At 63.4% G+C, this 54285-nt stretch overlaps 2 protein-coding genes and 1 long non-coding RNA gene across 5 annotated transcripts in view; 1 reads left to right on the top strand and 2 right to left on the bottom strand.

The window, feature by feature from the left end:
- Window positions 1–2252: 2252 nt before the first annotated feature.
- Window positions 2253–24136, bottom strand: ULK1 (unc-51 like autophagy activating kinase 1). 3 transcript variants are annotated; one of them, XM_058691532.1, is made up of 28 exons: window positions 23797–24135; window positions 23334–23426; window positions 23209–23250; window positions 15282–15314; window positions 14900–14936; window positions 13996–14169; window positions 13832–13905; window positions 13530–13631; window positions 12549–12607; window positions 12377–12459; window positions 12072–12122; window positions 11735–11823; window positions 10943–11096; window positions 10095–10155; window positions 9860–9949; window positions 9181–9303; window positions 8317–8465; window positions 8095–8181; window positions 7507–7775; window positions 6791–6984; window positions 6397–6506; window positions 6169–6312; window positions 5583–5776; window positions 5316–5488; window positions 5095–5213; window positions 4664–4821; window positions 3840–3975; window positions 2253–3759 (listed from the first exon to the last, which is right to left on the bottom strand). In XM_058691532.1, exons 1-28 carry the CDS (start codon window positions 23905–23907, stop codon window positions 3704–3706), a joined length of 3165 nt encoding a protein of 1054 aa, XP_058547515.1. In that variant the 5' UTR covers window positions 23908–24135; the 3' UTR covers window positions 2253–3703. The 3 variants fall into 3 exon arrangements, with proteins under 3 accessions (XP_058547515.1, XP_058547516.1, XP_058547517.1); XM_058691533.1 differs by lacking the exon at window positions 8095–8181 and having other exon boundaries at window positions 23797–24136; XM_058691534.1 differs by lacking the exons at window positions 14900–14936; window positions 15282–15314; window positions 23797–24135 and having other exon boundaries at window positions 23334–23425.
- Window positions 24137–26136: 2000 nt separating this feature from the next.
- Window positions 26137–31249, top strand: LOC131489527 (uncharacterized). Its single transcript, XR_009250634.1, has 4 exons — window positions 26137–26238; window positions 26605–26699; window positions 26918–27043; window positions 30917–31249. It is a non-coding gene; the product is annotated as an uncharacterized LOC131489527 (long non-coding RNA).
- Window positions 31250–45382: 14133 nt separating this feature from the next.
- MMP17 (matrix metallopeptidase 17) overlaps window positions 45383–54285 on the bottom strand; it is a 20149-nt gene continuing 11246 nt past the window's right edge. Inside the window, 8 exon segments of the mRNA XM_058691636.1 lie at window positions 45383–46323; window positions 46948–47205; window positions 51356–51508; window positions 51608–51690; window positions 52227–52326; window positions 53780–53956; window positions 54220–54238; window positions 54240–54278. Coding sequence (XP_058547619.1) covers window positions 45983–46323; window positions 46948–47205; window positions 51356–51508; window positions 51608–51690; window positions 52227–52326; window positions 53780–53956; window positions 54220–54238; window positions 54240–54278 — 1170 coding nt within the window. The 3' untranslated portion in view covers window positions 45383–45982.

The following is a 54285-nucleotide window of genomic DNA, read 5'->3' as shown; positions in this document are numbered from 1 at the left end:
TCACAAAGTAAAAAGTGTCGTGTGCAAAGCGAACCGTAAGAACGGGCCGCACGCTCGCGACGTGAGTGAACCTTGAAAACACTGCCCGCAATGAAAGAAACCGGATGCACACGTCCTCGTAGCTTTGCGGGGCTTAGTGGTTGCTGACAGGGGTCTCTCCTGGACCACACTCCACGCTTAAAGGTGAAGATGAGAAGGAGCTCATGCAGGTGACAGAGGATGGCTCACCTGTGCTGAACAACCCCCAGGACAGCCCCCGCCCCCTCGGCGGGAGGGAAGAGAGGGGGCCCCAGGTTCCAGGGCTGACAGAAGGGCCCGGTCATGTGTGACGTAGGGAACTCTGTGGCTCAGCAGCTTTAGGAAGCATTGGGCTGTCTTTGCAGGGGGCACCCCCACCCTCCTCCCACAGATGCCCTCTGCAGGGAATGCTCCCTCCCTGCTCTAGCAGCTCTGAAGGCACAGGCCCCACCCTGGCCCTCACCACCGAGGAGATGGCCGTGCAGCCCCAGGTGGAGGGCATCCGCAGGAGTCCAGGACTAACCCAACCAAGACCTGGCAGGGCTGGATGCAGAGGCTGCAGGCTGTGCCTCCCTGCCACACGTGAGCCAAGGGCTCTCAGTGCTGGAACAGAGACCCAGACCAGGTGGAGGTCTGTCTCAGGGGCAGGCCCAAGCCCCCAGGCTGTGCCCCCTGCAGCCCCTGAGGAGCCCCCCCCCCCCCCACGCGCCCCCAGCCAGGCCATCGGGTGGGAAGGATGGAGGCACCTGTTCCTTCCTTGAGCCTGCCCAAGGGTCCCGGTAGGAGCGAAGCAGGCAGAAGGTACGCACCGTGACAGGTCAGGTGAGAGGCTCCCTGCAATGCACTGTGTGGGAAGCAGACCACCATACCGGCTCCCTCCTCGGACCCCACCAGCTCCGGTGGCTAGCCTGAGCCTGGTCCTCCTGGCCAAGGGCCCCTGTGCATGTGCCTGGAACGTGCAGGGACACGTGAGGTCCCAGGACAGAAAGGAGCCAGTCCTTCCCGCAGAGTTGCTGCACGCCAGGACGAGCCCTCCTGGGCCCGCCCCTTCCCACCAGGTTCTTGCACAGGGGATGTTTATAGCAGTTTTAGCTATAACTGCTAAAGCTTGGAACTGGATAAAGTGATCCATCCAGACAATGGAGTAACATTCAGAGCTAGAAGGAAGTGAGCCATGAAGACGTGAAGAAACTTTAAACGTGCATCACTAAATGGAAGAAACCAGTCCGAAAAGGCTGCAGGCTATGTGATTTCAACTCTAGGACATTCTAGAAAACTCAAAACTATGGCAGCAGTGAAATGACCGGGTTTGCCGGGGCTGGGGGCAGGGAATGGGCAGAACAGAGGGTCAGGGGGCAGTGAGGCTGCTCTGTGTGATGCTGTGATGGTGGATACACATCATCGTTCATCTGTCCGACCCACAGACAGACGGCAGCAAGTGGGCCCTAACGTATACTATGGCCCCAGGGAGATGGCGTGTGTCCTTGTAGGTCCACATGTCCCCCACCCACCCAAGGTGTGGACAATCAGAGAAACGGAGGGAGGGCTGGTGGGGAGTGTAGGCACTCTGAAGTCTGCTAATTTGGCAACAAAATGCCATGACTGTCCTAATCCCCTGGGCGTTCCTTCCTGTTACTAACATACCAGGAGCCCCACAGAGCGGATGGGTCCCGCCAGCCCGCCCCCTTCCCCACCAGCACCGCCGGGTCTGCAGGGAGCCTCCGGGCCGGGCCTCCAGGCCCCACCTTCTGCTGCCTCTGACACCACCTCCCCAGAAGCTTTCATGTCTTATTGCCTTTTCGGTTAGCCTTTTCGGTAATGAGGTATTTTTAAGTCACAAGAACAGCTGTAGCTTTAAAAATGCAATCCTAAGAGCGGCCCATCGAGCACATGAAATGATGCCGAAGGTCACCAGCCGTAAAGGAAAAGCAACCAACCACAGCACAGCCGGAATCAGAGCACCGGAGAGGGAGCAGTCCAGCGCGGGTTCCCCTCACAACCCGCACCCCCTCCCGGACCCCCTCAGGGACGAGGACAGGCGGCCCTGGTGCCCGGGGGATGGACACAGCCTCAAACTCCCATCTGCACACCTGAGCCCTGGGGGTCTGTGCCCCAGGCTGAGCCCAGCAGCCAGCACATGCAGGGCCAGACTCCTGTGCTCCTGAAGGCCACCCGGAACGCGGTGTGTGACACAAACTAGAGATGGTGACACATCAACCGTCAGCTACACCCACTCAGTTCCAAAGGTTTATTTCCTTAAATCGGTATTACACAATTTAATGCAAATGGGGGGGGGGGGGTGGGTCACACAAAACTCCTTTTAAAGTTGACCAAGAGTCAGGTGCTGTCTCGTAAAGAACAAGATCCGCTGGCAGCCCGCGTGGGCGCCCACGAGTCCCCTCCCGTGGCCCCAGCGTCCCGGTGGCCTGGATCTCAGCCGACCATAAAGCAATAAATACGAACACGTTCCGTGCAGCGAGGAACAAGTCGCGGGGCTGGTTCTAAGTCCAAGCACAGTGGCAATATTTCAAGTATTGCAAAGAAAGAAACACAAAGATGTCTGTGTCTTGATGTAAGACATTAAACCCCTCACCCAGGGTGCCTGGACTCCGGCAGGCTTCCTCTGCCCTCTCCAGGATATAGACGAGGAGGGGCGAGGCAGGGCCAGGCAGGCCAGGAAGACCCCCGGGCTCCCCAGTGGCAACCAGGACCCAGCCTGGGGTGGGGATGGGGGAGCTCCACACACGACTTTGGCATCAAAACCCACCGTGAAAGCTGGATGGGAGACTTTGCACAAAACAGCCCCTGGTCAGGTGGGGCAGGGGCAGGGCGGGGGGGCCACCCTGACAGACACCTTCTACCTCCACCCACGTGTGTGTGCGCGTGCGCGCAATACCAGGACCCGCCCGTCCTGCCCCACCCTTCCAAAACAAACTACAAATTGTCTTCTTCTGTTAAAAAAAAAGAGCTGCAGAAAAATAAGACACATTTCAGGAGTAAAGTGGAATAGACTTCAACGTCTGTCCTGGGTTCAGAAAGCTCGGTGCTTCGTACTGTCTGTCCCTACAAGAACATTTAAATAAGAGGTCTGTGTCTCCCCGAGGGGGTCCCGGCAGCAGGCACAGCGCACACACTCGCACACGCTCGCACGACTATGTATATATGTATATAGGTATATACACGCGCCCCGCAGCAACACGCGGGACTTGGCGGGCAGTCCTGCTCCAGGGCCGCCTGCATAAAGTGCTCCGTGATTCACAAAGCTGGGTGGGTGGTCCTGGGGAAGGAGGGGGACCAGGGGGCCGCACCTTTTCCTGGGTAGAGCGGTCTCGGGGCCTCTGCTCGTCCTCCGCCCGGCGGTCCGGCCACACGCGCCCCCGCTGCCAGCGAGGCGGCCAGGGGAAGTCGTGACTGCTGGCCGGGAGAGCTCTGCTAACCTGCGAGGCGGGGGCCCCCGGCCTGGACTGGGGTTGCCCGGGGCCTTCCCAGCACGCTGAAGCCCACCGCGGCAGAGCTCAGGACGCGGACGCGCAGCTCGAGGCCTGGCTCTGCGGGAGCCCCCGACCTTCTCCCGACGCCAGCGAGCAGCACCGAGGCCGCAGGCTTGTCCCTTCGAGCCCGGCCAGCTGGCCGCCCCCGAGCCTGTGGGATCGGCAGGAGATCCGGCCCCTCGGGCACCCCACGGTCAGGCACAGATGCCGGTCAGCAGCGCGGACAGCCTCCGCTCGATGCACAGCTTGCCTGCGGTGACGGAGACGCCGTCAGGGGACCCGGGCTGCCCGCCTCTCCCCGCCCCTCCGGGGCTGGCCTGCGGCACTCACACTTGGCAACGCTCTCCACGTCCGCCTGGTCGGCGAGGAGGTGCTGCAGCCCCTCCATGAGCAACAGAGCCTTGTGGTAGCGCTGGACGCAGTCCTCCCGACGGTGGAACATCTCGTCCAGGGCGGCCGACTGCACCTGCTCCGGGGAAGCGGGGGGCTCAGCCCAGCTGCCCCGGCAGCCCTACACCGGGCCTGGCGGTCCCCAGGACCATCTGGCACACGCATCGGGGGCACGCCGTGAGGGCTGCTGGTGCCACTCGGGGGCCCAGACGGGCCCGCGTGGCCCCGCGCCACCGGCCGGCCGACACCGCCCCGAGCAGGCCGGCGCTGGCGGGCAGGGCGCCCCCTCGGCAGGCGTGCTCACTACTGCCTGCGATGGCCTAACTCACCAGCGGTCACCGCTAGGGAGGGGGAGGCCGACTTCCCCAGACCTGTGTTCAGGCTGCGCACTTACGCTACACAAACACGTTCTCGCAGGAACCGCCGCCTCCTCGGAGCCCATTCTTTGGAGGCAGAAAGACCCCAAAGCCGCGGAAGCGGAGAAGGCCCAGGCTGCCGCGGCTGCCCGCAGCGGCTTCTCCCGGAGAGCACTCACCCACCAAGGAGCTTGAGAACCAGGCCTCTGGCTTCACAGTTGGGGAAACGGAGTCACTCTCGCGGAGGGGTGTGGCCAGGGACGCCCCCTGGGCTGCGGAGCCCCGGCACTGGGGCCAAAAGCCAGGCGGGCTCCCGGCGCCAGACCGGGCCCGGAGGGCGCCAGCCCAGCCCCGACTCGTGCCCCACCCCGGCCCCCACGCTGCCGTCGCCCGCCCCACCCGCCGTACCGTCTGCACCGCGTGGCTGAAGATGAGCTTCTCGGCAGTGACGCTCTGGATGCGGTCCAGGAGCCGCTGCTTGTCCAGGAAGAAGCGTTGCAGGCGCAGGCTCAGGCCCTGGCAGGACACCACGCTGGCCTTGTACAGCTCATTGAGCCTCCGCACCACTGTGGGCAGGCGGGGGGGACGGGCACCGCCACCGTCAGCTCAGGCCGCCCCCGGGGGCTGCCGTCGTCCCCCTCCCCCGCCCCCCCCCGCCCCTGCTGCTCCCAGGTGACCCCCTCCCACCCACCTCCCAGCCCTTCCCTGGGACCAGCCCCCCACCCCCCGCTGCTCCCAGGTGACCCCCTCCCACCCATCTCCACCTGGCCTCTCCGTCCAGGGATTTCCCCGGCCCTCCCGGACCCTCACACGCCCAGTCTCTGGCCTCCAGCACTCACCCTGCTTCACGGTGGACGACAGGCACAGCTTGCCGGCCCGGATCTGGCCGATGGCGGTCTGCAGGCCCGAGGACAGCAGCTCGGCCACCTTCAGGTAGAGCACCAGCTGTTCCGCAAAGCTGGAGGGCAGCACCCGCGTCAGGCTGCTCGGGCTCGGAGACCCCGGCCCCCAGGCCGCCTCCCCCGCTCCCCCAACCCCAGGCCCCACCAGGCACACCCACCCCCACTCCCGGCTCAGCAGGCTGATCTGGTCGGCCACCACACTCTCCTGCAGCTGGAAGTCGGGGCCCCCGGCCGCCTCGCCGGCGCTGCCCCGCAGGGCCGCGATCTCCAGGACGTGCTGGACGAAGACGAGAGTGAAGCGCAGGCCGTGCAGAATCTCGGTGTGCTCTTGCTGGGGGGGGGGGGGGGGGGAAGCGGGCAGCTAAGTGGGGGCTGCGACCCACCCCGGCCCCGCCGTCCGTGGCCCTGCCGCACGCGGGGCTCACCTCCATCAGCGTCTCCTCGGGGAGGTCGGGGGCCTCGAAGGTCACAGCCCCCTCCAGGTTGGCGGTGACGGGATCGGCAAAGCTGCGGCAGTGGCCGGGGGCCGGGACCTCCGGGGCCACCTCGCTGCAGGCTCCAGGAGCCAGGTGACGGGCAGAGGAGGAGCCGGCTGAACCCAGGGAGCCGGAGGAACCCACTGTGGGGACAGGGCCCCAGCTGTGACACTCCCGCATGCAGGACGCGCTCCCCACAACTCCCCGCCAGACCCCTCCCAACCCCGACCGGGCGCCCCTCCCTCCGGCTGCTGGCCTCAGTTCACATTCGGGAACTCCGTCCACCCTGGCTCCTGCCCCTGCTGCAGGCGCCCCCCCCCGCCCCCCCCCCCCCCCCCAGTCCAGGAGCCAGAGCTGGGGGCGTCCGCGTGGCCCGGGGCTCGCGCGCCCAGAGCGCCGCACGGGCGGGTGCTGTGGGCATTATCCCTGCCCCCCGTGTGAGGACGTCAGCACCTCAGGCTTCCCGACCCGTCCTGACCCATCCGCGTGGACCACTCTCCCCCTGCAGCCTGGAGGCTCACCACGCGGTCCTCACCTGAGAACATCCTGGCACGGGGGCCCTGGGGCGGCGTGGTCCCACTGGGGGGCGAGCCCACGGTAAACACCACGGGAGATGGGCTGCTGGCGCCCCCAGCACGGGCTCCGGGGTGCAGGGTCCCTCCGGGGCCAGCAGAGGGCGCTGCAAGAGAGAAGACGCGCTCGGGGGCCCTGCTGCCGGCGCCCTGCCTCCACCCCCACCGCAGGGCAGCCCCCGCCCACCCACCGATCTCCATAGGCTTCTCCTGCAGGCTGTCCGTGCTCGCCGAGTCAGGGACCTGGGTCCCGAACGCAGCCTTAAGGAGCAGATCGGTGAGGCGCCCGGTACTGAGGGACCTGCGGGGTGAGCAGCGGGGATGAGCCGGCCTGTGGGTCCTTGCCCAGCCAGGGCCTGAGCGCAGCCAGACCGCACGCAGCACTGGTTGCACGTATGCTGGCCCTGCGGTCTTCCCCCCAGCCTGGAGCAGGCAGCGTCCCCCACCGGACGGACGCGCAGAGTGAGACTCAGAAAGGGTCACAGGGGAAGAGGTGCAGAGCAGGCCGCTCCCCACACACAGGCCTACTCGGGCCTCTCCTCCCTCCCCAGACAGAACGCGACGGCAGGAGTCCCTCCCGCACACCTGCCAAAGGGGCTCTTGGTGTCCTCGGGGGGCCGCAAGCCAGGGCCCAGCTGCTGCCCCTGGAACGGTCCGGCCTCTGACAGATCAGGCAGCGTCCGGTTCCGAGGCGGTGTCATGACTACGCCCTGCCGGGCCAGGAGCGTCAGCAGGTTCTGGGAGCTGGGGGTCTTGGGGAAGTCGAAGGCAGGCACAGCCTAGGAGGCGCAGACAGGGTGCAGAGAAGGGCCGTCGTGAGGGCATCAGCGGCCCAGAACCCACGCGGCCTCCACCCCCAGGTCTGCACCGCAGACACAAGACCGGCACGTGCGGGAGGAAGCGCAATACCCTCTACGCACGTGCACGCGCACGTCCCTAGGACCGCCCCCCCCCCCTCCCGTGGCCGCGCCTCCACGCAGGCGCACGCCCCTAGCCCCTAGGACCCCCGCGGCCGTGCCTACAGGGCCTGGCCGCACCTCACAGAGGAGGGAACTACCGCAAGGGCCGAGGTGAGTAGTTTGCCCAGAGCAGTCCTGGAGCACGTGTGGCACCTTTCACATTTCTGGGCCCAAAGCTCCCCGTTCCCAGGCCCCGTCCCCTGGGAACCCTGCCAGGCAGGGCGCTGACGGCCTGTGCAGGTGCACGGGAAGAGGTCCTCAGTACAGAGCCACCCTCTGAGGTCTTCCCGGGACCGGCCCCTCCCCGCCTCCCTGTCCCCACCGAGCTCCGGGCCCCATTACCTTGGTGGGGGAGCCCAGGATGGGGGGCAAGGGGTTCCGCTGCAGGAAGTCAGGCAACTTGGGCGAGCCTCGCAGGGGCCGGCAGGACTGCAGCACGTGGGACGGCTGCGGGGGGCTGGACTGGGGGTGGCCAAACGCGGCCCCCAGCGGGTCCGTGGGGGGCTTGGGCAACTTAGGGCGGACAACGTGCAGGTCAGACAGGTTGGGAGCGCTGTGCAGGCGGCAGCCCAGCCCGGCGGCATGGGGAGAGTGCTCGGGCACAGAGGAGCCTGGGACGGGGCGGGACAAGACCCGGTCACTGCCATGAGGGGGCCACCCAGCCGGGCACACGCCACCACCAAGCAGGAGCGTGTACGTGAGGCCCTCAGTCTTAACTATCCCCTCCACCCTCACTGCTCCGACGCTGCACAAGGCAGACCGTGTGGTGGGCGCAGAGACTGAATCCCCGAGTGCTCCTGTACGGTCTCCAGGCTTGAGCTTGGGACGGTGAAAACCGTCTGGCGGGGCTCCCGCCTTCCCCTAACTGTAAGAAGGGAGGCAGCCCGCGCCGGCTCTGCCCTCCTGCCCCTGGGCCAGGGCCGCACCTACCCGGACGAGGGGATCTCCCGCCCCGCATCTCGGGTGCCTGTGGGGAGGGCGCCCCGCTCCAGCCCGGCCGCTCGGGGATGATTCCAGCTTGAGGAGAGAGGGATCGCCAGGGTCACGCCCTGACAGAGAGCCAGTCTCCCCACCGCCCTCCCCCCGCCCCCCCCAGCCCGGGGAGATGCCCGGGCCCGCTTCAGGATCCTCCGCCGGGGCGCCCGGGTTCACCTTGTGGAGATGGTGTGTGGGGCCGGCCCCCGCCCAGGGAAAGCTTTCTGGCCGGGGCGGCTCCGTGCTCGGCGTGGGACGGGGGCGACGGACTGGCCCGGGCAAAGCCCAGGGGGCTGGTGCTGCCCGACCTGCGGATGGCAGAGGACCTGGGGGCGCGAGCAGGCATGAGGTGAGGCCCCCAGCCACGTGCAGCGAGGGTCACGGCCAGGCCACATGGCTCGTCCGCCTCCACTCGAATAACAGGCCTCACCAGGAGCCTTCGGGAGGACTGGACCCCTCACCCTCCGGCCTGCAGCGATAACTAGGGAGTGGAGACCCCGCGTGTCCCGGGGGGCATCCTCACGCCTGAGGTCACAGTCCCCGCCGGGACGACACTGGCCCACAGGGCCTTCTGGGAATTACGAAAGAAAGGCCTTCTCCTGTTGTGCTCACTGGAGAAATCAGTATCGGGTCTTGTGGGGGCACCTGGGCGGCTCAGTCGGTTGAGTATCCACCTCTCGATTTCGGCTCAGGCCGTGAGACCGAGCCCCAGGTCGGGCTCTGCGCTGAGCAGATACTGGGATTCTCACTCTCTCTCCCTCTGGTCCTCTCTCCTGCTCACCTACGCGCTCCATCCCGGTCTTTCTAAGACAAAACAGGATAGTGATATCTGCCGGAAAGCTGTCCCAATAAATGTAGGGTATCTGCACGTCCACGATGTAAATTGTGACGGTGAGAGTCACACAGTGCACAGCCTGCACACCTGTGCATGTGAGAAAACCCTGTAGTGGGATCCTTACTATAGCGCTGTAGGGCATGCCTTGCCGCTAGGGGGAGCCCCTGTAATCACAGAGGTGGGTGGTGAGGGGTGACTAGACTCACCGCGCGGTCTGGTACTGGGTGGGTGACTGCAGATTCTGCTCAATGCGCTGGTAATTATGCACCTGCGTGGGCACTGGGATGGGGACAGACACACCGCACCTGCTGCTGAACGCGCCGGCCCGGCTGTGGTAGGGAGAGGCAGGGGGGGCGGTCGAGGGAGACAGTGCACTGGGTTGAACCCCAGGCACAAACATCCTGGGGCAGAGGCCACCCAGGCCACCTGCTTCCCCACCTCTGCATGTGCCCAGCACTGCCACCATTCAGGCAGCAGGAACTGTTCACACCCCACCCCATGCACATTGTGCCCAAGGGGCTTCTGGATGGGACCAGCCACTGGGACGTGTGGAAAAAGGCCAGGCAAAGGACAGTGAGGCTGGGCCTGCTCCCGACCCGGGCTCTAGGAACCCAAGCCCACCCAGCCCTGCAGGATGGGGACGACGGGGTGGTGGCCACACTGGTCCCTAGCAGTCCCCACAGCTCCCCGCTCCCGGGTCTACATCCCTCCGACCACAGCCCCGTCCCGTGGGCCACCACCCATGAGAAGCCCGGTGTCCTCGAGGCCCAAACTGAGACAGGACCTCCAGACTCAAGTGCTGTCTGCAAAGCCAGACCTGGGCTGGAGGCCCTAACCGTGCCTCTGGGCCACTCCCAACGCTGCGCCACCCCAGCCTCTGCTCACCCGGAGGGGCTTGGAGAGCTGCTGCAGGGTGGAGAAGGAGAAGGGGTCCGGCCACGGCTCTCCGGGCCAGCCGAGGCCACCAGTGAGCTCCTGGTGGGGACAGAGCACATAGGCGGGACACACCTCAGGCCGACTGGACCCAGGCAGGGCAGAAGGACAACCGGCCGGAGCCAGCACGTCCGTGTCCCAAAACGGTTAGGGGGCAGGGCAGGGCAGGGCAGGGCAGGGGGCTTACCCGCTACACATCAGGCTGTCCGGTGGGGGCTTGACTCCAGCCACCTCGGCCACCAGGTCACCTGCGGGTGGGAGACGGGGCAGGCTGGGCATCAGGACAAGTGTGCATTCCACCCCCCTGGGCCACCTCACCCACCCCGGCTCCCGGGTGACCCCACACTCAATTCCAGGGAGTGGCTGGAGGCTCCAGGAAGAGCGGCTTCGTGAGACGAAGTGGGGGAGGAAGCCGTGCTCCCAGGTCCCCCTGTGATGTGCACCGGGGACTCCCTTTACCTGACTGGACCTCGGGGCTCTCGAGGGAGACCCTGGGTGCTCTGGGCATACCCCGGCCTTCAGCCAAACCCAGGCCGGGCGCCCCCGGCTCCCAGTCCAGGCCTAAGCCCTCCTCTGGCACCCTGGGTCCCGCATCTGCCCCATCAACCTCTCCAACGGTCCTCCTCGCCTCGCCCAACGTGGGCCCGTCGTCTGACTGACCCAAGTCATGAGATGGCCAGGGGCAGCAAAAGGAAGTGTCAACGTCCAGGGGCATGAGAGGACACCGGGACCCCCGGAGCGGGCTTCGGGAGGGGCCGGGCCTGTCCCAGAGGCCTGAGCCCTGCCTGTGCTCAGACTGCGCTGGCAGCTCCCTCCTGCGAGCAGGTGCTCTGCGTGGCGGGTGGGGGGGAGGGCAGGGCCTGAGCACAGGCACTCGGTCCGCACCACCCACTGGTGACCGGCAGGACTTGGCTTGGACTGCCGCCTGGCTGACGCAGTACGGCTCCCAGAACCCACCCTGAGGGCCCACAGGCAGAGAAAGCGTCGCGAGCACACGCACGCAGGCTCACAATGAAGCAAACCCTGGCCCCCGACCTGGAAACTGGGCCGGGACCATGACAAAGTCATCTGTGTCGCAGGACGAGTCCTTGCTGCTGCCGCCGGAGCCCCGGGAGCCGTGCAGGAAGCCAGCAGCGTCGGCCGGGGACGTCAGTGTCCTCTGTAGCGGCTGCTGCACGTCCCCGAGGGACTGGGGGTCAGAGGGGAGGCCACTGAGACCCGGCCCCAGGGCCCGGGTGGCAAAGGGGCTGCTGGGCGCCGGGGGAGGGGACGATCCGCTCTCCTCCCCAGGGGCACCCCTTCTCCCATCGGTTTCTGAAACGCTGTGCCCCCAGCTGGCACGGAGCTCCCGGGGAAGACCCTGTTTCAGTGACACACAGCCCTGCCCCCGCTCCTCCACGAGCCCACAAAGGCCTGAAAGGGAGGCCGTGCGCGCTCACTATCATAAAGCGTCGAACGTCTGGCTCCGGCACGGCCCCGCCCCCGTGCCGAGGCGCCGGGGACTCCCCGGCGGTCCCCAGGACTCAGGGCCGCCCTGCCCCCGTTCCCGTGAGCGCACACCAGCGCTCACGGAGGCCCTGAGGAACACGGACCCACACCTAGCGGGTCAGCCTCTGGGACGCGAGGGCTGGGGGGAGGGGCTAAAAGGGATTTTTGCCAGCTTCTCACGCTCCGACGTTCCGTCATCAGAACGCGTCTGGCGCGCCTTGTGTGAGCGGATCAGACAAAACCACAGAAATAGAGGCAAGCGTCCCGGTGCCGTTCTGACCCCAGGGTGACACCCACGCGCCCCAAACCCCAGGGTCGGGCCCCCCGCGGCCGACTCACCGGGGGGGAGGCCAGGTGCGAGGTGGAGCTGCTGCTGGAGCTGCTGCCGGACCCGGAGCTCGGGTACGAGGGCACCGGCACGGGGGGGGCTGGCGAGGGCACAGGTCAGCGCGCGGGCACCGTCCCCCCCCCCCCCCAGCCCGCCAAGGCCCGCCCAGCGGCAGCAGGCGCACAGCTACCAGCGCACCGAGCAGAACCCGCCTTCGCCCACCCAGAGGACCCGGGCACCGGCAAGGGCAGCGCCCCAGCTCCTATCCCTCTAAACCTGCCGCACGGAGTCAGCTGTGCGCGAGCCCCCCCACGGCCTTGGGGGCCCCCAGGCCCCCGGGGGACTCACACTTCTTCACAGTGGCACTGGCGTCGAGGAAAGGATGATGGAAGAACTCGTCTGCAGGAAGGAGGGTGGGTGAGTGAGGCGTCTGAGAGCCCTGGCCCCAGGGGCCCCCGGAGGAAAGATGGAACTCCGCGCCACCTGAGACTCCCTCTGGGACCCCGGACCCGGTCCCGGCCTGCCCCCCCACCCGCCCGGGGCTTTCCCGCAGCAAAACCGCGCTTTTCACGGCCCCGTGCTGCCGGGACAGGGATCGTGGGCATCCGGGAGCCCAGGGTGGGGGGCACGCGGCCAGGACGGCCCTCGCTCACCGAAGTCCATGCGGTCCTTATGATTGCGCTGCAGCAGGGCCAGCAGTAGCTGCCTCAACGGGGCGGACGTCTCCCGGGGGATGCTGCGGCAGGGCCGGGAGACAGCATGATGCGGCTGCCCACCTGGGGTGGGGGGGGGGGGGGGGGGGAGGGGGGAGGCGAGGGCACTTACGTGGGCACCAGGGTCTTGCTCCTCTCGTAGAAGAGGCGAAGGTCCTGGGGGCTGCTGGCCTGGGAGGGAGGGCAGAATGAGCATCTAGGCCCCCTGGGAGGTCCCCCGGCCAGAGTCGGGGGCCCTGGTCCGAACACCACACGCCCTCCAGGCTTCCTGGGACAGGCTCCCCTCCTCCCCCATCCAGGCCGTGGACCACCGGGACCACACGGGGAGTGTCAGGCGGGCCAGAAGCGAGGCGGCCAGGCCCCGGGTATGACTGGAGATCTGCTTCTTGAAATTAACTACTCTGGGAGCCCCACCCTGGAAAGGACCCCAGAATAAGCCTTCCCCTCCCCACGGGCACTGTGTCCCATGGGGAGCGGCTGGCTGGCACGTATGTGGTCGTCTGTTTGCCCACTTGCACACCACTGTGGTGCCAGGCACTGAGCCCAGGACGAGCGCGCAGCCGAGAGCAAGAGAGCACCCCACCTTCCCGGGGCTGATGGCGAGGGACAGGGAGGGGTGCGGGGAGCCAGCGGGCCAGCCTGGGTCACCAGGCAGTCAAAGAAGGCTGAGGGGCAAGCTGGCAACAGCGAGAGCTGCCTGGTCAGGCCGTGAAATCCCTGCGGGATCTGCAGCCCGGCCTGGTGGGCTCAGAGCCCTGAGCGCGCCCTCTGGAATCCCACCGCCGAGCAGGCTTGCCGCTTACCGAATGCGGCGCCCAGCGCCCCGGGGCCTGACACCAACGCAGTGCATCACGCCAACACTGGCCCGGGCAGGGGGGCAGGGCACAAGACTCGGCCCATACACACACGCGGGCACACGGACCACTCCGGAGCCCGCACGCTCCAGCCGTGGCCCTGACGTGACCGTGGCCGCGCTGCACTCTCGTGGGGGAAGGCTGCAGGGCGATAGCCCTTGGCGGCCCAGCCGGGACCCAGAGAGGAACGTCAGGGTGCAAATCAGCAGCCGGCCCCGCCTGAGCTGAGGCTCGCTCACCTGGAAGGGCGCCTTCCCCGTCAGGCACTGGTACACGATGGTGCCGATGCTCCACAGGTCGGCCTTCCCGTCGTAGTGCTGCGACATGATGACTTCGGGGGCCTGTGGGGTCAACGGTCCAGGTCGGCGCCGGGGGCAAGAGGAGAAGTGGTGCCTGGTGACCGGACTGAGTGCCCCGACTGCCACGGGGGCGGTGGGAAACAGCAGCACAGCCGCTCAGGCCGCCACCCGAGGGGAGGCCACGGCCGCGGGAGGGAGCCGGGCCCCGCAGGGGCCGCAGGGGCCGGCGGCGGCCCACCTACCATGTACATGGGAGAGCCGCAGAGCGTGGCCGCCATCATGTTGCTCTGCAGGTACCGGGCGAAACCGAAGTCGGCTGCGGGGGAGGAGGGGCGCGTGAGCAGGGCGGCCGAAGCTCTCGGGCTCCCCGCGCGGCGCCCCGGGCCCCCGCCAGCCCCGGCCTCACCGATCTTGACGCGGATGTTGTTGGGGTTGGCGCGGCGCCCGCCGGGGTTAGACAGCAGGATGTTCTGGGGTTTCAGGTCGCGGTGGATGATGCCCTTGCTGTGGAGCAGGCGCATGGCGCCCGCGATCTGCTGCAGGAAGAGCCGGATGGTGTCCTCGCTCAGCGTCCGCATGGCTGCAGGGAGAAGGGGGCGCGGCTCACCCAGGCGCCCAGGGGGAGGGGCTGCCCCCCCACCCCCCAGCACTCCGCGCCCCTCCGGGCCCTCCAGGGCATCCGCAGTGCCTCCTGGCCCCCCCCCCCCCCCCCCCCCCCCCGCCCGTGACTCACCCGGGGTGGGTCGGGCTCACCGCCTCCAGGGGGCCGGCATCTTCTCCCCATTGGCCACCCAGCCCCTCAGGGTCTCGGTGCCACCGCCCCACCCGCCGCCAGGTGCTGCTGTCCTAATGCCCTTTCTCAGTTACCACTTGAGCCCCAGGGCCTGCCCTCCGGGGTGAGGGCGTGGGTGACGGCCTACCGCCCTGGGTGGGAAGCCAGGCCTTGCTGGGGGCCCTGCAGCCCAGCCGGCCGAGCGCTTCGGGGACCCTGTAGGGCCGGGGCGGGGGGGGGGGGGGGGGGGGAGTCGTCGGAAGGCAACGCCTCCCCACAAACCACTTAGGGCCACGTTCAAGAGGGGCTCTTCCAGACTGAATCTGTCCTGCGAGGCTGTTCCCGACGGCTCCGACCCCGTCTGTGCCCCCAGCGGGGGCCCACCGCCCCTTCTGTCTTCCCCGGCGAGTGCCGCGGGGACCAGGGGACCCGCCACCTCCATCGAGCCCGGGGGCCTCGCTCACATCAGGCCACCTCGCAGGCGAGGCCAGGGTGAGACGGGGCGCGCGGCCCTCCCGGCCACGGGGCGTCCGCTCACCGTGTAGATAGTCCGCCAGGTCCCCGCCATTACAGTACTGCAACAGACCAGTGGCACAGCCCGGTCAGCGGTCAGCGGTCAGCGGACCGGCCGGACCCTCCCCCGGCCCCGCCCATCCTCCCCCCCACCCTACACCCGCTCCGTGCTGCCGGCCTCCTTCCTGGGCCAGGCGGCCCTCACGATCCATACTGAAGAGGTCACTGGAGGCCTTTTACCGCCCCTCAGGCACCACCTGCCAGGGCCGCCGGGGCTCCTGACGTAGTGGCCCTAAGCCTAAGCCCACAGACGTGCAAGCAGCTTCAAACCCCCAGGTGACAAGGTACAGGAGCCAGCAGGGTCCAGCCTCCCCGCCCTCACAGCCGGTCCTGCGGGAGGAACTCACCTCCATGACCAGGTAAACGGAATTGGCCATTTCCTGCAGGACACAGAAGAGGCGATGACAAGTGGAGGGGAGCACTCTCCACCCAGCCCCCCCCCCCCCCAGTCCCCCAGGAAGCTCGCCTCGGCCTCAGTGAGCCCCAGACGCCCGGCACCCAGGCCCTCAACACCAGCTGGGCTACACCTGAGAGGCCAGCGAGCACGGGCACAGCGGGCCTGGCGGGCCCCAGGGCTTCGGGGTTTCGATTCTGAGGTCATTGCACGTGGGCTCGAATGACAGGAGTGGCAGCCAATCAGAGCACTCCATGTGCCAAGTCGGGGCAGGAGGCTGGGGTCCGGGGAGAGGTGGGGGTGGGTGAGCGGGCGGGGGGGCAACCTTCAACTGCCCAGGTCACTGTCAGCATCAGGGTCAGGCCCAGCCAGCGAAGCACCCAGGTCCCCAGGAAGGACACAGCCAGGGTGTGAGGGCCTCGACCCACGAACCTCAGAAGCCACTCCTGATTCCGGCGCTGGAGACGCCAACACACGAGGTCGGCGCCAGCCCACTGAGCCCAGCACAGGCCGGCCTCCGGCTCAGCTCTCAGCCACCCGTGGCCTCGGGCGCTGCCGCCATCCTCGGCAGGGTCCACCTCCACGAGACTGAGGAGCCCAAGGCCCAGGCCAGCACAGACGGCCCCCACCACCGACCCCAACAGCCGGCACCCACGGGGCCCCGTGCCACCAGCAGAGGCTTCGTCCGCAGGCAGGACGCCTCCACCTGGATGCGGCCACTGAGATCCCCAAGTCACAGCCAAGTAACAAGGCCCCAGAAGCCAGGTCAGCCAAGCAGGCGGGCCCTTAACCTCTCTGCTGTCCCCAGACAGCCGTCCCCAGCTCTCCCCCAGGCCAGGGCTCTGCCAGCCAGCAGCAAGGCCCCCAGAGCTCGGTGCCAGCACACCACCGGGCCTGGGGAGCCACAGCATAAGCCCTTTCTCTGCTCCACACACAACCCCAACTCCCCACCCCCGCACTGTGCAGGGAGGCAAGTCTGTGACCCGGCAGAAGTCCTCCAAGCATTGTGGGGGGAGGCCTGAAGGGGTGCCGGGGAAGGGGCAGGGAAATGGCTCCAAGGACATTTCTAGTGGCCTCTGGGAGGGGAACCTGACAATGATCCAGAGGCCTGACCTCCAGCAGTGGGCCACCCCCCCCCCCCCCTGCTCAGGTCCCAGGGATGCCCCCCACCCACGCTTGGTGGGACAATGGTTTCCTGGCTCGGCCCCCCTGTGGCCGGGTCGGGGCCTGAGCACAGACTCAAGGTGGGCACGGAGCAGGGACACAAGCTGCCGTCCTGGGTGACACCCCACGTTGAGGTCAGTACCCCCCAAACGAGAAGCCCCCCCCAGAGCTGCAACGGAGGGCTGTGTGTCCGGGGCAAGGACAACCTGGGGGGACGGCTGGGTAGCAGGGCTGTACCCGCAGAGTGAGACCAACACTGAAGCCCCTCGGGACCTGTTCCAAGCATGCTCCACCCCTCGCTCCCAGGCCTGTCACTGGGAGGGCGGGGCTCTCCACACAGGCAGGTCCTTCCAAGCCAGCTGCAAGGGAGAGATAACCCTGGGCAACTACAGGGAGTCTCAGGCACACACACGGGGCGGGACGGGACATGGAGACCAGGAGGGAGGCAGCCAGGTGGGCAGGGACTGGCAGCCAGGAGGGTGGGAGGCTTCCAGGCACAGGACCCTGCAGAGGGCAGAGGGAGGGGCTAGATGGCATCACCCAGGCCACCTGTTCCCTGCCTGCCATCACCCTGACCGTGGCCACCTCCGCTACCTGCCGGGCGTGCTCCGCAGTTACTACTGACCAGTGAGCTCCAGGGACACCGTGAACACTCTGGTCTTGAGTGGCCCAGAGAAGCCAAGTCCCCTGCCCCGGGCCACACAGCAGAGCGGTAGAGCTGAGACTCGGGCCCAGGCCCCTTCAGCTCTCAGAACAGCCCCAAACTCACCCACCGACCGAGGACAGGCAGGGCCAAAGTGACGGGCAATACAGAGACACAGTATCGGTTCCCCCCGGGTGTCCCCAGGGAGTGACCCACCAGGACCGGCAGGAATGCCAGGGCTATGCGGGAGCAGTAGGTGCAGACCCCTGGCCAGCCCACCTCCCCTCTCCAAATCTGGGAGTGCCCCAGAGCCCGCAACTACCTCCCCTGGAAAGAAGATCCCCTCAGCAGAAGTCACAACGAGTCCACCCGGTGCCTGAGACCCTAGGACACCGGCACAGGGCCTTGGCCCCACTCCCACCCTTCCCCACACCCCGGCCAGGGCAAGCGTCCAACTGTCATGGCAGGTGCCCTCCCTCCAAAGACCCTACCCCCCGGGCCCTGGGTCCCCTGGCCACTGCCCACCCCAGGCATGCCCCATCCCCACGGGTCACAGCTTGTCACCTCCCCGGAGGCCTCTTTTCCCGAGACCACTCTGAAGCCTTCCTGGGGCTCACGGAGCCTCAGGGAACAGTCAGGGAGCGGTAGGCCAGAGTGAGGCCTAGGTTCCTCCTCCCCCTCTGATCTTTGTCCCTCTGCCCTTGGCCGGGAGTCAGCCTCATCCCCAGCGGGCCCTCCCAGGCAGGGGGCACAGAGGGCCGGCGGGGAGAGAGCACAGTAGGGCTGGGGCCCAGGGCGGGGCACCAAGCCAACCTCACTGTGGGGCATTCAGGCTCGTGTGACCCAGGAGAGCCACATCGGAGTCTCCCACCACCCTGGGACAGACGACAGCTTCAGACCAGCCCCTTCCTGCTGGAATCTGTCCCCTCACCTGGGAGGTGGGCCCTCAGAGGCCTGTGACACCCTAACTGCACTGGCTGGCACAGGCCGGGCCACTTCCCCGGCGAGGCCCGGAAGCACGCCCAGGCCTGGAAGCTCGTCCTCAGCCTGCCTCTGGGCCAACACCAAGCCAGGTCCCAGGAGAGCCCGGCGGCACGGTCGCTGGCCCTGACAGGGACCAGGAGATGGTGCAGGCAGCAGGCTTCCCGGCCCCCAGGGGGGCCCTTCTGCAGACAGGCTCCGTGCCCAGGCCCCCGTCCAGGCCAGGCACTGCTGGGGGCCCGTCGGCGGGCCAGGAGGGGTCAGCGCCGCCTGCCTCGAGTCCCACTGCTGCTGGCCTCCACACAGGCTAAGTTTGGCTTTCCCCAGCTCCCTGGGGGTGAACAGAGACCACCTAGGCTCCAGGCACCAAGCCACCTCCTTGGGGTCAGTCTAGACTCGGGCCCCACACTTGAAAAGACTGGGATCGCTGCCCGCGGCTCCAGATGACTGCCACGTCCCAGAGAGAGCTCACCTCCTGGGGAGGCAGGTGCGAATTACTGGTGTGTTCTCATCTTCAGGTTGGTTCTGGGAGACCTGTTATCCCGTTGATACAGAAATATAAACGTGGGGCACCGGGGCGGGGGGGAAGGGCTCCATCGGTTAAGGGTCCAACTTCAGCTCAGGTCTTGAGCCAGTTTGTGAGTTCAAGCCCCACACCAGGCTCTCTGTCAGCACGGAGCGTACTTTAGATCCTCTCTCCCCCTTTCTCACTGCCCCTCCCCTGCTCATTCTCTCTCTCCCCGCCCCCCCCCAAAAAAAACTAAACTTGAAAAAAAAGAAAAGAAAGAAACATAAACGTGGCCAAGGCACGGGCCCACCAGACCCCATGCCCACCCCGGGGGCCCTCACTGCTCCGCGGCCAGCTGCCGCCCTAGGCCAAGGCAGGTCCCGCCCACCTCACAGCCCACCTGAGGGAAGGAAACAGGACACACAGGGGTCCCGCAACCCTGCCCCACGTGGCTGGGGTGGGCAGGGCTGAGCAGGACACGGAGTCCTGACTACCTCCCTGTGCAGTCCCAAAAAAGGGGGTGAGGGTCCCCAGCCTGAGGTGCAAGGGAGACGAAACAGAGCCCTCTCCCGCCCCTGCCAGGGTCCCACAGGCCCTGGAGCCAAGCCAGGCGTCCTGAGCAGCCTGGCACGGGCATCCAGGCACGTAGGAGGCCACCCCGCCATGGGGCGCTAAGGTGCTTTGCTTAATAGGATCCCAACTCCCTGCCTGGGCTGGGCCGGGTGGGTGGGCCAGCACTGACCTAGTTACCTCCTCAGGGGCCAGCCGTCCCCGCTCAGGAACGTGGTCAAAGCCCGGGAGAGCCAGAACAGAGCCGCCCCCGGGGTTCTGCCAGACAGCGACCAGAAGGGAAGGATGCCCAGCCCCCCCCTCCTTCCTCGGGGAGCCTCCCCAGCTGCCCATTGTGTGCGGGCAGCTCCCTGGAGGCACCTGCCCCCCCCCCTTCCTCCCGGCGCTGGGACCGCCCCCCACTCGGAAATGCCGGGGGACACTCAGGGCAGGGGGGCGTGAGCCGGCCCGATCCCCGGAGAACACCGAGCGCACACACACCACTGGAGACCACCAAGCCCTGGCCGCGGCACACCCAGTGAGCCCACGGACACGCCACGCGTGTGCCAGCAGCAGCTGTGCTCCAGGGCATCGACCGGGCGGCCAGCGCGGCGCTGAGAGCACACAGGCAGAGAGGGGTCCCTGCGAATGGCAGGGCCACGGGGGCCCACAGCAGGGAGAAGCTCGGGGGCCGGGTCCCTGGGGCCAGCACACTCTATCTCTTACCTCACCTAGGAGTCCCACCCAATGCTGCATAAAGCATAATAATCTGAGTTTCCTACTGCCCAGGATGTATTATGCTTCACAATTTTAAGTTAAAAAAAAAAAAAAAAAAAAATCGGTAAAACAGCAATAACACAAGTTTGCAAGCATTTCCAGAACTGCCCAGACCCTCAGGCCTACTCACAGGCCCTAACCTCGGGGGCTGATGCCAAGGGGCACCCACAAGGCCCGCACCCTGCCCCCGGGGCCCTGGCGCCTCTCAGAGAGCAGACGGCAAGGCTGAGGACTGGCAGTGTCCTGAAAGGCACTAAAGTAAAGCAGGACAGAGGTGCCTACCGGCCACACGTCAGCAGGAGGTGGGACGGCTGTCTGCAGCTGGGTGGCCTGGGTGAGTGAGTCACGTCCAGCTGTGGGAACCAGCCGCCTTGGGAGGGCAAGGCCTGTAGCCATCAGCCCTCCTCCTGGGGCATGCTGGCCAGGGCTGGTCCCGGCGGGTGGCACAGTCCTATATCCTGACTCCTGCAACGGCCACCCTCCCCGGGCAAGAGCACGTCCAGATACCATAGATCACCCAGGTGCGGCCTCAATGGAAGGCCCCAGGCGCCAGGCTGCAGCTGCCTCTGCATGGTCAGCGGTGTCTCAGAACAGAGTACAGTCCAAAGCTCCCTCCCCCCCACCCCACCCACATCAGCCTGACAAACGTCCCTATTCCATAAGGACCACAAACAAAACTACAACCTGAGAGAATGTAATCAATCACAAAAGGGCTTTCCTTAATATATAAAGAGCTCCTACAAATCAATATTTATATAGCACCTGTTATACAGCAGCCACAGATCTAGGCACCTGATGTAAATTGACCCAGGTTCTCATCACAACCATTCTACGACGCAGGTGTGCTGTTATGTCCCATTTTACAGGTAACACTGAGACACCAAGAGGCTGACGAGCCTGCCCAAGCTAAGTCACACAGAGTACATCGAGGAGCTGGGCTCAGGGAAGGCAATATGGCTGGGGGCCGGCCGGTCGTTAACCACAGTGCCATCCAACCTCAGTGATTAACAGGGCCAACAGGGATCATGCGTAGGACAGGTGGTTTTCCTGATACACACGTCGGGATGCTGAGCCTCACTCACGACAAGTGAAAAAACAAGGACATGTCATTTTCCACCAGGATGCAAGTCTGATAACCACCCCCCTGGCAAGGATGTGGGGAGACCGGCCCTTCTGAATGCAGCACCGTGTCCAGGCCCACCTCTGGGGACCGCAATCTGACAACTGTCCCAAACCAGAAGCACGTGTCCCCCCTTACCCAGGGACTCCTGTCCAGGAACCCATGTTACAGACACACACGTGGCCGGAAGTGAGGGCAAGGCCAGTCTCTCCCACACTGCTGACATGTCAGAATCCCGGAAAAACACCCGTGCCCTCAGCTGGGGTTGGGCAAAGTCAGCCCTGCAATGTGGGGCGATCGTACCAATGCGACCACAAGGAACACCCACGGACACAACTGGAACAGCAAGTGTGCACACAGATGCGAGCACAACACCATCGTCTCTAACACAGCAAGAGATGGATGCCCAGAGGGGTTAAGATACTTGCCCAAGGACCCACAGCTAGTTTAAGGGGCAGAGCCAGGACTGAAGTAGGTCATCCAGCTTCAGCGTGTGAGCTTAGGGTCAGTAACCTCACAGGAGTTCAGGGGGAATTTTCTTGGGAGAAGGGTGTAATTTCTCACATACATTGGGACACTGTGGAGTGACAAAGATCCTTCCCTGAGATACCCACAGAACGTGGACGCTGTGGTGGCAACAGGGGCTTGTAAGAACGTGTGTCTGTCCCTGGAGAGATCCAGAAACAACCAGTATGGGGGAGGCGGTGCCTCCGGGGTAAGATGGGGGTCAACAGGGAAAGGGGTTACCTTTTTCCAAGTCCGCTTTATAATCTTTTTTTTAGCTAAGTTATCTATTACCTAGTTTTAAAAGCCCATTTTTTCTCGGGTCCCATGTGTCTCAGTGGAGTCCACGGACTCAGAGGGCCAGCCCACACCCTGGGGGTGAGGGCAGAGGCCAGGCCCCGGGGGGTGGGGGTGCCACACGGGCCTCCGAGCGAGCGCCTCCTCCAAGCAGGGGAGCTGACTCACTGCCAGCAAGAGAGGAAGAAGCGTTGCCCACAAGCAGGTGTGCGGTGCAGCCGGGATGGGGAAGGAAGGAGGGCGGGGGCTCCAGGAGGGGGAGGACAAGGAAAGGTGTGAGGCGGAGAAGGCAGGGGGGCCGCTCTCCTGGCCCCAGGACACAGTGTCTCTGTGCCCAGTGCCCGGCTTCCAGGTACTTGCTGTCACACTGGACCCGTGCCCTGCCCGTCACCTCACGTCACGCCACAGCCCCCAAGGCCACGGCCCAGCTCTGAAGGGGGAGGGGGAGAGCAGGGGAGGAGGGAGGAGGCCACCAAAACACAGACAGCCGGGCTGGGAACTTCCCCTCAGCCAGGGGCTGGTCCCGTGGCCTCCGTAAACAGGTTTCAAAATCATTAGTCAGCACTTTGGCCCGCAGATCTGCGGCCTCAGGTTCCCCGTCCCCAAACTGGGTGTCCAGGGTCCTGGACGCTCGCCAAAGCGGGGCCCCGCCTCGGGCCCTGGGGACCTGGGGGCGGTGAGGAAACCCGGCTGAGGCCTCCTGAGCCCGCTGGGCCTGACCGCCTCCCAGCCGCTGCTGCTCGGGCCTGGGCTGTCTGGCCCCAACTGCCAGCAAGAAGGAATCTCCCTCGGCCCCTCCCCTCCCCCAGCCTGACGCAGGAAGAGACTGGCCAATGCCCTGCCGCTGGAGCAATGTCAACAAACAACCAGCCGGCCCCGACAGGTGGGCCAGGCCGGCAGGACTGCCCTGCCCCGGGCCTGCCTACGCCGAGGACAGGACCCATGGTCAGGGCCACAGGGCCAGACAGCCCCTGAGGGCTGTGCAGTAGCTAGCCAGACCTCGGCCAGTCAGAGTAACTCCAACGGGGGTGCTCCCTGGGGCCTGTGGCAGTCAGGCAGCCGGGGGCGGTGGGGCCCTCCCAACGTGCCCTGAGAAGCCCGGGCCCAGAACCGGGCCGAGAATGGAGAATCAAGTCTCCGGAGTCCTGGGCAGGCCAGACAGAGATCTATACACACAGGTGCTCAGCTCCTTCTCCCAACATGAGACACCGGACTGGAACCTTCCACCACTGACCAGGGTCTCCAGCATTTGGCTGGTCTAGGACCGGGCTGTGCCCAGGCCAGCCTGGGAGGGTAGCGTACCCCCTCCCCACCGAGAATGCAGCCTGGAGCCTTACCTGGAAGTCATACAAAGCCACGATGTTTTCATGTTTCAATTCCTAGGACAGAAACCCAAGTGTCTTATGACCAAGGCAGGCTCACCCAGCACCCCCTTCCCCTATCACTTCTAACACCCGCTCACCTTGAGGATCTTGATTTCCTTCCCCAGCAGTGTCTGGGACTTGGCCAGATTCTTCTTGTTGATGCACTTGACTGCGACCTCCAGGTCGTGCTTCTGAAAACCAAGCGCAAAGGTTCCTCAGGGGCCGGGAATCCCAGAACCATAGAAGGCCACCCCAGGCCAGGTAAGCACCTGGGGGGATTCCGGTGCCGGTGGCGAGGCCCCCGGTGTGGGATCGGAATGAGGTGTCCGGGAGACGTAAGGGCGAGGGAGCCCCGGATGTGGAGATGGGGATGAAGGGCCCGTGGAGTGGGGTGGGCATAAGAATCCGCGGGTCTGGGGCGGGGCCCGGGGGGCCCGGGGCGTGGGGCGGGGACAAGAGCGTCGCGGGGTGTGGGGCGGGGACGGGGGTCCCAGGTGTGCGGCGGGGAGGAGGGGTCTCCCCCTCGCCGGGCCTCGGTCCGGGCCCGCCGGCGCCCCTCACCTCCCGGTGGCGCCCCTTGAAGACCACAGCGAAGGCGCCGTGCCCTATCAGGTCCTTGCGCGAGAACTCGAACTTGCCCACGGCCTCCAGGCCGCCGCGGCCGGGCTCCATCGCGCGGGCGGGCGGCTCAGGCGGCGGCGCGGGCCGGGGGCGGCGGGCGGGGGGCGCGCCCCATCGGGCAGGCCGGGCCCGCCTCCAGCCCCGCAGGCCGCTCTGGGGGGGCGCTCGCAGCCCGGGCCGCTGATGAGGATCCCTCCCCGGCTCCGACTCGGGCTCGGATTCGGGGTCCGGATCGGACTCCGGCGGGGAAACAAAAGAGCCGCGGCCGCAGGGCCTCTGAGCCTGAGACGCCGGCGCAGGCGCAGTGCGCTCCGAGAGGTGGAACACGGGGCGGGGCCTGGCGGGGCGGCCACGCTCAGTGGGCTGCGGGACTGGGGGCGGGGCGGTGCCTTGTGGGGGCGGGGCCTGGCGGGGAGGCCGCGCTCAGTGGACGGTGGGGCGGGGCGGGACCTGGCGGGGGCGGGGCTTGAGCGGGCCCGGGGCGGAGCCAGCACTGGACTGGCCCCTTGGGGGGCTGCAGGGGGCACTTGGAAGGGGAAGGGAGACCGTGCCCTACGTCCCTCGCCGGCTGCCTGCTGTCTGCACAGGCACATTAATAGCTGGACGTGCCATGTGTAGCCCCAGGGCTAGGGGCTGCATTGAATAAATTCTTAGAGGGTCACCTGGCCGTTTCGGTCTGTAGAGCACGTGACTCTTGCTCTCAGGGTCATGAGTTCAAGCACCACGTTGGGCATAGAGCTTGAAAAATAATAAAAATGAAATAAAATTAGTACAAAAAAAAGAAAAGACAAATTCTTAGAGAAGGGCTGCTTTACATGTGATGCATTTTAAATCATATTGTTTCATAACAAATTATCTGCCAAATGGAACCAAAACACAGGAAATCGGAGGGAAAGGTTAGATAAATCATTTCATGGGGATAATACACAGCAGATTCTCAGACACAGCGCTAAATATACGGGTACTTAGGTGTAAAGTGCTCCAAAGTTTATAATTAACATGCAAAACAGTGAACTGGGCTATTAGTTGTCATTTTAGAAAATCGCTGGAAGGGGGTGGGTATACCAGACCTCCACGTGTGGACAACCACATATACGTACGTACCTGTACGTACCACATAGTGCTAGGTTGCATATGCATGTGTAATATATAGCGTAGTGGCTAAGCCCTGGCTGACCATGAGCCAGTCTTTCCGTATATATTCATTCATGTATTCCTTAACACGATTCCATGAGGTACTTGCTATTATAGCACCATTTTACAGATGAGAGCATTGAGGCCCAGAGAAATTAGGTGATGTGCCCAAGCAGGGCAAAGAGCCAGATTCTCACACCGGAAACTGTTAACAGTGGCTTCTTCGGGAAGGGTCAAAGTGATGAGGGAGCATAAGGCAAGCTGACAGCAAGCAGGACCTAGCAACACCCGCCCCTGCCCCCCTCAGGTGGGACCTGTGTGACAATCCTCTGGCACTCCTGGCTGTCCAAGGACAAAGGAAAGGACAGAAAACAAATGGTTAAACTGATAGCTTCTCCATCAGTTTACAAACATCTTAGTAATATCTGGAGAAAAGGGCCATCTTATCAATAGCCTAACATCCAGGAACTTAGTACTGTCTTAATGCTAATCCTTTGCTAGAAGGAAAACAGCCTTAGCTTGACAACAGCCAGGCCTCCAGCGATCTGTGGGTCTCCTTCAGCCTACGAAATCCCTTTAAGAAACTTCCCCTTGACTTTTCCTCTCTCAGCTCCATAGGATGTAACCAGTCACCCCTCACAACCCCAGCGCAGCTCTTCCTGCCCACGGGTCCTGTCCCTGAGCTTTAATAAAATCACCTTTTTACACCAAAGACGTCTTCAGCACAGAGCCTGATACAGGACTCGAACTCACGAACCCTGAGATCAAGACCTGAGCCGAAGTCGGACACTCAACCCACTGGGCCACCCAGGCGCCACTAGGGTGAAATATTCTTATGCTCAACTACTGCTTTTGTAAATGCAGAGTACCCACAACCCCCTCACTGCCCTCAGCCTGCAGTAATGGCCCTGAGTGGTCGCACCAGCCTGTGGATGCTTCCAACAAGCAGCCCCCCCCCACCCCCCACTGCCTTCACAGAGCCACCCAGCAGCCATACTTCCTGCTCCCCTGGAAGGAATCCCACTTAGCATCTCCTGGAAACCCTGGGCCTGCACCCAGGTCCTTCTTCAGGCTCCAGGACACACAGGTTCCTGACACTGGACTGCGGCCAGAGGCCACCAGAGCTGGGAGGGACAGGGGGTTTTTCAGTATGAGGTCAGCCACGGCATGCCTGGGGTCACTTTCCATTCCCTCCGTTGTCCAGGACCAACTGCGTTCGCCCAGGCCCCCCAGAGCTGCGGGAGCAGAGTAAGAGGACTTCGGGAGTGGGTGGAGATGGGGAGATAAGAGGGGTGATAATTGCACAAAAGGTCATGAAATTGCATCAGAGGAGAGTGTGAAGAATAGGCAGGACAGAGGGTGGGGGCACAGGGTTGCCGGAGGGGGCTAGTCCCCGGGGCACGAGCCCAGCCCGCCCTGGGAAAGAGATTTTCCAGGAAGGACAGTGAAGTTAGGGGCCGGCTGGGGTGGGGGGAGGCTTTGCATTTGGAACAGGTCACTGAGCCCCCAAGGGGAGGCCCCCCAAGGCACCCAATTCCAGCTCCTCGGGCCCTGTTGGTCACCTCCAGGTTCCTCCCTTCTCTCATTGTCGGTGCTCATACCCTCATTATTCAGATTCCTTATCTGCAAATCTGTGCACTCACTACCTTTTGCTGTGACCTCCAGATCAGAACTCATAAGGTTTCCTGGGCGTACATTCCCAGCTGAGGGTGAGTGAGCAGGCACCCTGACCCTCCGTCCGGGGCGGCCCTCTCCTACCAAAGGGTCCGAACGAGAACTATGTGGGCTGCCTGTAGGCAACACTACAGGAAGTGGCTCTCACAGCCACAGTGACCCTCGGGGGTAGGTTTGATCCCTATTCCCACTCACCTCAGGGAGGAGAAACTGAGGGCCAGAGAAGTGAAGTGACTCACCCCATGTCACACAGCTATGCGGCCGCTCGAGGATTTAAACCCGCACCCCCTCTGGCTCCTGCACCGCATCCGTCTCCAAAGCAAGGACTCGGTCCTGTCCATCTCTGCCCTCCAGTGTTCTGCCCGAGACCCAGCAAACAGTAAGGAAACTTTATGTTTTTATTTTATTTTTTTCAGTTGATTTATTTATTTTGAGAGAGAGAGGGAGAGGCAGAAAGGGGGAGAGAGAGAATCCCAAGCGGGCTCAGCACTGTCAGCGCAGAGCCCAACGTGGGGCTCAAACTCGTGAACCATAAGATCAGGACCTGAGCCGAAGTCGGAAGCCTAGCAGACTGAGCCACCCAGGTGCCCCGGTGTGTGAATATTTTATTTTATTTTTTAAAAATGTTTATTTATTTAATTTGAGAGCGAGAGAGTGAGACAGAGAGCACGAGTGGGGGAGGGGCAGAGAGAGAAAGAGAGAGAGAGAGAGAGAGAATCCCAGGCAGGCTCCGTGCTGTCAGTGCAGAGCCCGACGTGGGGCTCGAACTGATGAACTGGGAGATCAGGACCTGAGCTGAGATCAAGAGCTGTATACTTACCGGACCGAGCCACCAGGAGCCCCAGCAGTGAGGAAACTTTAAAAGGAAGTTGAATGAAGTTTAAGACTGATCCCAAGAAAGACCCCCTGGCTCAACGTACAGAAACACTCCACCTTCCGCGGAGATGACACCCACCCAGACAGGGCTCTAGTGCCGCCGTCACCTCCCACAAGAGGAAGGGCGAGTGGCTGTCGTTTCAAAGGACCTGGAGGTGGGTCCCCAGGGCCTTACGGCGCGAGCGAGAGTGAGGAGGGGTCTGTGATCAGTCCGTGATGTCTGTCGCGGACGCTGGGGTGTGGGGTGGTCCGTGTGCCCTAAAACACATGGAAGTCCGCATTCTCGTGTCACTGTGACTCCCAGGGTGTCGCATGTAATTTTCAAAAAGTTAAAAACTCTCCTAGAAATATGGACCAATCAGGGACTGGAGGTGTATTTAATTCATTAAGGAAGGGCCCAGCAGGCCGGTAAAGGTGGTTGCTGGATGGGGGCGCCTGGGTAGCTCAGACAGTTAAGTGTCCCTCAGCTCAGGTCATGATCTCATGGTTTGTGGGTTCGAGCCCCACGTCGGGCTCTGTGCTGACAGCTCAGAGCCTGGAGCCTGCTTGGGAGTCTCTCTCTCCCTCTCTCTCTGCCCCTCCTCTGCTCGTGCTCTCTCTCTCTCTCTCTCTCTCTCTCTCTCTCTCTCTCTTTCAAAAATAAATAAACATTAAAAACAGGAAACAAACATAACTTGCAAATTTACCATCTCAGCCATTTTCAAGCGTCTAGTTCAGGGGCACCAACTACACCCCCACTGCCCTGCGGCCACCGTCAGCCCCCAGCACTTTCTCGTCCTCCCGGACTGACGCTCTGTCCCACCCCACACTGACCCCAGCCCCCGGCGCCCACTTCTAGCCTCTGTCTGCTCTAGGCCCTCACGGAAGGGGAGTCACGCGGTGTTTGTCTTTTATGACGGCTCCTTTGCCTTTGTGTCGTGTCCTCGGGTTCGTCCGTGTAGTCGCGGGTGTCAGAATTTCCTTTTTTTAAAAAAAGGGTTTGTTTGTTTTTTTTTAAAGGTTTTATGTATTTTTGAGAGAGACAGAGTGCGAGCGGGGGAAGATCAGAGAGAGAGGGAGACGCAGAATCCGAATCAGGCTCCGGGCTCCTAGCTGTCAGCACAGGACCCGACACGGGGCTGGAATCCACAAACTGTGAGATCATGACCTGAGCCAAAGTCAGATGCTTAACCGACTGAGCCACCCAAGTGCGACTGAGCCACCCAGGTGCCCCTCCTTTTTTTTTTTTTTTTTTCTTTTAAATAATTTCTGTGCCTCATGTGGGGATTGAACTAGCCAGGTGTCCCAGAATTTCTTTCTCTTTCCAAGGCTGAATAGTATTGCGTTATGGGGAGAGACCACATTCTGATTGTCCGTTGTCCATTCATACGGCGATGGACCCTGGGGTTTCTTCCACATTTTAGCTGTTGTGAATAAGGCTGCTGTGAACAAGGGATGTACAAATATCTCAACATCCTGCTTTCAACTCTGTGGGGCACGTTCACACAAGTGGCAGGGTTGGATCACCGGGTACTTCTATTTTCACTCCTTTGAGGAGCCTCCATACTGTTTCCCACAGCGGTGGCCCCAGTTTGCACTCCCGCCGCGCGTGCACGGGGGCTCCCCTCGCTCCCCATCCTCACCAATACTTGTTATTTTTTGAGTTCTTAAAAATAGACACCCAAGTGGGCGTGAAGTGGTTTCTCGCCCCGGTGTTGATTTGCATTTCCCTAAAGATGAGCATCTTCTCGTGCGAGCGCTGGGCGTTCGTTTGTCTTCTCTGGAAAGACGTCCGTCCAGGTCCTCTGACCCGTTCGGGTGGTTTGAGGTCCTCACCTTATCTAGACCCAGCCCAGCCTGTTTCCTGTGCGCGGCTGCTTCGGGCCGCACCTGCAGGGCTACTGCAATGGTCTGTGCAGTGGCAAAGCCGTATTTGCCACCCGGCCCTCTGGGGAAGCTGTGTGCCGACCCTCGCCTGGAATTGCTAAGCGGTCCTCGGATGGGCCTAGTAAATGACACTGCGGTAGGACAGTGACAGGGCACACTACTGTCCTTACCAGGAGTTCCACTCAACTCCTGTCCCTGCCGCCCTGCCCACAAGGCTCCCTGCTCCTCAGACCTGGCTGACACTTTGCCGGCGGGGAGGGGGGGCCTGGGGGCAGCGTCCTCCCCCACCCTGACCACCCCCTCACCACCTGGCTCTGGGTAGCAGAGAGGGATGAGGTGGGTCCCCTCCAGGCGCTGGGCGTTTCAGTTACCTCCTTGGAAAGTGGGAGAGGCCCCAAAGAGCAATGGAGAGGAGCCAGCTTCTTCTAGAAGAGTCCTCCAGAACGACAGGGCACCTCCCTGCCCCCCGGTCCCAAGCCGACTCCTGCCCTCGGGAAGCGCTCCTGAAGTCAGAGCTCATTCTGGAAAGGGCTTTGACTTCCTCCGGGGGAACGTAGGCAAAGCTTCTCAGGGCACAGGTTAGATCTCAGGCCTTCAGACTTTGCTTAAGCAAAGGAAGGATGTCCCCCAACCCCACCCCTGCCTTTGCTCTGGAGGTGGTGTTGGTTCTGAAACGCTGGGAGGGGGTGGGGTGGGACTACACCTCTTGGACCCCTACAGGTGGGAAGGTGACAGCCTGAGGGCTTCCAAGGAGGCTCCCGGCTCTCCCGCCCTGGCCTGGCCGGCCAGCCCCCTCCAGCCCCGGGCCCAGAGGGAAGGGCTACACCTGTGTCCCTCCAGGCAGAGAATTCTGGAAGCTTTATAACTCAAAGCATGAACTTCCCCAACAACCCAGAAATCCTATCCCCAAGTCCTGCACAGGAAAGGTTCACTGCAGCTAACAGCCCAGAGCTGGAAACGAATGTCCATCAGCAAGAGAAGGAAAAACAAATTGCGGGAATATTCTCAACAACCCGAGGGTCTAGACTGAGTCCAGCACCCGTGTGGACGAGCCTTGAAACTCTCCATGCACAGTACAGGCAGCTGGACACAGAGACCCCGACGGACGTCAGCGTCCACTGGCAGGGCTCGGTCACCGCGACCATGAGACCGGATCCCTGCTCTGGGGCAGAGGGATCCCTGGGTCTCGGGGGGACGGACGTGTCCTGTGGTGACTGAGGTCGTGCTGGACACATGGCTTAAAACGCACTGCGATGTTAGCATTTCACCGTGAAGGAGGGGCCCCTGGGTAGCTCAGTCGGCTAAGCGTCCCACTGTGGCTCAGGTCATGATCTCACAGTCGGTGGGAGCCCACGTGGGGCTCTGGGCTGACAGTGTGGAGCCTGCTTGGGATTCTCTCTCTCCCTCTCTCTTGGCCCCTCCCCTGCTCACTCTCTCCTCTCTCAAAAGTAAACATTAATTTTTTTTAAATCATGGGTATGAGTTACACCCCATGAAGTTCATTTTAAAGGGAGGCACTGACACGTGACGCCGTGTGGATGAACCTGGAAAGCATCCTGGGAAGTGAGAAGCCAGATCCCAAAGGCCGCGCCTTGTAGGATTCCTTTTGCGTGAAATGTCGGGACTGGGCAAGTCCAGAGACAGAAAGCAGGCTGGTGGCTGGCAGGGGCTGGCGGGGGACAGGGAGGGTCTCCCGGGCTGGGGGCAGGTGGGCGGGGCCCTCAGGCAGGTCTGGTGCCAGCGTCCTCCAGGGCCTGGAGGAAAAAGGACTGAGCCACCGGCGGGCACGGGGACCGCACGCTTCCCCCAGCATCTCCCACACAGAGGGTTCCAGTACTTACCCTCCAGCAGCTCCCCAATGAAACCTGGACTGGTCCCGCAGAAGGCCTCAGCGGAGGGCCTGGAGGGGTGACTCAGCCTGACTCGGACTTGAGCCGCCCTGCTGAAGGAGGACAGACAGTCACGCGCCTGGCAGGACATCTTACAGGTATGCAGAAACCCGGCCGGCCTGAGTCACCACAGGGCTTGGACAAGGACAGGCCAGGGGCTGGGGCTGCGTCAGAGTCCCCCCCACCCAGCCCTGGGCCCCAGACCCAGAATTCTCCCAACCTGGCCTCGCTGCCTCACCTGCCGTCCAGGTGTTTCTCCGGGCCCACGTTGATGCCCCCTCCTGCCTCCCCTCCCCACCTGCTTCCTGCCCCACCCCCCCCCCCCCGCCCCACCAGACTCCAGGAGCACCCCAGGGCCCTCCACACCCTCGCTGCCTTCGCACCCCGCTCTGTGCTGGCGGGCACCGAGGCAGGTGCGGGCTCCTGTGAATTGTTTAGCCTCAAGTGGGTTGCTGAATTCATGGATTTTCAAAGTATAAACAGAGTAACTCCAGGCCGAGGAGTACCACAAACCAAGATCCCTCCAGGCAGTACATCTGAGGTCGGGTTAGACTTCTTTGAGAAGGACAGATTACATAACCGTGTGGAGACGGGTCTATTTGTCGGACGCTGGCAGGCTCAAACGCCAGAAGGTCAGAGGTCACATGCTGCACAGCCCACTCCGTGGCCTGTGTGGGATGGGTAAGGGCAGAGACAGGCAGGTTGGTGGCTGCCGGGGCCTGGAGCAGGAGGCCAGTGACCAGTGACTGCTCACGGGCCCAGGGCTTTATTTTGGGGTGGGGAGAATGTTCTGGAACCAGATAGACGTGGCGGGCGCACAACGCTGGACGTGCTAAATGCCCCCGAGCTGCTCCCGGGTTCAGTGAACCGGTGGTCTTGTACCATGGAACCACCCCCCCAAAAAACCCAGACGTGTCCTGAGTCAGGGTCTGGCCTGGGGGAGGTGCTCTGAGGGGCAGGCTCCGCTCTGAGCGGTGGTCCTGCCACCCTCCCCATTTCACAGGTGAGAAAGCCAAGGGCCAACTGGCCCAGGGTCTCCCACTAGCACGTGTGAGCCTGGATGTGAGTCTGGCGTCCGTGCGCCACGGGGCTGGTGTGACCCAGCACCGATGTCAGAGGCCCCAGATTCTTTTTTTAAAGCTTATTTATTTATTGAGAGAGAGACAGGGACAGAGTGCTAGTGGGGGAAGTCAGAGAGAGACTGAGCCCCCCAGGTGCCCTGCCAGACTCTTTTTTAAAGGTTTATTTATTGGGGCGCCTGGGGGGCTCAGTCAGACTCTTTTTTAAAGGTTTATTTATTGGGGCGCCTGGGGGGCTCAGTCGGTTGGGCGTCCGACTTCGGCTCAGGTCACGATCTCGCGGTCCGTGGGTTCGAGCCCCGCGTCGGGCTCTGGGCTGATGGCTCGGAGCCTGGAGCCTGTTTCCGATTCTGTGTCTCCCTCTCTCTCTGCCCCTCCCCCGTTCATGCTCTGTCTCTCTCTGTCTCAAAAATAAATAAAAAAACGTTAAAAAAATTAAAAAAATAAATAAATAAAGGTTTATTTATTTATTGAGAGAGAGAAGGGAGGGGGGCGGAGAGAGAGAGACAGCAGGGAAGGAGCAGAGAGAGGAGAGACAGAATCCCAAGCAGCTGTCAGCCAGGAGCCAGATGCAGGTCTCAATGTCATGACCGTGAGATCATGAGCTGAGCCGAAATCAAGAGTCAGACGCTTAACCGACTGAGCCCCCCAGGTGCCCCATCCATTTTCTTTTAACTACAGGGGAGCCTGGTGGAGAGTTCGAGTCTAGCATCAGGCTTTCTGCTGTCAGCGAGGAGCCTACTTGGGATCCTGTCTCCCTCCCTCTCTGCCCCTCCCCCACTCTCAAAATAAATAAAAGTAAACTGAAAAAATGTACGTTATGATTCGTATACCATAGAATTCACAATCTTAAAGCGAACATTTCCACGGCGTTTAGTATGTTCAGAGCTGTGCGATCACCACCACCATGAACTCCAGAACATTTCCATCCCCAACAGAAGAAACCCCATCCCCATGAACAGCCGCGCACCTGACAACCCCCAATCCCCCCTCTGTGTCCGTGGCCCTGCTCTGAGCACTCTGTGGGAGGGATCACACGCTACGCGGTCTTTTGCGTCTGGCGTCTTTCGTGCCGCGTGAGCTGTGGCGTTTTGTCTGCACGGGAGCTGGGTCGGGCCTCATCCCTGTTTCCTGCTGAATAATATTCCCCTTTGTGGGTAGACCCTTTGTTTTTAACCGTCAGTTGACGGATATTTGTTTTCTCTACGCTTGGCCGTTATGGGAATGGCCACAAAGCGAGCCCGACAGAGACCCACCCGGGCAAGGCCCGGGGGCCCGCATCTGGGGCGGAAGAGAAGCCCGGGAGGCATCGTCTGGCCCTGGCGCCCTGCGCTTCCCGCCAGCTCCCCTGTCGTTAGGTGGGGACTCAGCCTAGGTAGGGATGGTGATTGGTGCCCACTGAGGGGCCTCTGCTTGGGCAGCCTCTGCCCGGGGGCATCTCGGCTGCTCCCTGCTGGTCCCGGGCACGGCTGACAGTCTGGCAACAACCCCCCACCGCAGCCCCTGATGCACCCTTCCTGCTGCTCCCGGTGTCCTTGACCCGCCCTTTCGAGCACATCTGGAAATCCCGTCGGCTCTAGATTCAAAACAGATCCAGGATCTGGCCATTTCTCCCCCCCCTGCGTGAGTGTCCCTAACAAGTCACCACAAACTGGAGGCTGAAGTACAACGACTCCTCTCACAGCTCGGGAGGCCAGAGCCCTAAACCGAGGTGTGGCACGGCTGTGCGCCCTCCTGAACTTCTGGGGGCCACGGGTGTCCCTTTCTTGTGACTGCATCCCTCCCATCGCTGCCTCTGTCTCCACGTGGCTTCTCTGGGTCTGTGTTTCTCCTCTTGTCGTAAGAACACCCATCACTGGATTTAGAAACATCTCAGTTGAACATGACCTCATCTTAACCGGCACATCTGCAAAACCTTCTTTCTAAATAAGGCCACATTCTGAGTTTGCAGGTTGACATGTATCTTGGAGGACATTATTCAGCCCAGCATAAGACCTCACCCAGGTGGGAGACAGGCATACGGTTCTTTAAAACCCCCAACAAGCCCACGTCGCCCCGAGCAGGACCCAGCTCTTTGGCCCTGGACGCCACGTGTGTCCCTCCTCTGGCCGTGGCGCTCTTGCCAGTTCTCCTGCCCCAGGGCCTTTGCACTAACTTTCACTCTGCCGGGAGGGACCTGTCCTCCCCCAGCTCTCCCCTAGGTCCTGGTCTCCCCACTTAGGACCGTGAGGCCCCCTTTCTCCCAGGGCCCCTTTTGCCATCTAACAGACCTTATGCTTTACTTCTCATGGTGTTTATTGTGTGTCTCCCTCACTGGAACGAGCACTCCAAGACATGAGGATTTTCCAGAAGCTACATCGGTACCTGGCCCTCAGGAAGCCGTTGGAGGATATTTGTCGTGTGAATGGTCACGTGCGCTGTCCCTGTCCGATGTCCCAGACCTGATGAAGTAAGCATTACCATCACCCTACGCCAGTCAGCATCCCGGTGGGGAACAGAGCCCTACTCCAGAGGCATCACTGGACCTTAGGGGCCTCGCAAGGCCTGCAAGGCAGGGCTGGGGCTGGGGCCCAGACAGGAGGCCTGCTTGCAGAATTCAGTGCTGGGAGGGCAGCGGAGGTGGGGACTAGGGGCCCCTGTGGCCCAGGCCTCCACTTGGCCACACCCAGGAGGGACCCGGCTCCCGGAACCGGAGACCCATCCGCCATTCCCAGGTGTGGACAGAGATGCCACAGGACACCTGCCTCGGGGGAGGAAATGGGGGCTCTGGGCAGAGCCGGGGCTCGGGCAGAGGCCTCGGGGCCCTGGTCCAAGCCCTGCATCACCAGAGCCTCCAGGCTTGGGAGAAGTGTCCGGAGGCGGGAGTCCAGCCTTCGGACAGGGCAGGGCGAGGCTCTCCTGTGGGTGTCCAGGATGGGAGCTGAGCTCTGAACCCACACGCCTACCCTCCTCGGCTGGCACCAACCCTCCCTCCCTTCCCGTAACCAGGTGTGGGGCCTTGGGCGACTTACTTTCATCCTTTTTAATTGGTTTCTTCTCTGTAAAATGGGGCCATAATCTACTGGAATGCTTCCAGCTTCCTGGGTGCTGGGCACCCCGTGGGCACCTGCCTCCTGCCTTTTTGGGGTCGGAGCCCCCAATCGGGTCCGGCTGACCAGCTGTCAGTAGGAGCAATGCTTTAGCCCCCGTGTTGGAGCTCTGGACGGCTCCTCCCGAGCTGCTTCCCCTGGCATCTGAGGCGGCCCCGGGGAGCCCCCCGCCACCCCTGCAACGACCTCATAGCAGGAGCGAGCAATAAAGCGGTAAGGTTTTGAGTCGCTGCGCTCCGGGGAGTTGTTTGTTACTACGTGTGACCTGGCCTGTCCTGACTGAGGATCAAGGAGCTGACTGTTCGACACGCTGAGATCAGCGCCCAGCACACGCGCATACCCGGCAGGTGATTCAGGGAGTCAGGCGGCCGTGCAGCCCCGACGTGTGTGCCTGACGTGTCCACTCTGCTCCGTGGTGAGCTGGCCCGTGCAGCCCTTCGCGACTCCCCGGCAGCCGGTCCCCTCTCCGGCCCCGCCCACGCCGGGCTCGCCCACCACTGGACACGCCCCCGAAGCACTGGCCCCGCCCCCGGGCCCGCCCACACGGGCCCGGCTCCTCCCCCGAGCGCAGGCACTCCGGCGGGCATCTCCCCAGGGGCCTCCTGGGCGCCTCTTGGGCCTCAGCCCGGACGTCCCTCCTCCCACCAGAGCCGGTCGGTCTACACGTGTGACCCCGGCCTCTTTTACCTGCAGGACCCGTCGCAGGGTGGTGGGTCCCAGCCTGTCACCGAGTTAAAGGTGTGGGAAAAAGGGGGCTGTCGCAGATTAAAAGATTTATTGGGTTGGGGGGTGGACCAAATGGGCGAGGGGCACTAAGGAGGACACTTGTTGGGATGAGCGCTGGGTGTTCTCTGTAAGTGATCAGTCACTAAATTCTATTCCTGAAACCATTATTACACTGTATGTTAACTAACTCGGATGTAAATTAAAAATTAAAAAAAAAAAGAAAAAGATTTACACACATAAACACGTGGCCCTGGACCAGGTCTTTGGTTGTAAAACGTTTGGAGGAGGGCGCCTGGGCGGCTCAGGTCATGATCTCATGGTCTGTGAGTTCGAGCCCCGCGTCGGGCTCTGGGCTGACAGCTGGGAGCCTGGAGCCTGCTTCAGATTCTGTGTCTCCCTTTCTCTCTCTCCGCCCCTCCCCAGCTCACACTCTGTCTGTTTCTCTCTCAAAACTAAATAAACATTAAAATTTTCTTTTTAAATCTAGGTGCTGTGTATGTGGCTGTGCATCAGACTTTTTCTAAAGGCTGTACATTTTCACCACGGAGGGAAGAGAAACACTACGTGTGAGAGATTCAAGAGTACTTCTTGTACATTCCTATATGTTTGCTTTAAACACCTTCTCATTAGGATTCGATACATATAAAATAATGTCTGTAGCACATAGAAAAAGGCATTGTGAGATCATGGACGACCTCAAAGCTGCCGCTGACCCGTCCAGTTCTCTCAGCCCCTCGGAGGTGGTCAGTGACTCAATTTTGTGTTTATCGTTCCTTTGCTTTAACTCTTTTTTTCAACGTTTTTTTTTTTTTCTTTTTATTTATTTATTTATTTATTTATTTTTGGGACAGAGAGAGACAGAGCATGAACGGGGGAGGGGCAGAGAGAGAGGGAGACACAGAATCAGAAACAGGCTCCAGGCTCCGAGCCATCAGCCCAGAGCCTGACGCGGGGCTCGAACTCACGGACCGCGAGATCGTGACCTGGCTGAAGTCGGACGCTTAACCGACTGCGCCACCCAGGCGCCCCTCTTTGCTTTAACTCTTAATTCAGGTGTCACTGATCCGCAGTTAGTGCGCTAATCTTTTTACTTTTTTATTTTTTTAATGTTTATTTACTTTTGAGAGAGAGAGAGACACACACACACAGCGTGAGTGCAGGAGGGGCAAAGAGAGGGGGAGACACAGAATCCAAAGCGGGCTCCAGGCTCCGAGCTGTCAGCACAGAGCCCGACGCGGGGCTTGAACTCACAAACCAGGAGATCACGACCTGGGCTGAAGTCGGATGCTTTATTTTTTTTTATTTTTTATTTTTTATTTATTTTTTCAACATTTTTTTAATTTATTTTTGGGACAGAGAGAGACAGAGCACGAACGGGGGAGGGGCAGAGAGAGAGGGAGACACAGAATCGGAAACAGGCTCCAGGCTCCGAGCCATCGGCCCAGAGCCCGACGCGGGGCTCGAACTCACGGACCGCGAGATCGTGACCTGGCTGAAGTCGGACGCTTAACCGACTGCGCCACCCAGGCGCCCCATGAAGTCGGATGCTTTAACCAACGGAGCCCCCTAGGCGCCCCAGTGCACTGATCCTAAGGATAATTTCACAGACGTGTTCAGTGTAACCAGTGCTCTCTGCAAGACGCAGGGTTTTCCCGGACCCCAGAAGCTCTTGGGTGCCCTCATCACTCCCTGCCAGAGAACTATCGTGGCCTGTTTCTCTGTAGGTGAGGGTTACCTGGTCTTGGGCTTTGGAAAAGTGGGTCGTACGGAGCCCACTGTGCCTGGCGCCTTCCAGAGAGCATCACGTCTGTCAGATGCACCCACGAAGTCGCATCACTCGCTGGCTGCCGCAAAGCAACGCTCGCGTATGTGTAATGTGCACCTGTATGTATGTGTCTACGCGTGCGTGTGTATGTAGCCGTATTGCTTGTTTTTGAACTTTCTAAAACTGGCATCCGAGCTTCAGGGCCCACGGCCGGAGGCCCCGACGGAAGTGCTCCGTGCGGGGCTCCCGTGCCACCTACAAGCCTGTAAATTGTACGTGATGGACAGTCACGCAAATCCTTTCTTATCCACCGTGTCCCGCTGATCTCCCCCCTCCACCCCCACGGAAAAACCCAGATTTTCCTCCATGTACTTATCCATTTCAGTGTTTTTTCTAAATTTATTTATTTTGAGAGAGGGAGAGAGAAAGGGAACACAAGCAGGGGAGGGGCAGAGAGAGAGGGAGAGAGAATCCCAAGCAGCCTCCGCGACCCCAGCAAAGAGCCCGACTTGGGGCTCGAACCCACAACCCTGGGATCGTAACCTCAGCCCAAATCAAGAGTCAGACGCTCAACCGACTGAGCCCCCCGGGCGCCCCCAAGAGTGCCTTTTAATTTTCTTCTCAACTTTCTAACATCTGCCTGGTTTCCTCCTTGGGCAAAATCTTTAACACCTCTTCGTTTTTATAGCTCTGTGAGTCATGGTTTTCCCTGTTTTGACCGTCTTGTAACGAGAGCACATGTGGCCTTCCACCCGCTCTCCTCATGGCACGTGGTGTGGACGAGCCCCGTGTCTGCCGCCTCCCATGGCGGCTCGTCAGCCGGGCACCTCCTGTCTCCTCTTCTGTGACGCGTCTACTGTGTCCCGGCCCGCCAGGCCACGATGGAGGAGATCGCCTGGAACACGCCTGGAATGGAGTGGGTGCTAGGCAAACAGCTGGGCGGTGAATGGACGTGCGGAGGTGTGTCTGCCGGACGCACGCGGCCAACACTTCTTGAGGCCTCAGGACCTTTGCTCGGCACCAGGCGGGTAGGAGAGGAAAGCTGAAGGGGCCCTGGGCTGCCAGACGTCTCCAACTCGGGGAGGGGAGGGCAAGGATGGAAGTCCTGTCCTTCTCATGTCTGTCCTCCCCTCTCCTTGTCCTTCTGGCCTGCCCACAGAAGCCCTGTGGAAGCCCACAGGCCGCTCACAATGGCCCCTTGATGTGCATTTGGAAGAGGAGGCTGGAAATCGAAGCTCCCGTTTGGGGTGTGTTGGAGGTGAACGGCCCCTGTGCTGTGCTGGAGGTCCTCCTTGCCGGGCTGCTCGCCGTGTCCGTGGGTCCGTGTGCTTGGGTCCGTGTGCTCGGGTGTGCTTGGGTTGTTGTGACCGTGGCACCTGGGGAGGACGGTCCTGGGTCGTCCCTGCGCCCGGTTTCACCCTGCGGACCGAGTGTAGGGCCGCGCGAGACAACACCGGCGTCTGGGCCGGAGAACTGCTTAGCGGATGCCCTGCTTTCCAAACCGCTAAGCGCGTTCTCCAACCTCCCCCCGCCGAAAGCCCCTTTTCATCTCCTCTCTGGTTCCCCCGCTGACAAGTGATAACTTTGGCACGTGGTCCAGATCAACCTGCGGGAGACGTGGCTTTCACGGGGGTGGCGGCCAAGCCCCCGTCCGGCCCCGGCCCAGCCTCGCTGCTGAGTCCACACCCGGACAGCCCTGGACTGACCCGGGACAGGGCCCATCTCCTCCTCCCTGCTCCTCCCTGGACCAAGGCAGGCCTGCAGGCCCGGGGTCTCAGACCCACTGCCTCGGGAGCTCGGCAGGGGCCTGTGTGGGACCAGGGGGAGCACGGGGACTGCAGAAGCCACTTTAGGCACATTTGCGCTTTTGAGCACCTGGTGCCGATGCGTCCAGGACGGGGGTGGGGGGTGGGACTCCTCTGCTCCAGCCTGGAGGCCACACCGGGGACCCCACCCCCCCACCCGAGGCAGAGCCACCGGGGCGGCAGGTGGGGAGGGGACGGGGGGGGGGCTCACGGAGTGGGTGAGGAAACACCCCCGCGCACGAACCCCCAGGGGAGGGAAACTGGGGTCTCGGCGAAAATGTGTGCAGAACGTTCACGTCCACGGCCGCTCGCTCTCCGTGGCCAAAAGGAGGGACCCCCTCCCCCCACCAGCGCTGTCCGTCCACGGATGAACAGAGAAAACGTGGCGAAGCCCCACGAGGAACAAGGAACGGAGCTCTGAATCTCTCTGCGGCACCTGGAAAGACACATCACGCGGCAGCAGCAGACACGAACACCTGCTGTCGTGCGGTCTCCTCTGAGCCCCGACACCTGGCGTGAGCAAGTGCACGGGGGACCCGCGGGAACGGGAACGGGTGGCCCAGGACCGGGTCAGGTGAGCGGCCCAGGGCTAAGAAGAGGGAGCAGAAGCAAAGGCCAGCGGCTCCCAGCCCCTGACCGTCTGAGAGGTGGGAGGGGAAGGCCCAGAGGCGGGGTGGCAGGTGGGGGAGGGGCAGCCGGAGGCTGGCCTTTGGGGCCGGATCCGCGGGAAGGGCAGAGTCCAGCCTGAGCTGGGCAGCTGGGATTGCATCAGGGTCCGAGCTGCCGCGGCCTGGAGCTCCCCGGGCCGTCCTGGGTGACGGAACCCCGGCCACCTCCCGGGCGGCGATGAGGGGCGGCAGATCCCAGGACACACGGACGCCCGTGTGTCAGCTCTCAGCCTTGGCTGCCCGTGCAGACCCCTGGGGGCTCTGTTCCTCCCGGGACGCGCCCGGTGCCTGGTTATGGCACCCGGTCAGCACCCTGTCCCCTTTGCAGGGCACACGGCATCCCCACACCACACCAGCCCGGGACATGCAGATGTGCACAGAGCTGCCGGTGCCCGAGAAGCGAGCCTCACGATAAATCCGTGCACTGCGTGGGCTGTCGCAGGGACCTGCCAGTGTCCTTGCCCGTGCCCCCTCCCCCCCCCCCCCCCGCCCCGTTCTGTAGCCGCTCGGTCTCTGAGGCAGGGAGAGCAGTCATATTGCCTCCTTATCACCCCTTCACGTCTCAGTGCATCGACACCCCAAGGAAAGCCTGTCAGCAGGGCACCTTCTGGGGGGCCGTTTGCTCCTCGAGCTCTGCCCTCTCCCCGCTCCCCCTTGTGCTGCTCCCAAAAGCCGCCGTGTTACCCTCCCCTTGCCGGCTGGCCCCTCCCGCTGCACCCCCTGACCACAGGGTGCTGGCCTCTCCCGGCCGCAATCCCCCCACAGAGGCTTAACACCATGACACCGGGGCCCCCCAGCGTCCCTGACGCCTGCTTCCCCTCCCTGGACGACAGATCAAACGATCAATTCATTAAATCGAAGCCATGGCCCGGCCGGGCAGGAGGAGGGACCCCTGCGTGCGGCTGAGTCGGCATCTGTCACTTGTACATTTACTCGACAAACATCAGGTGAGCCAGGTACTGTTGCAGGTGTGGGGCCACAGCACGGAAGAGACCGGCCGAATCGTGGTCTAGTAGGAGGAAAGACAGCCGGCCAGACACGGGGAATTTATAAATATACAAACGGACCAGGGAGAGGGGCGCTCAGAGTGGCGTTGCCGCACGGGTGACGTCAGACACAGAGTTTTGCACGCAGGAGGTGCGAGGCGGGAGCAGGCCTGGTGGTCTGGGGTGAGGCTGGACGGAGCGGCCCGGGGAGGGAAGGGGACAGTGAGGGCAGGGCCACCGTGAGGACTCGGGGGTCAGGGCAGGGCCCCGGTCTGGTGGGCGTTCCACAGGCCCCCGTGGCTGCCACGTGGGGAGCACAGGCCGGGGCCAGTGCGGTGCAGGGGATCAGTCAGGGCTGCTGGAACATTCCAGGCAGGGCGGAGGGGCACATCCGGGTGTGTCTGGAAGGTGGAGCCGGGACCATGCACGGACTGGGTGGGAGGTTTGTGAGAAGAGGTGATGAGGCGTCGCCTGAGTACGTGGAAAGTGGCCTGTCCTCTGTCGGGAGGGACAGCCTTGGGGAAGCTCGGGGCCCTGGTTTTTCCCCCATGATGCTGGAGCTGAATGGCCGGTTGGATCTTCCAAGGTGGGCACGGTGGTTTCCTCAGAAAGCAGACGGCACTCGATTGCCCAGGAGAGGTGGGTCTGTCCCCTCCCTTGGCTCAGTGGCCCGAGACCGTGGCAGGAGCCAGCCCGCTGACCCCCCGACGAGGTCTCATCACTGGTGCACTGTGCCCCCGCTCTCGAGGTCTCGCCCTCGGCCCCAGCTGCCACCCAGCCACAAGTCCCAACAGCCGCCAGGGGAGACCCGCTCGGCCGCACCCCGGTGACCAGACACAGGACAGAAGTAGATTGGCATCGCTGCTCTAAGCCACAAGCTTTGGGCGGCCTGTCACGGTGTCCTGCCCGGGGAGAGAGGGCAGCTGGCACCAGGTTCGGTCTGCTTTGGTTTTCTCTCATTTTTCCGGAAGCACCAGGGTCCTGCCACCCTTTGGAGGCTCAGGGAGGGCCACCTGGGCCAGCAAGGGCCCGATTCCCGGTGGGGGCCAGCGGCTGCGACCCGCAGGGGCCTGCGGACGCCCTGGGAGCTGGGAGGAGCTGGCCGGCCCTGGCTCTCTGGCTCTGTCACTCATGCGGGTGCTGGCTCAGTCCCCAGAGCTGTGGAGGAACGTCTGCTCACCATCTTTGGGGCCAGCATCAGGTGCCCCCCCCCCCCATATCCACACCCACTGGGACACAGGGAGAGCACAGGAGTCGAGCTCACTCTCAGAGCGTGGCTGCCTGGGTTTCGCTCCCAGGCCCCTCGCCTGTGGAACTCACTGCCCTTCCCTGAGCCTCGGCCTCCTCTTCCGGAAAGCAGGCTCGACCACATCCCTCCCTTCACGACATCTAGAGGATCCAAATGAGTTTGTGTTTGTATTTGTAAAGTGCGAAAAGGGGCCAGAACGATACATTGTGATTACTCCGTGGGGTGACGAGCCCCCCAGAGCTCCCTAAGCCCTGCTCCCAGGAAAGTGGGCGGAGAGGGCAAGGTGCAGCTGAGGTCTGAGTCTGGCCTGTGGCCCACGCTCCTGTGTGTTTGCACCGAACGCCGGGGTCCTCGTGGGAAGCCCCGCCCCCAGCGGGATGGCATCTGGGTGGTTAGAGTGGACGAGGTCACAGAGGTGGGGCCCCCGTGGGACCAGGACTCGCTCTTTCCCGCATGGGCACACCACAGGGACCCGCCGTCTCGCTGGCACCTGGCCGCAGACCTCCAGCCTTTGCAGCGCGGTCGGGCCCGTCTGCGGTGCTGGCCACACGCCCCGAGCTAAGCCCGTGCCTCAGTTTCCCCCACTGCAAGGTGGGAGCCGGAGCGGCTGTGTCCTGGCCCCTGGTCACCCCTGTAGGTGTGTTTTGTAAACTTGCCACCCCTGCTCACGTGGTCGTCACGTGGACGCCAGCCGGCACCTGGGCCTGGAATGTGGCGTGAGCGTGGCCGTCCTCACCTGGGCTACCGGTGCCCTGACCTTTCCTGAGGGGTCTCCGGGTCTGTCACACGGCTGCTGGTCGCCTGGGGCGGGGGGCAGTTCTCCAGGCAGGACCGGCACAGCCCGCGGTAAAAACAGAGACTGGCTGAGAATCCAGAATTCAACGCAAGCCTCCGGATGTCTGAATGGTGATTCCCCTAAAACGCAGAGACTGTGCGGGCAGGATCTCCTGGGACCCCTGCTGCTGCTGCTGTGTTCGCGGGACGCAGAACCGGCGGGAAAGTTTTTGGAAAGAGCGTTTGGCTTCAACACAGCAGTAAGACCACCGCCCGCACTGAGAGCCTCGTGAACCTGGTCCAGGCCGCTGTGCACCTGGGGGGCCTGGGGCAGGTGCCCCCAGAGCTGCCGGACCATGAAGGGGGGCCACTGGAGGGGCATCCTCGGTGAGCAGGAGGCAGCTTGTTCCCACCGGAAGGACCGGCAGAGCCCCTCCCAGCTCTGAGGACCAGCTGCCACACACATGGATGGGGACGCAGCCCCGTGTGGCCCAGTGGGGGGGGGGGGGTGCGGGCAGTGCACCCGCACATCCCCGCATCCGCGTCCTGGTGGGCTCCCCACCTGCCTCTTCTGCTGGGTGTTGGGCAGGGGTGCAGGTGCGGGGCCGGAGGAGCCTGCACTCTCCTGAGACGTGCAGACATCTGTGCCCCTCCCTAGAGCCAGTGTGTGGGGTTTTGCTCAGAGGGAATCCCCCATGGGCGGCCCTATCCTCCTGGGCTCCCCCCACCCCCGCCACCCGACATTCACACCCGCTGCTCCCGCCCTGGCCTGCCTCTTCCCTCTGACTGTACAACCAGCTCCTCCCTTGTTTCTGCCTCTCCTACTCCGGGCAGCCTTTCTGGGCCCCCAAGAAAGCCATGTCTCACTTACTGGGGTGGGGGGTTAACACTCCCCCCCTCCCCCCAGTGATCTGATCATAGGAGCGGGGCTGGGAATCTGCATTTCCACTAGGCCCAGGTGACGCTGTGTAGGAAGCACTTGCTGTAACCAGGCCCTGTAGGCCCTCCGGGCACCGGCTTCAGGGCCAGTGAGAACCCTGAGACCAGAGGGACCTCCGCTCCCTGCACAGGGCCTAACACCTGGGGCGACAGTGGCTTCCATTAGGAAGGAAAGGGCCGCAGCGGGTAGGCCGCGGGGCAGGGGAGGGGCAGCTAGCCTGCCGGGCAGCGGGGGCTAGGCCATGCAGGGGAGGGAGGGCTAGGCCGCTGGGGTGGGGGTGTAGGCCACAGGGAGGGATGGCTAGGCCGTGGCGGGGGCTAGGTTGCGGGGTGGGGGTAGGCCACACGGAGGGGTGGCTAGGCAGCAGCGGGGGAGGCTAGGTCACAGGGTGGGGGCTAGGCCGCGGGGGGAGGGAGCTAGGCCACAGGCATAGGGAGCAGGCTAGGCCGTGGGAAAGGCGGTCTCTCCTGGCTGGGCCGCACAGCTCCCAGTCGCTGGCTCTCTGGGCGGGAGGGCCGTCCCTGGACCGGCGCCCAACCGCCTCCTTGCACTTCCTGTTGGGAGGCTCCCTGGTTTTGGCAGCTGGCATCCCGGATGCCTCACTGAGAATGGGTGCTGGCGCGTTCTGCACGTCCGCTCTGAGCAGTGCGTGCACGCAGGGAGGGGCTCCGTCGGTGAGCCCCAGGCAAACGTGCCAGAGCCTTGGTCCTAAGACCTGCCCCGGCCCCGCCTGCTGGCAGCAGGCTCATTTCCCCCCGCTGGGCCTCAGCTCCCCCATCTGTGAAATGGGTATAAGGACCGAGGGACAGGAGGGTCGGGGGGCGCTGGACGGGAAGGTGTCGGGGATCCCCAGGGGAGGGAGCGAGCGCCACACGGGCCTTCCTGGAAGCCCCCGCCCCTCCAAAGTGCAGTTGCGCCTGGGGCCAGGCCGCATGGCCCCTCCAGGCCCCAGAGAACCCCACCCTGCAGCTCCTGCCCGCAGTGCACCAGGGAGCCGAGGCTGAGCTTACGGAGCAGGGAAAGGTCGTGTTTGTTTGAAATGGATCGAGAGACCCCAGTTTGGGGGACTCCTTTGCTTCCCTGTGCAGCCGGCTGCAGGCCCGCGGGGACTGGGGACAAAAGCCCCCGTGGGCGGGAGCACCAGGGGCAGCAGTATGGACGACAGACGGGGCTGGTTGTGCTGGCCGGTGGGGCTCGGGGCAGCGTGGCCACCGAATGCCCTCCCGTCCCCAGCCCTGCGTCCCCTGGCTCATCAGCTGAGTTCTGTGCGATCCAGCTGCCTGCTCGCCGCAGGGATGCTTCCTGTCCCCAGCCGGGCCTTGACAGAGTGTCCCCAACTCACAGACGGCAGTCAGGCCACTTCGTGGCAGAAAAGGAAGGACAGGTGGTAGGTTGCTTTTCTGCTCTTCTGCGGCTGAGCCGCCCGGGGGCGGCGCCCTCTGCTGGCCTCCTGCCAGTCCGCAGGGGCACGGCCAGGCCGCTGCTCAGGGCCGGCAGTGCGTCCGGATCTGCAAGGCCGGGGCCACTGAGGAACTGTGGGTCCGGGCACCGGAGGCGTGGGGGCGCTGGTCCTTGCCCTGAGGCCCACTGCGACCCATCGGCCCTGTCACCACAGGCCGGCGGCTGTCAGAGTGCCGGGGGCCATCGACCACAGCGCAATCAGGGGCAGCAGGAGCGTGGCCGCCAGCAGCGGGCCCGAGGCCCCCGGGGGAGGGGAGGCGGGGGAGGTGCAGGAGCAGACCTCGAAGCCGTCCTCTGAGCGGCTCTGGCCGCGCTGTCCTGGCCGGGCGCGGGCCCCGGCCTCTCCCTCCTCGCCCTCCGGGTCCTCCTGTGGGTCTGTGCAGACCAGCCAGTCCTGCGCTGTGGACCGCGGGTACCCGGGTGCCGCCTCCAGCTCGCCTTCCACTACCTTCCAGTACTCCTTGCCACGGAAGAAGTAGGCAGCACCTGGGTGGGGGGGGAGGGGGCGTGAGCTCCGGGCAGGCCACAGGGCAGACTCAGGCTAGACAGCGGGACGACGAGGGAGCGGCACTCGAGGCCGCAGGGAAGCGGGAGAACGGCTTACGCCATGGATAGTCTGTCTCGGCCCCAGTGGCCGTCTGCGGGCCCCTGGGCCCTCCCACGCCTGGGAAAGCTCGGGGCAGCCGCAGAAATGCAGGGAGATAGACAAGATGACCTCTCGGTTTCTCTCCCTACGGGATGTTAAGTGAGGCCCTACTATGTGCCTGGCTGTTCTAGGTGTTGGGGATGTAGCTTTGGAAACAGAACAGCAGGGGGCATCTGGCCCCCCGAGAGCGGGCCCTGCAAGAAGGGAGATGCATGCTACCCTTTGCCGGGCAGGGTTGTGCTGTTTGGGCTGGAAGCACGTGAGGGAGGGGGCGTGCAGATGTCTGGACAGTGTCTGCAGGATGCAGGGCAGGTGCAAAGGCCCAGGGGTGCGTGAGATGCAGCAGGAGGCCTATGGCGGTGGGGGGCCCACGTGCGCGCGGCGGCTCCCGGGGGATCCTCCCAGTGAGCCTGCCGTGACCCCCCGTTCCCCAGGTGGGGAGCCTGAGGCTGCACGGGGCTCACCGTCGGACCAGCGCATGGCGTCGTCGAGCGTGCTGGGGATGCCCCTCCACGGGGGGCTCCGGGCGGGGTGGCCGGGGTCCATGCGCCGTGTGTGCTCATCAAAGCGCCAGTACAGCTGGTCCTTAAAGAAATAAGTCTTGTCATTGTGGGCCCAGGAGAAGGCAGCGTCGACGCCGCCCGGCGGGAGGCCGAAGTCTGAGACGGGCCGCGGGTATCCTTCCTCTACGTTATTGTCCTTAAATACCCAGTATCTGTCTCCTGGGGGTGAGAGAGAGGGCCGTGGGCCAGAGCTCGGCCCGCCCCGTGGGGCGGACGCTCCAGCCCTTCCTCTCCCCGCCCGGCCCCCCGGTGCAACCGCCCCCCACCCCGGGGTCCTCATGAGCATTTACTGAGCACCTATTGTGTGCCTGGCACGGGCTCGGCCCACCTGCCAGCAGCCTGAGAAGCCAGGTCCTCACAAGGCACCCGCCATAAGGACAGGGAACGGGGTCACCAGCCAGCCCGCGGGAGGCCGCTCTGCTCAGTCGCGCCTCACCCACTCCTGCGACAGGCGGGCCGGGGTGTCTTCACGGGCAGGGCAGGAAGGGCACTCGTCAGGGCCGTAAGCGGACGCATGCGTGCGCACCTTTGTCAGACTTTACGCAGAAGCAGAATGTTTAGAAATCACCAAGAACTTCAAATCCATATGTAAAAATTAAAAAAAAAACAGTTTAAGATATAAAGAGGAGGAGGGGGAGGGGGAGGAAGAGGAGGAGGGGGAGGAGAAAGAGGAGGAGGACGGAGAGGAGGATGAGGAGGAGTAGGGATGAGGGAGGAGGAAGAGGAGGAGGAGGGAGGAGGCAGAGGAGGAGGAAGAGGAGGAGGAGGAGGAGGAGGGAGAAGGGGGAGGAGGAGGAGGGGGAGGAAGAGGGGGAGGGGGAGGAAGAGGAGGAGGGAGGAGGAGGAGGAGGAGGAGAACATTTAAAAGTGTTTTGCCAGAAGGGCGCCTGGGGGGCTCAGTCAGTCAACCATCCAAATCTTCAGCTCAGGTCACGATCTCAAGGTTTGTGAGTCCGAGCCCCACGTCGGGCTCTGCACTGACAGCGTGGAGCCTGCTGGGGATTCTCCCTGCCCCTCTCTCTGCCCCTCCCCTGCATGCTCTCTCTCTAAATAAACTTTTTATAAAAAGTCTTTTGCCAGACAAAGAGTTGGAACAGACATCTCTCGGAGGAAGACATTCGAACGTCCGACAGACAAATGAACAGATGCTCAACCTCACTAATTAGGGAAACACAAATCCAAACCCCACGAGACACCATCCGACACCCATCAGGATGGCCACTATCAAGAGACCCGAAAACACCCAGTGCTGGCGAGGATGTGGAGAAGGGGAGGCCTCTTCCGCCGCTGCTGGGAACGCGAGCCGGTGGGAGACAGCGTGGAGGGTCCTCAGAGTCGAACACAGAGGGCCCACTCGCCCCCTTCTGGGTCGGTACACGGAGCCGAAGGCAGGGTCTCAAAGGTACTCGCACACCCGTGTTCATAGCAGTGCTGTTCACGGCAGCCAAGACGTGGGAGCCACCCGAGTGACCACGGTGGACGACGGCTAAGCGAGACGTGGTCCATCCAGACGATGGAATGGCATTCGGCCTTGGAAAGGAAGGACGTGCGGCCACCTGCCACGGCACACACGTGGACCTTGAGGGCACGAGGCTACGGGAAACGAGCCGTCCCGAAGGACAAACGCTGTAGGACCGCACGCGTCTGAGGCACCCGGCCAGATCCACAGAAAGTAGATGGTGGGCGCCAGGGGCTGGGGGGACTGGGGGGCAGTTTCCGTTCGGAAAGATGGACAAGTCCTGACGGCGGACGGTGGCGGTGGCTCCGCGCGGCGTGAAGGTGCCTAACGCGTCCGAACTGTGCGCTTAGGACGGTAGCTTCTCATGTTGTGTTTTTGCCATGATTAAAAGTAGACATAATTTTCTAAGAATCCTTTCCCAGAGACCGGGAACGGCAGACGTGCCCGAGAAGGGGCGGGGTGAAGCAAAGGTGAGCCCGCACGACGGGCCCCAGACGGCCCAGACAGGGGGCAGGCGTGCCCACAAAGCAAGGGGCAGGAGAGGCCAACCTCTCCCCGCGACGCGAGGAGCCGGTGACCTTAGAGGGGAGAAAACCTCGCAGATGCGCGGCCCTGGGGGCGGGGCACAGAGCCAGACAGATGACGCCTCGGGCAGGGCAGCTCGGAGCGCGTCCCTCTGGGACGGTCCTGCTGAACGCGCAAAACCTGAACCTGCTGGGGAGACGCTGCCAGGTGATGTGCCCGAGGGGCGCCGGCCCGGACGCTCCAGACGCGCCCGGGGTGTGTTGGGGGGGGGGGGCGGCAGACGCGGTGGGAAGGCTCCGGCGTGTGCCACCCCCTCTTTGGCCAGCAGGGGCATAAACCGTCCGCGGGAAACGAGGAAGCGAGCAGAGCGGAAGGCTGACGAGGGGCGAGCCCGCGGCCTTCAGGTCCTGCTTTGGCAGCTTTCCTGGAAGTCGGACGTTATTTTTCAAAACACAGGTTTGAGGACCGAGGAGACTCTGTGTAGAGACAGGAAGGAATCTCCAAGATCTGTCACGTGAGAAGAGGGGAGGCCGGCGCGCACAGGAGGCTGGAGAGAGAGGAGGGAGGAGGGAGGGCGCGCACACACACACCGCCTACTTGGCGGACGGTCCCTCTGAAAGGCGGTGCCCCGCGGGGCTAAGTCAGGTGCGGGTGGCTCCCGATCGTAACAGATGACTAGGACGGGCGCCGTTCTTCCTGTTTTGCTTTTTGGTGAACGTTGAAATCACGGCTGCCGCCTCCAGGGAGCCCTCCCGTGTGCCAGGCTCCTGACGGCCACTCGGCCCGAGGACGGGGACTCAGGGGGGACCACACCCACCAGAGGCAGAGGTGACTGACAGGTGCCCCACCTGGACCGGGGGCTGGCAGGTGACGTGAACGAGCTCAAAAAACACGCGGAACATTCTTGCCTCCTCAAAGAGGTACGGTCGCCCCAATTTTGTTCAAAGAGCTGCTGCAGGTTGAGCAATGCTCCCCCAAATTCACATCCGCCTGAACCTCAGAATCTGACTTGTTTAGAAACAGGGTCTTTGCCGCGAGATTAGTTAAGAGGAAGTCACGTGGGAGTGGGGGGCGGGGGAGGGCGCATCCGCTGACTGGTGTCCTTCTACGAAGAGGACGCACAGACCCGAGGCCCACGGAGGGGAGCAGCCCGATGAGACACAGGCAGGGGCGGGAGGGGCTGGGGCTGGGTCTCCCCCGCAGACTCAGCAGGAACCGGCCCAGCACCTTGATCTGGGGCGTCTGGCCCCCGGCCGAGAGAACGAACCCGTTGCTTCACACCCCCCAATTTGTACTTTGTGACCGAAGCCCGAAAACACAAGTGCCAGCTCGCGCCTCAGAGTCCCTGCCCTCCGCGCGGGATGTGCGGGATGTGCGTGGGGGGCGGGCTGTGAGGGCTTCCCCGGAAGGGGCGCCAGGCCGCACCTGTTCCAGCACAGGCGGGGCGCGGCGGGGAGGGGAGGGGGGCGGCACGCGGAGACTCCAATGCAGGAGCCCGTGGGCGGATGTTGCAAAATAACCCAAACCCAGAAGATGACACCGAGCGGGTCCCAACCCCGGGACTGTGGCCTCGGGCAGCGGCCCTGGAGCCAGCAGGGGCCCCGGGACCCCACACAAGGCTGGACTGGGAAGCCCGGTCAGGGCAGCAGGCGAGACCGGGAAGGCTCACAGCCCCCGAGGCACCCACAGGTGCAGGCACGCCGCCCCCACACAGACAGCAACACCCCCCAGCCCAGGTCCCCGCGTCCCGTCCTGCCCCCACAAGACCGCACCCCCCCACCCCCAGCCCAGCGAGCGGGTGTGGAAGGTGCAGTGACGCCCTCTCCCAACAGACCCGCCATCCTGGACAGACACGTGGGAGCTGCGCGTGGCTCCATGCATCGAGGATAAGTCCAGCTCCTTCCCTCAGGTGTTGACCTGCCCTTCTGTCCTCGCTCACCCTCCCTCCGCCCCGTTGGCCGCTCTGTTCTTGCCCCGGGGCCTTTGCACTGGCAGCTCCCTCTGGCTGGAGCATGTTCCCTCAGCCCTAACTGAAACTAACTTCCTCATTCACGCAGGTGCCCATCATGTGCCCCCTGTGGAATAGGGCGGGGACCTTTGTCTGTTTTGTCCGCTGTGTACCTGCAGTGCCTACCGCGGTGCGGAGGACACAGTAGGTGCTCAGTAAGCGCGCATCGGTGGCATGCACAAAGGAGTGGGCCGGCCCCTGCTCTGTGCTTGGAGCAAACCACAGGCCGGGCCTCCGGGGCAGAGGCGGGCTGGGGTGGGGGTGGGGGGGCCCACCAGCAGAGACTCAGGCGGAGCACCCGGGCGGAGCCCGCCCACCTTTGAAGAAGACGATCTTGTGGTCGCTGGTGCGCTCGAACACGGCGTCCACGCCGTCCAGGTGCAGCGGGAGGCCCCGCCAGAATCGGTGCATCTGCGCGGGCTGCAGCGACACCAGGTGCCCGTCCCGGGTCAGCCGCCAGAAGTACCTGCCTGGGGGCACGGAGAGGGGGTGGGACTGCAGGGGGCAGGTCTGGGGCCCGGAGCTGCCCTTCCATCCGGCAGCCACTCACTGGACCGGGTGGGGGTTACCTTTGAAGAAAAAGGCCTCGCCGCGGATCTGGGCCACCGCGTCAAAGTCAGTGCTGCAGCGGAGAGGCACGTCCTTCCTGGGTCTGGGGGCAGAGAGCAGGGGGAGGGCTGGAGGAGGGGGCTGGGGCAGCGAACAGGGGGAGGGGAGGGGGGGGTGGGGGCTGGGGCAGAGAGAGGGGGGGTGGGGGGGGCTGGGGGGAGCCTCCGTTCCTGAGCCACTCTGGGGGGGCGGGGCTTCACAAGCCCCAGAAGGACCCCCCTTAAGGAGACCCCGCCCCACCCCCGTCATTTGCTCAGACAGTTGCATTCTGGTTTGTCAACTATACGCCAAGTAATAAAAATCAAAGCCCGAGTCCCCTTTGCGCCATCCAGAGTGGCCGACACAGAGCACGGAGCGAGCGGACATCAGGAGCATCTGGACAGACAGGCGTTCTTGCGCACGGGGCGCAGGTCGGGGACAAAGAGCGGGCGGGTGTCCTTCCGCCGTCCGTCTGGAGGAGTGTAAGGAAGGCAGGGTGGCCTCAGGGCTTAGCCCCGGGAGCGCCAGGAGTCCAGGCCCCTGAGCCATGGCTGGGGGAGGTGCTGGCCACAGCGTGCAGGGCAGGGGCCCACGGCTTACGGGGTGCCGGACCGGTTGTTGGGGGGCTCTGGCGGGAGGGGAGGCTCCTCGGGCTCTGGGGTGTCCGGCTGTGCCGTGGGGGACACGGACTCCCGCACACCTGTGGGGACAGGAGGCTGCACTGAACCCGGCAGGGCCCCCCCTCCCTTCCCGGGACCCCCCCCCCCCCCCGACGCGGAGCTGTGGGTCCTGCACGTGCACCAGAGCCACAGCATCACAGCCCGAGGGGGAGACACAGGGGTCCCCGTGACCCCTCCTTAACCTCCAGGGGCTCAATGAGTGTTGCCCCCCCCCCCCCCCGACCTCCTCCCGGGTGCAGACCCCAGAGAACCAAGAACAGGCGTGCAAACCAAAACTCGTCTGAATGTGCACAGTAGCCAGAGGTGGAAACAATGCACATGTCCACCCACGAGGGGACAAACAGAATCTTTGGCCATAAAGAGAAAGGAAGCGTGGACCTGGGGCGCGGACAGGGCGCTCGGTGAGAGCAGCTGGGCACAAGAGGGCCCACGGCGTGTGGTCCCAGTTGCACGAACCGTCCAGAGAGGGCACAGCCGTGGACGTGGACAGAAGGGAGGTCAGTGGCTGCCAGGCAGTGTGTGGGGGGGTGACTGCTGATGGCCGTGGGGTCTCCTTTGGTGGGGGGTGGTGACAAGTGTTGTGGAACCATGCAGAAGGGGCAGATACACAACCCTGCGAACGTGGCCAATGCCACCGGCCTGTACTCGTCAAAGGGGTTAACGTGGTAGGTTTTACTCTAGTAGGAAAGTGCCCATGTCAGAGCCTGGTGGACCCCGGGGCGCTCACAACAGCAGGGGAGGGGGGTTAGGAGAGGTGGAAAGTATGCTGGCGCCATGGGGGGGCACCCTGGGGTTGTGGCGGGCACCTGGGGGTCGTGGGGGGCAGCCTGGGGTGTGGGGGGCACCCGGGGGTCATGGGGGACAGACTTGGGTCATGGGGGGCACCCGGGGGTCGGGGCAGGGACATGGGAACCATGGGGATGTCACCACTACCTGCACCCCAGGCCCACACCTGCTCCCTGGTGGGGCCTCCTTCTATGCAAGTGCCTGCTGCGTCCCCAGCACAGCAGGTCCCTGAGCTCTGGGTTCAGTCCTGGCTCTGTCGGCCGCCAGGGTGCCCCCCGGCCTCAGCCTTCCCATCTCTAAGTGGGGACAGCAGGTCCGACCTCCCGGGTCATAAAGACCGGACGCCTTAATGCACGTATGTACTTTGCACGGGCCGGGGGCAAGTCCGTGCCAGCTGCCACAACCTGAAGCTACCTGGGGGCCGGACAGGGATCCTGCCCTGTTCGGAGGCCCTGTTCAAAGGCCTGCAGGGTGCCTGCAGCCCGGGGCCCCCCCGCGAAAGACCACCCGTTTGTTCGTCCCACACACGTCAGGGAGCCGCTCAGGCCACGCGAGGCCTGGACGCTGAGCGCAGGGAGATGAGCAGGACAGAAAGAGCCATCCCGTGGGGTCCTGGGGCCTGGACCCCCGCGTTTCTGGCTCCGTCCCCGGGGCGCCCCGGGCCCGGCTCTGGGGGGGCGGACTCACCGTACAGCTGCCAGATGCGCACCCTGTCCTCGTAGGGGAGCCTGTAGTGTAGAGGGTCGCCCACGGGGCCCTGGTAGTACGGCTGCATGATGGAGCTCGTGGCTGCCACGTGGCTCAGCCCAATGGCGTGGCCAAACTCATGGACGGCCACCGCGAACAGGTCCATATCGTGGGTGTCTGGGAACACGGGGGAGCCAGGGGGGGTCAGGGGAGGGACGGCCAGGCTGACCGGATGGGGCTGGCTCGTAGTGCGCAGGCCGGGCACCCGCGGGGAGGGGGCGTGAGGCGACGGGCGTTCCCGTCACGCTGGAGGCCCGGGTCCTCGACGGGGCCGGTTCCGTGCAGTTACTGCTGAGGCCCTGGGGGGGGGGGGGGTCACTGCTGGTCCCTGAGGCCCGAGTGGGACGGGGTCCCCGGGACCTGGCCTCAGCCCCACGCACCTGGGGAGCGGAAGGCCCAGGGACTCATCGTCATCGAAGTGGGCGTCCCCCGCGGAGAGCTGGTCG

This window comes from Neofelis nebulosa, chromosome 11, assembly GCF_028018385.1.
Source record: "Neofelis nebulosa isolate mNeoNeb1 chromosome 11, mNeoNeb1.pri, whole genome shotgun sequence".
NCBI lineage: Eukaryota > Metazoa > Chordata > Mammalia > Carnivora > Felidae > Neofelis > Neofelis nebulosa.
Note: the sequence above shows the minus strand (reverse complement) of the source record. Positions and strands in the feature narration are given on the sequence as shown.

What these genes read in the sequence shown, in the direction of transcription:
- ULK1 (XM_058691532.1), bottom strand. Translation starts at nt 23,907, where the DNA reads ATGGAGCCCGGCCGCGGCGGCCTGGAGGCCGTGGGCAAGTTCGAGTTC. An exon ending in GACAGCCTGATGTGTAGCGG is followed by an intron (nt 9,950 to 10,094) that starts GTAAGCCCCCTG and finishes TGTCCCCACCAG; the next exon opens with GAGCTCACTGGTGGCCTCGG. An exon ending in GTCGTCCACCGTGAAGCAGG is followed by an intron (nt 4,822 to 5,094) that starts GTGAGTGCTGGA and finishes GCCTGCCCACAG; the next exon opens with TGGTGCGGAGGCTCAATGAG.